Raw genomic sequence first — 72,089 nt, forward strand, 5'->3', positions numbered from 1 at the left:
TTGTCCCCTCGGGAAACAACCCTCTTCTTTCCTAGAAGTATAAAGTTCTGTCCAGAATGTATCCAGCCATGCAGTATGAAAAATTGAGACATTTATTGAAGAAGATACAAGATACAGGAAACACTGTACATAGGACAGTGACACCTCAGCCCCTTCAAAGTAGGCACATTGAGACCTCACACAATTCTCCCAATCACCATCAGCTGTCCCATCATATTTTCCTGAATCTCATTGACAGAGTGAAATTTCTTCTCTGTCAAAGGTGATTTTAGTTTTGGGGAAAGTCAGAAGTCACAGGGAGCCAAAGGTGGGCTCTGAGGGCACTGAATCACCTGGGTGATTTGATGTTTTGCCAAAAAACTCTGTACAAGAAATGACACATGAGATGGGGCATTGTCATAATGAAGCTGCCAATCACCAGTTGCCCATAGCTGTGGCCTTCTGAATCATCTGAAGTTTCCATGGAAGCTTAATGCAAAATTGGATGCAGATTCATTGCTTTACTTGCTCTGTCATTTTAAATGTGACAGCCACAAAGTATACAACCACACTCAATGGCATCTACCACCCCCACTAACTAATGCAGTGAACTCATCATTATTCACGCAAGTGCATTCCAGTCCACTCTCCTTGGCTTCCAGGTTACATCGGTGTCATGCAAACTGTTTTGTCATCTTAACAATGGTTGGATTTTTTCACAGACTTTATATATAGAGAGAGCAATGCTTTGAGCAGTATACAAAATCTGTGAAACCTTTCTTTCACCCTCAATAACTCCTGCCCCCGTTTGCTGACATTAGCAAAGCATAGGCCATTACATATATATGTGTAGTTTTTTTTTGAATATCAATTATACTTCAATAAAGCTGTTTAAAAAAATAAGACCTAGATACTTAATAGGACGATCATGTAAGAAGGTCAGAGAAGCATACTTAGGTATGCTTTCTCTTTATAAGTTAGAGCTATAGGTTTGTCTCCATATAGCACTGAAGGAAGTAGGAATTAAGAGAAGATGCTTGGTTCCAGAACCATTTCTGCCATAGACTAGCTGAATAACCCTGAGCACATAGCCTGACATGCAACTTTGTGTCCTTATTTGTATATGGTCAATGATACTTGTTAATTCTACAAATGATTTTTATATTTTATGTATGATAATTGAGATGAGGTATTTATTTAGTATAGTGCCTGGTTCCTTACAAAAGATAAATAAAATAGTAATCATTAGACCTTCATTATTACCATGTATTCCCCCTTCTACTGTTCTCATTAACTAGTTGTAAGATGCCAGACTTTCATCTAAATCGTGACAAAATGACAGCCCAAGATTCTCCATTTTATTGAGATGAAAACATGTACTAATGCTCTAAGGACACTGATACAGAAAATTAAGTCACCGGCTATGCTGGACCACATCTTCAGAGTTGTGAAGGGGCAGATGCTGCACTATATTGCCTATCTAGATGAATATCAAATAGATGGTGTGCCTCTAATACTGGGCATATGGGTTTAAAATAAAATACACTCTTTAAGTATTTAAATATGTGCATTCCATTTAAGTATCTTGCTTCTATTATAGAGAGAAAAGGGTTTTAATATTTTTATTTCATTGGTTGAGATAAAGTTTTAATGAGTATACCATGGAATAGAGTATATAATTATTGATATAGATGTAGATTATCACTATTATTAATTTTATTAACACTATTCAAATTATGCAAAAACAGGAGGTCATTTATATGTTTCCTCAATAATCAGAAGGCAACTTTGGCATATAGAGTCAGCTTAATACCTATCCATTCACCTTGGAAAACCCTAAGGTATTCATAAAGCTTAATGCATTAATACCTCAATATTCTCATTGGAAAAGGCATCATCTCTTGTATCATTGTTACAATACACTAGATCTTGAAGCAGAAGGGTAAGAGGATGGATTCCTTATTCTCTGGAATTTACCTCTGTCAGGATCCAAGTCATCAAATGCAGGAGTACTACGTATAACAACTTTGAAAATACCAATCCAATGTATGTCCTATTCTTCCTAAATTGTAAGGAAAGTCTGCATAGCACAATGCTTAGACCAAGAGCCCTGGAGCTACTGCATTGCTGCCTGTGCATGAAATCAGGTTCTATCATTCAGTGGCTGCGTAGTTTTCAGTAAGTTACTTATCTCTGTGTGCCTTGGATTCATCATCTGCAAAATAGGTAAAATAATACTATCTACCTCACTGAGTTGTTAAAATAAATGTTAATACATATGTTTTTTAGAATAGTGCCTGGCATAAGAGATTAAGCTCATCTATTTAAATTTTGTAATGATGATAATGATGTTCATGCCCAGCCCTCCTCATTCATGAATCTATGGATTTCAGTGCTATTAGGGACTGAGCAGATCACCTGAGCAGATCCCCTATTTCTCAGTTCTGTCCAATTAGGTACAGTCAATCAAAGGAAAGGTAAGCTTGAAAGCTAGTTGTTGAGTATAACAACAACGAACACTATATTCCAAACTCTCCCTATATATATCCAAAGAAAAATACTGATTTTCACTGCTGTGGGGGAACTTCAGCCAGGGGAGCTCCCCTGGCTGCAGAGGATGAGAATAATTCTACCAAGACATGATCCACTTGGGGAGGAAAGTCTGACCAGTCTCTCAGAGGAGAAAGGTCTCAAGCCTCTCTCTCAAGGGACTTTTTTTGAGTGTCACTTGCATAGGGATGCATATCAAAGAAAGAAGGGATGGTTTACAGACAACATTTCTGGGATCACAGGGGTCCTTTTGAGTCAGGGTCTGGTAGACAGGGTGACGCCAATGGCTATAAAACATTGGGAAACAAACTTATTTTATGCTTGGACCCTTAACATTTAAAATGAGGACACTCTTTGCAAAGCAGTTTTCACAAGACTTTATGCATTCTTTCTAAGGCCTGATAGCCCCCCACCGGGAACCACTGGTTCAGGTACAGGGTTGCACCCCCTTCAGCATTGTTTCAGGCCTGAATCAGGTGGGGGAAGCAAGGCAGCCAAGAGATTAGGAGACTTTTTACAGATAGAATGAAGAATCAGGTTATAATAAAGCCGAGGGCTGAGGGTCTTTAGTCCCTCCTGCACAATCCCCTAAGTCCTTCCCTGCTGGCCCCTTTGTGACTGCCTATTTCAGGTTGTTCCTTTCTTGAGGAATCTTACCCATCACTGACTATCCAGCCATCCTCCAGGGGCCAACCAGGGTGAAGTAAAGGGGGCAGAGGCTGTGCTCCTACCAGGAGAATAAGTTTTGTTTCCGTAGTGGCATATGGTCCCAAGGTCCCCTAGCCAGGGGCCTTTTCGCCTGTCGGTAGGGTTACAGCTTCTGAAACCAGGCAGGACGGTTCCCAACACACTGCAGTCTAAAAAGAGAACACTCTATACAATCTAAGAGAAGTTCTAACCACCTGGAGAAAGCATAGTACACTTGCAGTGATTGCTGGCAGAAAAAGTGAACAGTATCTTAACAGCAGGGTTAAATCTCTTAACAACCACAAGAAGCACTATTAATATTTCCCTTCTATAGACAACAAAATCGAGGTTTAAGTATGCTAATATGTTGAAAAACTGATTCTGTAGCCCAGGTTTTTCTGACTTAAATCTTGTGTTTCTAACACTTATTTTTCTTCTTTTATATATTTTGTTATATATGTCAATGAATCGAGTGTAAACCATTAAGAAAAACCTCACTTTAATTTTCATTTCTTATATGCAAATGCAAATAATCAGGTAAATATTTCATGATTTGCTAATCTAAACTGAATTTTGATTTCCATATAATTTTAGTAAAAGTAGAAATTTCTATATTCAGAAAACTTACACCCCCCTATTATTTCTATGCCCTACATATTTGACACTTTTTTCTAAGTGTCTACCGTGTGTGGTTTATGAGCCTAAATGGACACATATTTACAACACATTTCTCACTTTGTCTTTCCCTTTATTGAGAATGTGAAGAATGATGCTAGTAGTTTTCAATATAATAGAGATGAATATTTTAACACATTGAGATCGGTATTTTCCTGGCTTTAACAGTCCCTTCTGCTATGAGGCATTTCTAGAATCAACTGAATTTGCATTTACATTAAAATGTAATTTAATTACAACATATCCCCTACACAAATACATACAAGCACACATTTATGCATATATGTATGCATATATCAGCATGCATGCATTAAATAAAGGAAGATATACTAATTAATAGTTAAATTCCTGGTTGTTTCATATAGAAAATTCTATTTGTGTTAGTAGAATTAAAAGCAAATAGGGTTGCTGTATATTTTCTGAATCTTCCCAAAGACAATTTTTTTTCTCTAAATCAAATATTTATACACTGATATAATATTAAGACTCTGGCTAAAACACTTTTATTTCAGGTTAAATGGTAGTAATAATAATATTACTTTAAAGCTTTCAAAGGATTTCATACTTAATATTATTTTATTCACTTCATCCTGACTGTATAGTCTAGTGAAACATACAACATTTTGACACTAATAGAAAACATTTTTGTAGTCTTAAAATATTCATTAACTAGTATAGTAAAGTTAGGAATAATTTGCATTCAAGCAAACAGTACAGGCAAAGAAAGAATTGCAAAAGAAATCTCATAAAACACAGCTGATTTTCTAATTCTTCTTGCATCCTTCTTATAGCTGTGCTCAAAGAACCCATTTTATTCTGATGCTTGTGAAAATTTCTTTCTGTCCATTGTCCACCTTTCTCCCTACACGGCACAACAAAATGAATGGGTGATACCTCTCAGTATTTGACACTGGTAGGAAAGATTAGCAGGAGTGTTGACTTTGACAAATCAGATATATTAAGCCTTTGCTGGAGGGATCTACTGCAGAATAGCTGATTTATCATTGTAACCATAATACCATTTTTATCCCCCCTGAAAAAACACCCACCACACTTTTCAGAATAGTGTATTAAAATGGAACCTAATTGGCTGCATATATAAGCTTTATTATTTTGCAATATCCTTGTTCAGTGTTATGACTTTGGCCAAAACACTGACCCATTTGATAAATAGAAAATACAGATTTTATGTTTTATTTCAAAGTGGGAGTTACTATGGGCATAAAAATTGATTCTAAAATACTAACTCTTTGACACATCAATTGCTTGTTGGCCAGAAGATTAGGCTCCGCTGCACCCTTACGGCCAGAGCTATTGGCATGTTTGTTTTATATGCTATAGCGATTTTTAAGGTTGTCAAAAGTTGAAAAATGATATTTTTCCAAATACTTGACTCTTTTAGAGATATTGATGGGGTTTTTTAGCTGAGCTGTGAGTAAGTTTTGAAAGGAAATTGGTTTCTCTTAAGTTTTATTTTTAACGGTTCAGGGATACCTAGGGCTTCTCACAGTTTTGAGATTTTGAGCATTAGGAATATATTGGCAGATAGCATTGTGTACTTCAGTTAACTGTGTTTTAGCCAGCGTGAAAGTGGGAGAAAAGAGAGAGAGAGATGGGCAAAGGCAGGTTTTGAGCAGAAGAGTGTTTGGGTGACAGAATATTTACTACAAACTATATCCGTTTATCATAGAGCTGAGGGTACTTGATTGCTGTCTCTTCTGTCATTTTGTATCATTCAGTCTCCGAAGGAAACCCAATTCTCAGCCTTGACTCAACAAAAATTATACCTTGAACAGGAACATTAGTAACTTAGTTTGTTTTACTATGCTAATCTTGTCTATATATTAAAGTGAAGGACTCTTATGAGTGATTTACAGATTAAGGCTCATGATTTCTGCTTGTGCTTCATATTTATATATTTTGTATTTCCTTGAGCCTATACCAGGATATTCAACATTATGGGATGTTGTCAGGAATTGGTGTTTTTCTCCTTTCATTTTAAATATGAGCCTAAGTTATTTTAAAAAGCATAAGGTTTCTTGACAAATTGTGAAATATGGGTTTTGGAATAATATCTTTCTGTAAGGCTATTCAGGGTAAAATTACTGTATATAGTGGAGAGATTTTTGAAAAGCAAAGTAATAAGCCTTAGTTGAATTCAACATTTAAAGACTAATCATAGATTTGATAAATACATTCAGGGCACAATTTCTGGAAATCTAAATGTTATAGTCACTATTTCATGAATGGTTAGAGTGGTAATATTAAACATAAATATATTCTAAACTCTTCTTAGTGTAATTGAGTATCTGATATTTAATAGTGTTATATAAAAAGGTTTCCTCTTACTTCTGCCATATGGAGACACTCAAAATAAAAGAAGGGCAAATAAGACCCAGTTTAAGATACTTTAGCCAAAGGAGCTGTTCACATTCCAACCCAAATTACATTTTGTTTGGTTCTTTCATTATGAAAAAAAATGAAATGTGTACCAATTTGGAAGGGTATTTAGAGTTTTAACCCAACTCTGGGTTGGCTGTGATTCAGATTTACCAAACACATGTATTAGGTAACGATTTATACACAGGCTTTTTAGAGCCAAATGGTTCAAGTGCTAGTCCATGTGGGATTGGATTATATTCCTAACCTAGAGTTCTTACAAACTTTAGGTGATTTACAGTGTGAGTTGTTAGACACCTAAAAGCACAATGTGGTTTATAGTCTTGTAATTTTTCATGGCTTATTGCTTAGGAAGATATACCTGTAGTGTTTGGAATTCACCTAGAAATAACTTCATATTACAAACTGCTACAACTTGGCCCGGTCTTTTTAGTGGCACTATAATTTTTTTTTCTTAAATTTACAGAATTTATGAATAGGCTTGCTACTTATAATTTACCTTAAATAGTAAACCTTTAGAAAATACATAGTTTTCAAGGTCTACATAAATACTCCAGAGTTGTAGAACCAAACTTAAGATAGTTAAGTTTAAAAAAAAAATCATGGGCTTTATTGTCAATTCTTTCACTAACGGTAATAGTCATATTTATGCTAAGTGCAGGCAGCTTTTTTTCTATCACTTCTTGCCTCAGATTTGCCTCTCCACTCAACACATACACACAGAATGACCTCCACTCAGGTGTTCTCCAAGTCCCACTACAGCTCCCCTCATAGTTAGAGTCAACATTAACCTTTCTTCTCCCAATGCCGCCACACATGCCCCTCCCACTATTATAACCATGCAGATTCTTTGGACTCATTTTTCTTTTATTACCCAACTACCACAAGATAACTTTGTGAAGTAAAGTGGTTTTGTCTCTTCATTTCCACTGAAGTACCAAAACATCACTCTCCATTGCTCGGTGTATTATGACTTTCCTACTCCCTTTGGTGGAAAACTGGTTAAGCTGCAACAGTGTTGATGTGAACTCATATTTATTATAGTTTACATTTTTATGTATTTAAGTACATATTTAGGTATAAATAAATATGTAAAATATAATAAATCTGTATAATACAAAGAGGCTGAATGAAAATCAGTGTCCTTTATTTCTTTTTAATGCTATTAGGTTCAAGCCCTTGAGGATTAGGCTTTGGGATAAAAGACTTTGAGCTGGAATTTTAAAAAAAAATTATTAAATTTATTGCGGTGACAATGGTTAGTAAAATTATATAGGTTTCAGGTGTGCAATTCTGTAATACATTACTGGTGTATTGTATTGTGTGCTCACCACTGCAAGTCGTGTCTTCTTCCATCACCGTTTCTCCCCTTTGCCATTTTCTGCGTCCCCCTCACCCCCTCCACTCTGCTGCTCACCGCACTGTGGACTGCATCTGTGACTTTGTTTTATTCCTTTTGTCTCTTTACCATGCCACCCAGCCTCCCAATCTCTCTCCCCCAACAGCTATCAATTTGTTCTCTGTATCTATGAATCTGTTTCTATTTTTCCCATTTTGTTTGCTAGTTTAGTTCGTTCATTAGATTCCATGCATAAGTGAAATCACATGGTACGGACTTTCTCTGGAATTTTTAATAGATCTATGAAGCCTAAGAAACCTTAATTTAGGTATAAGGAATCTTGCTATTTAATTAAATTCTTTATTAATCCCCCATATTTAGATAATAATGATATAACAGTTAACAGATCATGAAGTTATGAGATATGAAGAGAGAAATAATGATTTGTTGTTTTCCTCATAATTCCTATAAATACATTTGAATGAAATAGACTATCTTAGATTTGAAATATTTTGAAACTATTTTTGTTTTACTGTTCTCTACTAAAAATATACTTGAAATAACCATAATAACTTTCAATACTTGAGAAAGGTCTGAAAATTGTTTCCAGTAAAAAAAAAATGGGATTTTTCTAGGAACTCATTTCAGCAGAATGTGTGACCTCAACCTTTTACTAGCATCATTTTACAGAGTCATAAATGGTTTTTGACAAAATTCAATCAACTTCCTTCAGTTTTCTTCCTTTCCCAGTTTATATTTTCAATCTTTTTAATACTCTTTTTTATCTTAACTAAAACTTTACCTTTTTAAAAAGTTTTGTTTTTCCTTACTAGCTCTTCTTTTTATAATAAGTTTCTGATGAGCTCAGTGCTATGCTGTATTATTTAAATATATATTCACTAATTCTTTTTTTCCAAAAATGAAGAATTATTCATCAAATATTTTATGTTAAATACTCAGGCCTTATTTATCATCGTCCTGGTCATTCTTATTAGTGTTACAACATTAAACCATAATCTTTCTTCCTCCATGCACTCTATATACTCTAAGATGGCAGTAAAATTCCAGTTACAAATAATGTCTTTAAGTATGTCCTACGCAAATAATACAGAATGTGAAATGATTAAATGTTTTTCAGAATCGAGCATGTACTAGTCAAAAAATATGTACCCACATTCAAAGTCACAGTAACTGTTTAATTGCAATATATATTTGTTCAAATAATTTATATGAATTACTTTTAAATAAGTGTTATGTGAATGCAGATAAATAAAATCATTAGTTATATGTTCTTTGTGTGGGTAGAAAATGCAAGTAAATCATCTCCAGTAATGGATTTTTGCAACATTTAAATATGTAATATACTTATATTTATGTTTTACTTTATTTGAACAAATTATATTTTAGCCTAAAAAAAAAGTATTGAAAATTCAGGCTTTTTTAATTTAATTTTTACTCCTTTTTTTTCTGTTTTCAAGTTAGCTATTATTTATTTTTATTGTTGTTCTACCACAGTTGTCCCAATTTTTCCCCGTTGCTCTCCACTGTTCCACCCATCCCCCACTCCCATAGTCAATGCCTCCCAACCTGCTGTGCATGTCTATGGGTCTATATACCTGTTCATTGACTAGACCCTTCTCCTACTTCCCCCCTAATCCTCCTCCCCCCATCTCTTCTGGTCACTGTCAATCTGTTGCTTGTTTCCATGCCTAGGTTCTATTTTGCTCATTTGTTTGTTTTGTTCATTAGGTTCCTCTTATAGGCGAGACCTTATGGTATTTGTCTTTCACCACCTGGCTTATTTCTTTTAGCATAATAGTATCCAGTTCCATATATGCTGTTGCCAAAGGTAGAAATATCTTCTTTCTTTCTGCTGAGTAGTAATCTATTGTGTTACTGTACCACAGTTTTTTCATCCCCTTATTTACTAATGGGCACTTAGGCTATTTCCAGTACTTGGTTATTGTAAATAACACTGCTATGAACATACAGGTTCATAAGTTCTTTTGAATTGGTGTTTCAGGATTCTCAGGATATAATCCCAACAGGGAAATTTTGGGTCAAAAGACAGTTTCATTTTTAGTTTTTTCAGGAAATTCCATACTGTTTTCTATAGTGGTTGCACGAGTCTTCATTCCCACCAACAGTGCACTTGGGCTCTCTTTATGCTGCATCCTTGCCAGCATTTGTTGTTTGTAGATTTGTTTATGAGGTCCATTCTGAGCAGTGTGTAGTGGTATCTCATTGTGGTTTTAATTTGCCTATCTCTGATGGCAAGTGATGCTGAACATCCTTTCATATGTCTCTGGGCCCTCTGTATGTCCTCCTCTGAGAAGTGTCTGTTCAGTTCCTTTGCTAATTTTTTTAATTGAATTGTCTTCCCAGTGTTGAGACATATGAATTCTTTATATATTTTGGAGATTAAACCCTTGTCTGAGGTACCATTGGCAAATATGTTTTCTCATAAGGTTGGTTCCTATTGATTTTGCTGATGTTTTCTTTAGCCATGCAGAAGCTATTTAATTTGATGTAGTCCCATTTGTTTAGTCTTTCCTTTATTTAACTTGCTCCAGAGTATATATCAGTAAAAATATTGCTTCATGGGATATGTGAAATTTTACTGTGTTTTCCTCTAGGACTTTTATGGTATCACAGCTTATGTTTAAGTCTTTTATCCATTTTGAGCTTATTCTGGTGAATGGTGTATGTCTGTGGTCTAATTTCTTTTTCTTTTTTCTTTTTTTTTTTTTTTTTTGCATGTATCATTCCAGTTCTCCCAACACTGTTTATTGAAGAGGCTATTTTTACTCCATTTTGTACTACATCCAACTTGGTCTAATATTAATTGACCATAGAGACTTGGGTTTACTTCTGGGCTCTCTATTCTGTTCCATTGATCTATGTGTCTGTTCTTATTCCAGTACCAGAGGGTTTCAATTATAGTGGCCTTGTAATATAGTTTGATATCAGGTATTGTGATCTCTCCTACTTTGTTCTTCTTTCTCAAGATTGCTGAGGCGATTTGGGGTTGTTGTTTGGTTCCATATAAATTTCTGGAATATTTGTTTTAAATCTGTAAAGTATGTCATTGGTATTTTAATAGGGATTGCGTTGAATCTATAGATTGCTTTGGGTAGTATGGACATTTTAATGATGTTAATTTTTCTAATTCACAAACACAGGATATGCTACCATTTATTTATATTCTTTAATTTCTTCCTTTAGTGTTCAGTAGTTTTCTAAATATAGGTATTTTACCTTCTTGCTTAAGTTTATTCCTAAGTATTTTATTTTTCTCTTTGCTATAGTAAATGGGACTTTTTCCCTAGTTTCTGTTCCTGATATTTCATTGTGGGTGTACAAAAATTCCTTTGACTTCTGAATATTGACTTTGGTTTCCACTATTTTGCCAAATTCACTTATTAGGCCAAGTAGTATTTTAGTGGAACCTATTGGGTTTTCTATGTGCACTATCATGTCATCTGCAAATAAGGACAGTTTTACTTCTTCCTTTCCAACTTGGATGCTTTTTATTTCTTTTTCTTGTCTGATTACTGTGGCTAGGAATTTCAATACTATGTTGAATAAAAGTGGTGAAAGCAGACACCCTTGTCTTGTTCCTGGTCTTAGGAAGAAATCTTTTAGTTTTTGCCCATCGAGTATGATGTTGGCTGTAGGTTTCTCATAAATGGTCTTTATTATGTTGAGGAATGCTCCCCTCTATTTCCACTTTGCTGAATGTTCTTTATCATAAATAGATGGTGAACTTTATCAAATGCTTTTTCAGCATCTATTGATATGATCATGTGGTTTTGTTTTTAATTCTTTTTATGTGATGTATTACATTTATTGATTTGCAAATATTGTACCATCCTTGCAACCCTGGGGTGAATCCCACTTGATCATGGTGTATGACTTCTTTTAATGTATTGCTGGTTCGAGTTTGCCAATATTTTGTTGAGGATTTTAGCATCTGTGTTCATCAGTGATATTGGCCTGTAGTTTATTTTTGTTGTTGTGCCTTTACCTGATTTTGGAATTAGGGTAATACTGTCCTCATGAAACAAGTTTGGAAGTCTTCTCTCTTCTTGAATTTTTTGGAATAGCTTGAGAAGGATAGGAATTAGCTCTTTTCTAAATGCTTAGTAAAATTCACCCATGAAGCCATTCAGTCCAGGGCTTTTGTGTGCCAGGAGTTTTTTGATTACTACTTCAATTTCACTAGCTGTTATTGGTTAATTCAAGCTTTCTGTTTCTTCTTGATTCAGTTTTAAAAGATTATATGTTTCCAGAAATTTTTCCATTTTACCCAGGTTGTCACATTTCTTGGCATATAGTTGTTTGTAGTAATTTCTTACAATACTTTGTATTTCTGTGCTATTAGGTATAATTTCCCCTCTTTTATATCTGATTTTATTTATTTGGGTCCCCTCTCTTTTTTACTCAATGAGTCTGGTTAAAAGCTTGTTTATTTTGTTTACTTTTTCAAAGCATCAGCTCCTGGATTTATTGATACTTTGAATTTTTCTTTTAGTCTCTGTGTTATTTAATTTGACTCTGCTTTTGATTATTTCCTTCCTTGTACTGTCTCTGGGCTGTTTTTTGTTGTTGTTCTTCTAGTTCTTGTAGATGTAGGATTAGGTCATTTCTTTCAAATTTTTCTATCTTCTTTAGGTAAGCCTGTATTGCTATGAAGTTCTTTCTGAAGACTTCCTTTGCTTTGTGCCATTATGTATTCATTTTCATTTGTTTCCAGAAACTTTTGCTTTTTTCTTTGATCTCATTCTTAACCCATTTATAATTTACTAGAATGTTTTAGTCTCCATGAATTTGAATGTTTTCAATGTTTTTCCTTGAGGTTGGTGTCTAGTAGTTCCAGTGCGTGAGGCTACTGCTCCCCGTCAGGCTGATGCCACATGGAAAGGAGTGCTCTGCCTGAGCAAGATGGCTCCTGCAGTGTAAAGAATGACTTGGCACAGGGATCCTGGTAGCTGCTCCTCAGTTCTTTCCCCAAAGCCTCCATCCCCAGATTCTCCTCTAGCATGTCTAGTCCACTCTGCCCTCCTCCTTTAGCAGAGCCCAGGGTAAGTGGCTGCAAATGAAATTATGTGCTTTCACCCTTTTAAAGGCTCTCTGTGACTCCAGACATCTCTTCCTTGCTTAGAAAAACCCTGCCACTTTTCACAGCTATATTATCTGGGTTCCTTTCCCAGCTCTGGTGCTGTAGGCTGGGGAGCCCAGGTTGGGGTTAGAACACATACTTCTCAGGGGGACCCTGGATGCTGAATTTCCCTCTGGTACTTCAGCTGCTGCCTGTGGGAGCCCAGCCAGCCATCTTGTGTCTCCTCCACACTACTTATCAGTCACACTGTGGTGAAGTGGTTCTTTCATCTGTCCTTGGTTATAAGGCTTCTCTCCAACTATTGTTCTATTGGTTATTACAGATGATTTCTGTACAATTTAGTTGTAATTTCAGATTGGGACTGGGAGGAAGTTAGTGTAGTTTCTCCTTACTCCTCTGCCATCTTAGATCCTCTATCCAGGAATCCTACTCTTCAAAAAATTAAATTTATTGGGGTGACATTTGTTAGTAAAATTAGAAAAGTTTCAAACATACAATTCTCTGATATATTATCTGTATATTGCATTGTGTGCCCACCACCCAAATCAAATCTTCTTTTGTCATCATATATTAGACCCCTTTTACCCTCAACTACACCTCACCTCTCCTTTCCTTTTGTAACTGCCATACTGTTGTCTGTATCTATGTGTTTTTGTTTATTTGTTTTTCTTGTTTGTTCATTTGTTGCTTTCAGTTTTATATCCCACATGAATGAAATCATATGGTTCTTGACTTTTTCTGACTTATGTTATTAGCATGATATTCTCAAGATGCACCCATGTTATCTCAAATGACAGTATTTCATCTTTTCTTATGGCTCAGTACATTGTACATATTGGGCTGGCAAAAAATTCTTTTTTTTTTGGTAAGATGACTTTTTTAAGAGTTGTCTTTAACTTCATGTAAAACAATTTCATTAGATTGTGTGGTGACAGTTGTTATATCAACATGCATTTAAAAAAATCAGAATTGGTGAATTTTTTTGTAGTGATTTTAATATTGAAGTTGGAAGAAAATAAGCAATCCTTTCAGCACATCACACTATTATTTCAAGAAATGTAAAAATACAACTGAAACACAAAAAAGATTTGTGCAGTGTATGGAGAAGGTACTGTGACAGATCAAACTCATTAAAAGTGGTTTGCAAAGTTTCACGCTGGAGATTTCTTACTGGACAATTCTCCACATTCAGTAAACCAATTGAAGTTGATAGTGATCAAATGAAGGCATTAATTGAGAACAATCAACATTATACCACGTAGGAGATAGTTGTCATACTCAAAACATCCAAATCAACAAAGTTATTGGTGAAAATGAAAAATGTGTCTTTTATTTTACAAAAAAAAACAACATAAACTTTTTGGCCAACCCAATATGTACCACATCTTCTTTATCCAGTCTTTATTGAAGAATGTTCAGCTGTTTCAATGTCTTAGTCATTGTGAATAATTCTACAGTGAATTAGGGGTGGATTAATCTTTCTGAATAAATGCTTTCAAAATTGTGGACTATAGACCCAGAAGAGTGATTTATGGGTCATATGGTAACTCTATTCTTAATTTTTGAGGAGACTTCATGTCGTTTTCCATAGTACCTGTACCAGTTTGCATTCCCACCAGCAGGGAATGGGGGTTCCTTTGTATCCTCTCCAACACTTCTTGTTTTATTGCTAATAGTCATTCTAGCAGGTGTGGGGTGCTATCTTATTATTGTTTTGATTTGCATTTTCCTAACAGCTAGTGAAGTTGAACATCTTTTCATATATCTGTTGGCCATTTGTCTGTATTCTTGGAAGAGATGTCTGTTTAGAGTTGCTGCCCATTTTTAAATTAAATTTTTTTATTTGGTGTTGAGTGGTATGAGTTCTTTATATATTTTGGATATTAACCCCTTGTTGGAGCAGTTGTTTGCAAATATCTGGTCCCATTCATTTGGTTGCCCTTTTGTTTTGACAGTTTCTTTTTGCTGTGCAGGATCTTTTTAATTGGATGTAGCCCTATTCATTTGTTTTTGCCTTTGGGTAATATTCACAAAATCTTCTCTAAGACCAAAGTCCATAAGTTCAGTACTTCTGCTTTCTTCTGTGTACTTTAATTTTTCAGGTCTTATATTTAGGTATTTGATTCATTTTGAGTTCATTTTTGTTTATGAGGACTAAGAGTAGTCAAGTTTAATTATTCTGCATGTGGCTTTCAAACTTTCCCAACACCAGATATTAAAGAGACTTTCTTTTCTCCATTGTGTGTTGTTAGCTTCTTTGTCAAAAATTATTTGGCTATATATATTTGGGCTAATATTTGTGTCTCAATTCTGCTCCATTGGTCTGTGTCTGCTTGTTTCTGTCAATAACATGTTGTCTAGATTATTGTCACTTTGTAGTATTATTTGAAGTCAGGCAGTGTTCTTTTTATCAGGATTTCTTTGTCTCTTTGGGGTCTCAGGCTATTTCATTATTTGAGAACACTGTGGTTATTAAATAGCTTAATAGAAAACATTAAAATATTTTGTAATATTGAGCTATTTAAGGGTTTATCAATTCATTTATTCATAGACTTATCACATATATCAAAGTAATTATATAAAATACAAAATGTAAACTATTTTATGGATATGTTGCTAATTAATTTTATCTATATTCTAAAATCTAATTAAGTCACACAGATTTTTTATGTTAATTCTTAGACTGCTATCGCAAAATACCACAATTTAGGTAATTTAGAACAGCAGAAATTTATTGACATTTCTGAAGGTTAGAAAGTCTGAAATCAAGCTATTGTCAGGGCATGCTTCCTCTGAAACCAATAAGGGAGACCCCTTCCTTGCATCTTCTGGCTCCTGGTGTTTGCCAGCAGTTCTGGTACTCCTGGGTCTGCAGGTGCATTGCTCCAGTCTCAGTCTCTGTGCTCACACGGCCGTCTTCCCCTTCCGTTTCTCTGTCTTCTTAGTGTGGAGTGTTTGTGTCTGAATTTCTCCTCCTTACAATGATACCAGTCACCTTGGATTAGGACCCACTCTAATGATCTCATCTTAAATTTATTACATCTCCAAAATCTCTACAATTCATCATATAACGTTAAACAAGCTGTTTCTTGTTCTTTCCTTCTCCCAGCTTTTTACAGCCTCCTCCTGGTTGCATTTTCTTGCCCATTAATTAAACACTGTGGTGATAATATCTATATTTTTATTTTTCTTATTCAACAGTTCAAGTCCTCCCTTTCCCCAAACCCAGCACAGTGCTTTCTCTTCATCTGCACATACGTGACTGTATCATTCTGGAGGCAATTTCGAAGCTGGTAAGACAGCTGCCGCTACTCAAGTAAGGCGTCAATTTTCAACTGGATCAGTGCTCTGTGTCAATACCTCGTAATGGCACAGCTAACTCCCCTTCTGGTCTCTGTGATGGTCATTTTAAAAACTTCAGCCTCCTCTCTAAGCCCTCTACCATTTCAACATAAACCTCATCCATAATTAAATCAAATATGATTAATTAAAAAATAGTCGACTCTCACCAAGTTAAACTTTTACACCCCACAGGCAACTTCCCTTGACAAGTAGTACCACATTTCTTTCTACCTCAGCAGAAGGTGTGTTCCTTCCTCTGAACAAGATGTCTACCCTTGATTAGAATTTTGATTTACTTAATGTTTCTCTCATGGTGCATTGTCAATCTCTGTCTCTACTGGATGTTTTGCCATCAACACAGGTATCTGTACACACATTCTTCAATATAAAAACTGCAAATACCCTTTACACAAGCCTACATTTCACTCTAAATAGCATTTCTTCTCATTCTGTTCCTTGGCATAGTATTTTAAGAGTGATCTTTATCCGATCACATTTCTTCAAATCCTATTTGTATAATTGAAGTTTTACTTTCAATGCTGCATTGAAACTGCTATGACAAAGACTACTAATGATTGTCATTTGCTACAGTTGAGTACAAATTTGAACAGGATTTTGGACATATGCTTACTGACATATTCATTCTTTTCTTAATTTCCCTTTTGCCTCTCTGGACATTCTTTCCAAAATTCCTATGAAGACTCCTCTGAAATATTCTCCTCCCCTTCCCCCTCCTCCCCCCTCCCCCTCCTCCTCCTCCTTCTTTTTCTTATTGTTTTCCATTATCATTTAGTCCCATTATGCCTCCCTCTCCCACCACAATCACCCCATTGCTGTCCTTGTCCACAAGTCCTTTTCCTTTTAGTTCAATCCCTCCACCCTCTAACCTCCCCACACCAGCTGCCATACTGCTCTCTATTTATGAGTCAGTCTCTACTTGTCTTCTTAGTTCAGTTTGTTCATTAGATTACACATATGTGTGAAAACATATGGTATTTGTCTTTCTCTAAATGGCTTATTTCACTTAGCATAATGTTCTTCAGTCCATTCATAATATTTCATTATCTGTATCTCTGCAGCAAGGGAAATAAAATAAAAAAGTAAACAAATGAGACTACATGAAACTCAAAAGCTTTTGCACAATGAAGGAAAACATCAGCAAAATAAAAAGACAACCCACAGAATGGGAGAATGTATTTACCAATGCATCTGAAAAGGGGTTAATATCCAAAATTTATAAAGAACTTACAAAAATCAACATACATACACATGCACACACACACACACATAATAATTTTAAAAAATGGACAAAGAACCTGAATAGACACTTATCCAAAGATGACATACACATAGCCAATAGACATATGAAATGATACTCAATGTCACTAATTGTCAGACAAATGAAAATTAAAACCACAATGAGATATCACCTCATACCTGTCAGAATGGCTATCATCAATAAATCAACAAACTATAAGTGCTGGTGAGGATGTGGAAAAAGGAGAAACCTCATGCACTGTTGTTGGGAATGCAAATTGGTGCAGACAAATGGAGCTGTCTTTTGACCCAGTCATCCCACTTCTGGGAATATACCCGAAGGAACCCACAACACTAATTCAAAAGAACATGAACGTAAGGAGCCATATGTTCATTACAGTGTTATTTATAATTCCAAAGCTATGGAAGCAACCTACCTGTCCATCAGTAGATGAGTGAATAAAACAATTATGGGACATGTACACAGTGGAATTGGACTTGGTCATAAAAAAGAGGAAATTTTACCCTTTGTAACAGTATGGGTGGACCTGGTGAATTCATTTTAAATATTAAAATCATTAGAGTTATAATCTTAGTCATCTTCTGTCATTCTACATATTTTCTTAAGTATTCATATCTCAGAGTTTTCTACAGCCACAAGCTATCTTTTTGACATCTTTATATTGGTTCCTATAATGTATCATTAGATTATTTGTATTCTACTCAATAACATATCATTTTTACTTCCAAGTATCTCACATTCATCTTCTCACCTCGACGTTCCCTATCATCACAATTTAAATCAGTCTTTCTCCGTTCCTCCCTCCATCTCTCACTTGTTCTCTCCTCCCTTCCTGCATCTTATTCTCTGATAACTATTGTAATAGTTCCCCTATCTCAAAAATTTCTATCTTCATCCACCCTCTCACAACCTTGCCTGGATAATTTTTCTAAAACATACATTAAGATTTCATTTTCTGGCTCTAGAATTTTTCAATTATTCATAATCTCTCCATTATCTATTCAAAAAAATCCAAACTTAGATTGGATTGGGATCAAGGTCCTTCATTTTATGAACTTTTCATACTACCCCAGCTCATGTTTCATCACTTCTTCAAGCATGTTCTACGTGCCTGGCCCTGTGTTCATGCGCCCTCTGGCCGATTGTCACGTCTCTCCATAACCGCCTCCTCCCTTCCCAGGCATAATTCTGTAGTTATCTTTGTACATGCACTTATTAGGGTAACACCTGGCATACCATGAGTGTTAATAAATGTAGAATAAATGATAATTGAGGAAAAGGACTCTGATACTATGTCTTTCAAGAGCTATTCCAAAATGCCCCAATTAAAACATCCAAAATGACTGTGTTCTCTTCTGCAAGGCACACATATGCTGATGTAATACTGTGATTTTCTTTGGCTAGATATGAAGATATAACAAGTCATTGGGGTCCAGGTATCAGCTTGCTTCTCACCCTCTCCCTCCTCTTCCCACTGTTTCTGATAGATTACCTGTCCTTTACTGCTGCTGGAGTACTGGCGCAAAGGAAAGAGAAAAGATTTTTCTAGTATCACCAATTGAAAGTCAAGATAGTTATGGATTCTTATGTGATGTAGTGCAAATTAAAGCTCAATCACATAATGGGTTAAATTGCTTTGCAGGGAGAAAGTGTCTTTGGCCTATAAAATAAACAATCATTTATAACATGGAATGCAGCAGCTTCAACTAGCTACTGCTTCTACTGATGAGAGTAGAAAAAAGTCAGTCTGGGGAAAGTGGCTTGAATTAATAAGCAGTTCTCCCCATCTAGTTCAAAGTAATAAGTGTACTTGTAGCAGGATATCTAATCTCCTATCGAGCAGTCAACCATTAAGGTACATGGTTAGAAAAAAACAGAAAAGACACAATGATTAGGATTATAGATCTTTAACATGGACTAAATTTATTTTGGCCCCCCAAAAGTAACTAATAATTGTTTTAAAACATCCACAACTAATTCAATCTTATTATAACTCTAAAAATTGGGATTTTTCTGTTAACTCACATATTGTCTAAATCAATAAAATGTAGCCAATGTGTGCCCAGCATTTGATAAAGGAGGCTGCCGGGTTTGAAATTATTCTTATGAGAATAGGATTAACTTGCTACTTTTTTTGCTGAACAAGTGTAATATTGTAAACTCTACATTCGTGAGGGGAATAATAAAAGAGCAAGAATCTATTTTTTTGTACAGGATATTGATTGATGCATATGATTTCCTGGTCTGAGAATTTAACACCAATTAAAAACCAGTCTTACAGTCTTCAGGTATGTTGCCCTCAGTAATCAATTTAGTTCAAGGTCTTAAAGTTGCTTTAGAAGCATAGAAAATATCAAGTTATTAATTTTACCTGTTCCTACCTCCTCAAATTGTCCCTTATGTATTTTTAAAGACAAAAAAAAATCCTCTGAGTTTTAATTGATATTTTCTTGAAAAGTTTTGTCCTTAAAATGCTTCCTTCTTTTAGAGTGTCAAACCTACTATTAATTATATATGATATATTGACAATTCTGGTTAGTAACCAGTTACTAAACAAAGGAATCTCAGTCACTCTCTCTCACTCTCTCTCTGAATGAGTACTGTGGAATTTAGAATTCATTCCTGAACAGTGTGATGAAGTGGAATCCTTTGCTCATTCTAAGTCCACTTGCTTTCTTGTATCTTTTCATAAACTTAGTCTTCTTTTTGTGCTACATTGCTACAACCCAACCAGCAAACACAGTTGTGGTATCAAAGAAAAATATATCAGAACAGAAATGTCTCAAATATTGTTCTAGTCTTCATGAAATATAATTGAAAGACTGAACCTAGATAATCAAAATCCATTATGAAAAATTAAAAAATAAACTAGATACTGTTCAGAAGACAGAGAAAAAATGATCAAAGGAATAGATGGACATTTTATTTTGAAAAGATGGGAATTAAAGTTCTAGGTTTCTTTTTGAATAACAAAGTAAATAAAGAGATCATTCTAGTTATTTCTCTAAAGAGGAAAAGAGAAATAATTTAGTATGATTGATTTGTCGAGTGATAAATATCACAGAATTTATTTTTGATATATCTCTTCCTACCAAAGATTGTTATAATTCTTCCTTCAATAATAGACTATATACTGTATTTGAATTTCAGAGAGACAATATAGTTATGATAGATGAACTAGGAAAGCAAAAATATATACACATTTACAATAAAATAGGTTACAACTTAAATCTCCAATATAAAAGAAGATATGTGTATACTCACTGTGTAATTCCATTTTGTTTATTCCCGTGATATAAATGACTAAGGAAAAAAAGGTATTTTGTTCAGTTAACTTTTGCTTCACAAAAATCTCTTCAAACAATTATATAAATGCCATAAAAACACTCAATTCATCCCATAAAATAAATGGTTTCACTCCTTTTATCTATTGTGAGTAATTGAAAGTCTATGATGGTTCATACTTCTGTTAAAGGCTCACACCATGAAGCATACATTTTACAGAACAGAATTTCATATTGACGTTACCCATGTGTGCACTCACATACATTTTATGGTCACACTATTTTTTAAAACCCAAGAGCTTTGGTCATTTCTTCAAACATGGGTGTGTTCTGATACCATCCAATTACAAAAGGTATTTTTAATCTGTCCTGGGAAGTTGCCTGGCTCTGACATTTAGAGTCAGTTGCATTACAGGGTACAATACATGTCTATGTTTAGATTGCTATTTATCTTCATTATAACTAAGTAATTTAAGTTGTCAACTCTCTTGTGACTATTGGATATCTGTTAACTGCATATTTAATGCTTGACTAGACTGTGCCTGCAAAAAGAAAAAAGCAGCTCTAAATTTCTGTGTGGGAGTTAAACCTTATGTCAGACATAAGGCTACAATACGTCTTCATCTTATTGGGAAAACATTGTCTTTCTACCAAGTGTATAATAAACGGACCTTACAGACTAGTGAGCAGTGTGATTTATTCACAGATTTATATAATATAAAGGGCTTTATGACACTATATCAAATTACACCTCAGGGGATTGTTGAACCAAATGCCCAACTGATTAAACTTAAATTAAAAAAAAAAGAAAAAGAATGTCAACTCTAGCAACATCCACTTTGCAATGATATTAATCCTACCGAACCACAACGGAGTATGCACTTTTAAGCAAATAAAAACTTCACCCAGACTTTTTACTCTTCCTCATAAACACTTAACTCTGCACACTCAATATGCTAATATTTTTTAGAATAAATAATGGTCAGATGTGATAAAATTATTTCCTCTTTATGTCCTTTAGTTACATCCCAGCAGCATGAATTATCCTAAATGGCATCTTTCATTGTGATTTGGCATATCATACCAAAATTATAACACTGAGAGAGATAGTTTTTATAAACCCTATGAAAGTATTTTAATAAATATATGTTTCTACCATATATTCTAAAGCACAATAATAAAAAGTAAAACTTTTTTTATAGGTAATGTATTTTCTTACCGATAATTGAATTAATGCAAATATAAGAATAAGCTAGTTAATAAAATAGAAGTCTTATTTTTAATGATTATTGAATATATCATAAACAAAGGTAATTACTTAAAACAATTTTTTCTAATTTTGTGTAATACAATAAATGACTGATTTTCACATCTAATAAAATATGTGCAATTCATTTACAAATTTAAACACTAATGTCTTTGGCCATTGTTGGACTATAAAGTGTAAAAAGAATGTTATGGTAGATGACTTCTAAAAATAACAATTATAGTTTAGAAACCATTTGTTTTGGTATAAATCCCATTAAAATTTACAAAATACATTTTATTTTTTTAATTTTTAAGTATATTTTATTGATTATGCTATTACAGTTGTCCCATTTTTTTTCCTCCCTTTTGTCCCTCCCCACCTGGTACTCTTATTCCCATAGCAATTCCCCCCTTAGTTCATGTACATAAGTCATACATATAAGTTCTTTGGTTTCTACATTTCCTATACTATTCTAACCTCCCTGTATCTATTTTGTACCTATCAGTTATGCTTCTTATTCCCTGTACCTTTTCCTCCCTTCTCCCCATTCATTTTTTTAGATAAGTTCCTTTAACATTTCATATAATAAGGGCTTGGTAATGATGAACTCATTTAACTTGACCTTGCCTGGGAAGCACTTTATCTGTCCTTCCATTCTAAATGATAACTTTTCTGGAGAGAGTAATCTTGGATGTAGGTCCTTGCTTTTTATGACTTTGAAGCTTCTTGCCAGTCCTTTTTGCCTACAATATTTCTTTTGAGAAATCAGCTGATAGCCTTACAGGAACTCCTTTGTAGGTAACCCTCTCCTTTTCTCTTGCTTCTTTTAAGATTCTCCTCCTTATCTTTAATCTTGGGTTATTTAATTATGATGTATCTTACTGTGTTCCTCTTTGGGTCCAACCTCTCTGGGACTCTGAGTCTATTTCCTTCACCAGATTGGGGAAATTCTTCTTCATTATTTTTTCAAATAAGTTTTCAATTTCTTGTTCTTCCTTTTCTCCTTCTGGCACCCCTATGATTCAGATGTTGGAATGTTTAAAGTTGTCCCAGAGGTTCTTAAGTATCTTTTCATTTTTTTTTGAACTTGTGTTTCTTCATTTTGTTCCTTTTGAATGTTTATTTCTTCCTTTTGTACCAAATCATTGATTTGAGTCCCAGTTTCTTTCCCTTCCCTCTTGGTTCCCTGTAGATTTTTCTTCATTTTACTTTATATAGCCTTCACTTCTTCCTTTATTTTATGACCATACATAATCATTTCTGGGACCATCCTGATTAGCAGTGTTTTGAACTCTGCATCTGATTGGTTGGCTATCTCCTCATCACTTAGTACTTTTTCTGGAGTTTTGATCTGTTCTTTCATTTGGGCCATATTTCTTTGTTTCTTCAATTTGTCCACATACCTGCTATGTTGTAAGGGGAAGAGCCTTAGGTATTTGTCAGGGTGGCGCAATGTGCTTCACAGAGTTGTTGTACTATATGTGGGGGAGGGGTCAGTGAGAGAACAGTGATGCTTGCTAGGCTTTTACCTGGCTTTCAGTAACCTTTCCCTCTTCATGTAAGTGAATGGTGCCCTTCCAGGTGCTGCCCTGGTTCTGATTCCCAAGTGGGTGGGCTTGTGTACATTCTAGGACCCCATGGGCCCCTCAAATGGACCCTCCTGAGAGACTGGCAGTTTCTTCCACTGCCACAACCCCCATATGTTTTTATAGCCAGGGGTTATGAGGCTTTATTTGCCTGGCACTGGACCTCTGGGTTGCGTGGTCTGTCCTAGGCTGGGATTGCTTGCTCTCCAATCATTTCTCCTTGTTTTAATCATTTTTATCCGTGTGCAAATGTGGGACCACCAGGTCTGCCAGCCACTGCCTTGCCACATGTACTCTCTGCCCCCGCTGCCTATCCCCACCCCGTTTACCCATCTAGATAAATGTTTCTTCTTCTACACACTTTGATTTTCTGACATCCCTGGTTGTCTTTTGTTTTTAAATTGGTTATCCTTCTTTTAGTTTTGCGAGGAGGCAAAGCGTATTTACCTACACCTCCATCTTGGCCAGAGGTTCAAAATTTACAAAATATATTTTAAACTAGTTAATTGCAAGTAAATTTTTCTAATGAAAGATATTATGTAGATTGTGTTTATGTTGTTTATAATTTAAAAGGCCAAATAAAAGCATAATAAAGCTGACATACACTTACATGTATACTTACATACTTGACTTGCCTCTTCTCAGATAATGGTAGTAATATATTTAAGTTTTAGTCTGCATTAAAGATCATTTAATTTCTTTTCATAATGTATGTTTAGTTAAATAAGGGGAGAAGATATTTTTACTGAGAAATAGTGAAATTTTAATAAAGTCATATTTTGTTATTATTTAAACCTTCAGCCTAAAATTAAACATTTATTTACATATGAAATATTTACTTTGTATTGTAATTAAAATCAGATGATTTGTGAAGCCTAGGAACCTTGACATTTGATTCAACTGAAAAAGAATGTGTAAATCTCTGCTATATCAGGGTAGCTAGAGCATTATGCTAATGGTTTAATGGACACAATTTTTAATTTTACTCTACCTAAATTATAACCACTAGTTATAAACAAACTATAACCACAGGAAACGTTTCACTGCTTTGGTTCATTCTTTGGCATTCTTGACTTCTTAATTTACCATCTGGAGTTTGGCAAAGTGATGATAGTTGAGAACTTATGTTTTATTAAATGACTGTTGTGAATCTGGTGCCATGTTAGGCACTGATGTGCATCAAAGCGTTTAACCATTTACTGATCCTGAGAGGAGATACTATCATCTCATTTAGAGATTCAGAAATATTCTTTGACTACTTAATCACAGAGCCATAATTTATACAGAACATCAGGGCAACACCTCTACACTTGGCCTTTGCTTTTCTGGCAAAGAGAACTTTTCTGCTCTCTTTGCCAGAAAAGTGGATGCTAAAATCTCACTTTTTTTTTCACTTTCTACTCTTTTGGATAAGTTTTCAGTTGAATTTTTAAAGAAGTTCTCCAATATTAAAGAATTCTGACCAGTATTTGGTGGAAGGAATGTCAAAGTCAGAATACATTTGAGACCCTTTAACTGTTCTCTCTACAATTTTATTATTGTGGACTGACTATTTTTTTAAAGACTCTGAAGTATGGTTTTTGTTTGTTTGTTGTTTGAAACAAGCCACCGATAAGCCTTTTTAAAAATTAAAAATTTTAGATTTTTTTTTTTGAGAAATCTTCATACTGTTTTGCGTAGTGGCTGTACCAATTTACATTCCTACTAGCAGTGAATGAGGGTTCCTTTATCTCCACCTCCTCTCCAATACTTGTTATTTCTTGTTTGATTGATAATAGCCATTATAAGTGGTGTGAAGTAGTACTGCATTATTGTTTGGATTTGCATTTCCCTACAGCTAGTGAAGTTGAGCATCTTTTCATATATATGTTGGCCTTGCATGCCTTCTTGGGAAAAGTGTCTGTTCAGGTCTTCTGCCCAATTTTTCTTTTTTTTGTTTTTGTTTTGTTTTGTTTTTTGGTTAGTACCAAGATTTATTCTCAATTGTAAATAGATTGAAAAATTGAACATCAGGAAAATGAAAATTTACTCTCTTTTCTGGTTCATCATGATATTTCATACCAGGCTTTTTTGACCCTCCAAAGTACGCCTACCTCCCATCCACCACTTCCTTATCTGGGTCAGGTGGGCAATCAGTTTTCTATTTATCCACTTCTACAATCTTTAACTTTGTCTCCACATCTAATTTATTTTTTAAATTTTTTTCCATTAAAAAATTTTATTGTTGTTCAAGTAAAGTTTTCTGCCTTTTTCCCCCAACCCAGCCCAACATCCCAGCCCTCCCCTCCTCCCCCCCCCATTAACACCCCTGCATTACTGTCCATGTGTCCTTTATAATTGTTCCTGCAAACCCTTCACTCTTTTTCTCTGAAATCCCCTCCCCTCTCCTCTCTGGTCACTGTCAGCCTGTTCTCAATTTCAGTGTCTTTGGTTATATTTTGATTGTTTGTTTTGTTGATTAGGTTCCTGTTAAAGGTGAGATCATATGGTATTTGTCTTTCACCGCCTGGCTTATTTTGCTTAGCATAATGCTTTCCAGTTCCAATATTTAATGTGGTGCTTTATATTTTTGTTGTTGAGATGTATGAGTTCCTTATATATTTTGGATATTAGCCCCCATGGGAAGTGTTTGCAAATATATTCTCTGTTCAGTTACCAAACTTCAAAGGTAAACAACAGTTTACCTTTTTGCTTCTTGATGTGTGGAAACATTTTAGTTTTATGTAGTCTAATTTATTTAATTTTACTTTTACTTTCCTTGACTTTGTGGTCAAGTTCATAAGATCTTTCCTGGTACCAAGCCATTATGGAAAACAGTATGGAGGTTCTTCAAAAAATTATGAATAGAGTTACCATATTACTTAACAATTCCTCTTCTAGGCATCTATCCAAAATACATGAAAATATTCACTCCTAGACATGGACAACACCAAAGTGTTCTTTGATAAATGATTGGTTAAAGATGTGATGCATATATACTATGGAATACTACTCAGACATAAGAAATGACAAAATAATGCCACTTGTGATAACATAGATCTTAGTGCATCATGCAAACTGAAATGTCCAGCAGAAAGTGGCAAGAGGCATATGAATTCACTCATAGGTGATCTATGAAAAAGAAAACAGCAAATGAACAAACTTATAAACACAGATGATAGAAAGTTGGTTACCAGAGGGAAAGTGGGAAGGGTAGAGGATGAAGAAAGTAAAGGACCAAATATATGGTGGTGGAGGGAAACTATACTTTTTGTGGTGAGCAGACAATCCAATATACAGATGATATATTATAGAATTGTACAATTGATACTTATATGATATTGTTAACCAATGTCACTCCAATAAATCTAATTTTTAAAAAATTTGGAAAAAATATATTTACTTGGAGTTACACAATGATACAGAGAGATCCCATGTACTCTTTACCCATTTGTAGCATTTTTCAAAATTATCATACAATATTATGATGAGAATATACACATTAATAGTCAAGATACTAAACATTCCCATTACTTCTAGGATTCTTCAAGATGCCTTTCATAATCAAACCCACTTCCTTCTGAGATTTGTGTTTAACCTCTGACAACCATTAATCTGTTATCATTTCTATAATTATGTCATTTTAATTATATAAATTAAATAATATAGTATATATTTTTTGGCCTTGCCTTTTTGTATTCAGCATTCAACTCTTTTGAGACTTAACAAGGTTGTTTTATGTATCAATAATTCATATTCCTTTTATATTACAGCCTAGTATTCCATGTTATGGCTGTACCACAGTTTATTCACTCACTTATGGACATCAGGTCAAAGTAGCATGGTTAAAGCTGATATAAATATTTATGCACATTGTTTTGTTTTGTTTTGGTAAACATAGATGTTCGTTTATTTGAGAAAATGTGTAAGAGTTTAATTGCTTGGTTGTATGGTAGTTGAATGTCTAGTGTTCAAAGAAACTACCACAATAATTTTCAGAGTGGCTATACCATTTTATATTTTCATCGATAATTAATAAATACCAGTTTTACTATATTTTCACCAGTGACAATTCTGTCACTATTTTTTAGCCATTGTTTTGTTTTGCTTTTTAATTAATCAATTATTTTTATTGAATTTATTAGGATGACATTTGTTAATTACATTATATAGGTTTCAGGGGTATCATTCTATAAAACATCATTTGTATATTGAGTAGTGTGTTCACCACCCAAGTCAAGTTCTCTTCCAACCTTATTTATCTTCCCTTCACCCTCTCCTACCTCTACCCATCCTCCTTTTCCTCTGGTAATCACCATATTGTTGTCTATGAGATAGATGTGTAGTAATTTAACTTGCATTTCTCTAATTGCTAATAATGTTAAGTATCTTTTCATATGCTTAGTTGCCATTTATATTAATCTGCAGTGAAAAGTCTCATGTGTTTTGCTCATGTTCTAATTGGATTGTTTGCATTTTTATTGCTAAGTTTGAGAGTTGTTCATGTAATTTACAGATAAGTATTTTCTTTCACTTTTTAACATGTCTTTTCACCCTCACAATAGGTAATTTCACAGAGTGGATTTATTTTTTAATTTTGGTTATGTCCAAGTTATAAATATTTTTTAATATAGATCATCATTTTGCTGTCAAATCTAAGAACATTTTTACTAACCCTAGATCACAAAAATTTTCACCCATATCTTATTTTTTCTAAATTTTTATAGTTTTATATTTTACATTTAAGTCTATTATCCATTTAAAGTAAACTTTGCTTAAGATGTGGGACTTAATGTTAATTTTTTATTGATTATGTATGTCTAATTATTCTAGCACCATTTGAAAAAGCAATCTTTCTCCATTGAGTAGTTTTTTGCAACCTTGTGAAAAATCAGATGAATGTATCTATGTACGTTATTTCTGGGCTTGGTATTCTGTTCCAGCTACTTATGTGTCTCTCCCTCTGCCAATACTACAGCTTTGATTACTGTAGCTAGATCTTAAATCTTGAACTTTGTTGACTGATTTTGCCTACCTAAGTATTATTTTTCAAATTTGTTTTAGGCATTCTGGATCTTTTGGCTTTCCATGTCATTTTTTAAAAGATATTATTTATTTATGTATTTATTTATTTATTTAATGTTTAAAAAATATGTTTACTAACGTTGTTGGGTTGAAAGTTCTATATAAGCAATTATACCAAGATGGTTAATTGTTTTTGTTCAATCTTCCCATATCCTTATTGATTTTTTCACATTATTAAAATTGTTGTTCAAGTACAGTTGTCTCCATTTTCCCCCATCACTTCCTCCCACCCCAGTAGGGAGAAAGAAAGAGAGGGAGAGAAACATTGGCCTGCAATCCAAGCATGTTCCCTGACTGGGAATTGAACCTGAGACCTTTTGGTTTTCAGGCTAGCACTCAATCCACTGAGCCACACCAGCCAGGGCCCTTCCATGTCAATTTTAGAATAACCATATATATGTGGTCTGACTATAAAAAGTCCAGCCATTGTTAATATAATGAGAACACTTTGCACAATGTTGATGCAACCTGGCAGCCTTGGAGAGTGGACTAGAATGTGTATGCGTGAACAATGACAACTTCACTGTACAAGTCAGTGGGGGCAGTAGATGCCTTTGAGTGAGCGTGTGTACTGTGTGGCTCTCACATTCAAACTGACTGAGCTGGTAGAGCAATGAGTCTGCATCAAATTTTGTGTTAAGCTTGAACGTTCCTCCCTGGAAACTATTTGGATGATTCAGTAGGCCGAAGCGATGGGCGACTGGTGATTGATAGCTTCATCATGACAATGTACCTGCTCATGCATCACGTCTTCTGTAGAGTTTTTGATGAAACATCAAATCACCCAGGTGACTCAATCCCCCTACAGTCATATTTGGCTTCTCCCAAAACTAAAATCACCTTTGAAAGGGAAGAGATTTCAGGTCATTGATGAGATTCAGGAAAATACAATGGGGTAGCTAATGGCAATTGGGAGAACTGTGTGAGGTCCCAAGGTGCCTACTTTGAAGGGGACTGAGGTATCATTGTCCTATGTACAGTGTTTTTTGTATCTTGTATCTTCTTCAATCAATATCTGTATTTTTCATATTACATGTCTGGATATCTTCTGTACAGATGTACAGATATGAATATATGAGATATATGACACACACACACATGAGATATCCAGATATCATGATATATGATATATATAACATATATATGATAAAAATTGCATTAAACCTGTATATCAATTTGGGAGAATTGCCATCTTCACTATGTCAAACAAATCAAGCTATAAGCACAATAGATCTTCCAACTTTTTATATTTTTTATTTCTTTCAATAGTTACATGGTTTTCATCATACAAATTCTATGCATGTCTTGTTGCATTTGCACATAAATATTTTAAATAAATTTTAAGTGGTAATGTTCTTTATTACATAATTTATTTTTTTATAGAAGTTTAAGGTTCACAACAAAATTGAGTGAAAGTTAAGAGTCTTTTCAAATATTTGCCACCCCCACATGTGCCTGACCTCTGTACTGCATTTTCATTTTAGTGTCCACAAGTTCTCCAAGTTCATTGCTGCTGTATATATGTACAGTTGATTTCTGTATGTTTATCTTGTATTATGTTGATACTGTGAACTCGCTTTTTAGTCTAAGAGCATTTTGTAGAGTTCTTGGGGTTTTCTACGTTGACAATTGTACCATCTCCAAATAGGGACAGTTTTATTTTATCCTTTATTTTCATGCGAATGGTACTAAGATTGCAGATATAGAAATGAATTTGGCTTGGGCCATGGGCTGCCTTTTGGGTCTTTAATCGGTGGCCTGTAATCCTGTGAAAAACCTGAGATGTGGGTATAAAGCAAAAGCATATAAACTGGAGAAATCACTGAAGAACAAGATAATTTAACACAGAATTTTGGAGGGAAAGACATTGAATTACCTTTTGAGTATAAACAAGGATGAAGGTGTTTGTTTCATTATGTCATTCCTTTATTCCATAGATACATATTAATATATGCAACATACTAAATACTGTGCTAGTTGCTGGCAACTAGAGGAAAGGACCTAGTTACTACTTTCTGTGAAAGTCCTCTGTATTTTGAAATTTCAGCCCTAGCTGGTGCAGCTCAGTGGATTGAGCGTGGGCCTGTGAACCAAAGGGTCACTGGTTTGATTCCCAGTCAGGCCACATGCCTGGGCTGCAGGCCAGGTCCCCAGTAGGGGACACATTGGAGGCAACCAGCCATTGATGTTTCTTTCCCTCTCTTTCTTCCTCCCTTCCCCTCTCTAAAAATAAATAAATAAAATCTTTAAAAAAAGAGAAACTTCAGTAGACTATGTCAAATGCTATAATGACTAAAGCAAAAGTAATGGAGGGAACTTTAATAATGTTAAGGCAAATATATTAAAATTAACTGAAAAATGAAATTTTAAAAATGATAATTAAAAAATGGAGTATAATAATCAATATGAAAATAATAGAGCCATAATTTTTTTTTTCTTTTTTTATTGTTATTCAAGTACAGTTGTCTCCATTTTCTCTCCATATGCGTGCCCTCCCCGCCCCACCCATCCCCACCTCCTACCCTCAAACCTCCCCACTTTGGCTTTGTCCATGTGCCTATACGTGTTCCTTGATGGCACTTCTCTTATTATCCCCTATTATCCCTCTCCCCCCTCCTCTCTAGTTACTGTCAGTTTGCTCTTTATTTCAGTGTCTCTCATTGTATTTTGCTTGCTTGTTTGTTTTGTTGATTAGGTTCTTGAGGATTCTTATTCACTATGTCAAAATGAGGCTTTGAAATGTGTAGGTTTTGGTAATTTTGGCACAAGCAATCTTCAAACTGCATTTTGAAAAATGTTTCTATAGAGGTGGTTAATGAATACCAGCTAAGAAAAAAATCTATGGAAAAAATAAAAAAGGAAGACAAGCCAGAAATGGCACATATTAATAGGAAAGATATTGCTGGATAACCTAAAATGGGGTGTCACGGAGCTATTGCATTATGACAGCTAAGGATGGTCTGAATTGCTACAGGTGCACTTTAATCTTTTTCAGGAATGCTGCCAATTCTAGTTTCATTTACTCTAAAGGAAATTTAATTATATAAAATTAGAATATGTAGCATGACATTCACTGTTTCTCTGTCTATCTCTGCCCATCTGCCACCACCTGCTTTGCTGCATTCTACCTCAGTCCTTCCCTCCTCCTCTGAAACACACACCATTGCTTTTTTTTTTTTTAAGAAAAGATGCTTGATACATGGGTAAAATCATTGGAGCAGAAATGAGAGTGTCCAGATGATGAGTGGGCATCCAGACAATGGCTGATAGAGTTAATTTCCTGGCAATGGTCAAAAGCAACAGTGTTTTAGCCTAGAGGTATGGTAGGAAAGCAGCCTTTTAAGGTCTATGGGACTTGATAATCTTTGTCTTTTATGCCACATAATTTTTAGATTCTAAGCATTTATAGATATAATATAGATATAGATTTACATATATAAAATATTGGCCAAAGGTTCTCAATTGCTCAGTATATAAGAATCACCTGGAATACTGTTTAAAAGAAACAATGGACACATGCTTATTTGTAGAACAATAAGTTAGAATTTTTGAAATGGGACCTTGACATTTGTATTTTGAAATATATACCAAGTGAGTCTAATATGCATCCAATTTTTAGGTCCATCAGTTTTATATAAAGGTTTACATTTTGCTTTTTTTACTCATATTACATTTTACTCTTCATTTCACTCTATCAGTTCTTCATATATGAAAATATTGCTCTTCAATACTAGTTATTATCTAGTATTATAGATAATAACTAGTATTAAAGCAGGAAATTATAGGAAAAATAACAAAAAACTAATAAATAAAACCCAATATTTACTTTATATTTAAGTATGGTCTGAGAAAATTAGTAGAGAGAAAATGATAGTGACAAAATAAAAATGTCCAGCTTATGAAATGTAAGTTGATGATTATACTGTATTTCTGCATAATATTTCATGGTATTTTTAACTATATACTTATGAAATTAATTTTTTAATGAAATTCTGAGACATATTGTTTGCACATTCCACAAGTGATATATCACTATCAAAAAGCACACACAAGAAACAGATGGGTCCTTTGTGAAAGCACTCACTTTAATAATTGGTTGTACATCTCAAGAGAAAAAAAGTCAAAGACTTAGTGTGATATTGTAGTCCCTGTGCACTGAATTGTGAATCCAAAAGTGCGCTGCGCTTTCCAAACACAAGTGCTCAGCATTACACATAAAAACCCATTCTGGTTGACTATGCGTAACAAAGCACAAATTTACTGAAGGAGTTTTCCTTGAGTATAATTTTGAAATGCATAACCTAAGCTTAATAATTCAGCTCAATTCTCTCTTACCTTTTGGGCAATACAACAATTCTAGGTACATGGAGGTAGTTTCCATTTGTCTGTGCTTATTTAATAGCACGAATTAAAAATGTGCTAAATGTGCATTGGTTTAGGTGTTAAAACATGTTTCTTTATGAACACTTAAGTAGGTTGAAATGATAAGTAAACCATGGACGCTAAGAGTGTAATCAAATATGTTGTTAAACCAAAACCTGTGTATAATGTGAAGGATGGTCTCCTTTTCTTTTTTAAGATTTTATTTATTTATTTTTAGAGAGATGGGAAGGGAGGAAGAAAGAGGGAGAGAAACATCAATGTGTGGCTCCCTCTCACACACCACCTACTGGGAGCCTGGCCTGCAACCCAGGCATGTGCCCTGACTGGGAATCAAACCTTCGACCCTTTGGATCACAGGCCAGAGGTCAATCCACTGAGCCACACAGCCAGGGCCCTGATCTCCTTTTCCATCTCGTAAACTTAGCAACATTTTTCTCATACATGGGAAACTGGTCAGAACTCATATTACAAATTTTGTTATCTAAATTAGTTGGATTGTCTGTTTTTTGGAAGTCAATTATTATGTTCCATTTTTTTTCCTAATCTCATATCACTTAACTAAAGTATTTAAGGTATCTATTATTCAGAGGCCCTTTCTGAAGTTCTTATATATTTTTCTTGGCAATAGAAATTTGCTAAAAGTAAGGAAGAGAAAACTGTTGAATGTACACTGAAATATCCTTTATATCGTGATAAAATGTTTTATCTCTTTACATACAATATTTATCAAAAAGTAAAATGACCCAATCAAATTTCTAATAATATTTAAAAGCTATTAAAATACCAAGTGGTCTAATATCAATGGATCATATAGCTTCTTTAAAACAAGCATTATCTGTGGAATGGCTTAATAATAGCTAAACAATATTACTCCCAATGACCAAATTTCCCAAGATGTATGCTTTATCAGTTAGCATACTTTCAAGAGCAAATGACAGTGCCCCTGACTGGTGGTATTTAACCTATATGACTTCGTGTTGTTTGCTAATTGAGAAGTGTGGTGGTATGCACTCCCTGAGCCAATTCAGTGACTTTTCCACCCTTCTCTGCCATCCTGTTGCTTTCTTGATCATGTTATTGACCTCATCATCATGTGGAGGTTGCTCTGCTCCAGTTACCACATCCTGTGAGGAGCGAGCACACAGCAATGAGGAGTACAAAAACAAAGATGAGCTCATTTCATATGACCACCTCTTAATAAGAGAGGAAAAAATTACTCAAGCCTACAACATGATTCATTTTATGTTTCCTTTGGCCTGAACTGTGTAACATGCCCATCCCTACATTCTCTTTCCTGGCACAGTGGGACAAGATCCCATGATTGGTTCAGCTAGTGTTTCCAAATGGCAACATTGGCATTTTGCATGAGGCAATTCTTTATAGTGCAGGACTGCCCCATGATCCCTCAGCACTAAATGCCTATGGCTAATTATCATGACGGCCAACATCACTCTTCATACTTCCTGGAGGAGCAACACTGCCATCTGTTAACAATCAGTAATTAGAACATCCATGATTTATCCTCCCAGGCTAGATATGTTGCCAAGAGAATAGAATAAGTTTAGGTTTTGTTTAGCGTGGGAAATGGAGATTGGTCTTGAGTCAGTGATCACCAGTGTCTGCCACACCCCTGCAAAGTAAGTAAATAATTTAATTATATTATGTTTGCTCATATATTCCCTTTGTAACAGATATTTTAAAAAAGTGCTTTAGTGCCAACTGCTGTTTGCTAATTGTGTTTTATTGGGAAAATTGTTTCAACACTTTAAACTTCAATTTTCTCATCTCTGAAAAGATGGTTTTAGATTGCATGATCTAGTGCATGGACTGTGATACTAAAAACCTGAGGCATGTAATTTTTTTTAACTTCAAGTATTGTGGATTGAATATATGGTAATTTAGAGGTGATGCATATAAGCATTTAAAGTTTTTCTCTGGCTTTTCATAAAAGGGCACTTGGCAAAGTAATCTCTGAAGAGTAAGTAAGAACATTTATAAGGGGGTGGGGACCCCCCAAAAAACCAGAATTTACTTATAAAAATTGCAACTTTATTCTTACATATTTAAACTTCAGTCACCTTCATAGTACTCTCCATTTTATGCAATACACCAATAGAGATGTTTTTCCACTGCTCCGAACAATTTTCGAATTTGTCAATTTTGATGCCTTTTGGTGCTTTTGACTTGTTGTTTACTTGTTTTTGTTTTTGGTTTTGATTTTTCTGTTTGTTTCACCTCTTCCACATTGGCAAAATGTTTCACTTTGAGGACATTTTTCATCTGGGGAAACAAAAAGAAGTCGTTCGGGGTGGGATTGGGTGAATAGGGAGGGTGGGGTGTGGGGGTCATGCTGTTTTTGATCAGGAACTGCTGAACAGTGAGCACAGTATGGATAGGTGTGCTCATAAATCACTGATCGTGACATGAGCAAAGGTAATGAAAGAGTCTTCAGGAAAAAATCACTGAAGCAGAACACACCTCTCACAATAACGCCATCAGGTACACTGGTACGGATGGGTTCCTAGAACACTCACCTAGTGGGAGAAGCCTGTACTACAGGGGGACTGCCCTCCATAAGATAATTTGTTTTTTTTTTTTATGTCACCCTCATATTTATCAATTTATACTAAAAAATTAATAAAGACACATAATTGTTAGAAAGACAAGGTTAAATATATTTTTTAAAGATTTTATTTACTTCTTAGAGAGAATGAAGGGAGAGAAAGGGAGAAAAGCATCAGTGTGTGAGAAGTATACTTATCGGTTGCCTCTCGCACGCCCCAACTGGGGAGCCTGGCCTGCAACCTAGGCATGTGCCCTGACTGGGAATCAAACCTGTGACCTTTTAGTTTTCAGGCCAGCACTCAATCCACTGAGCCACATCAGCTAGGGCTCAATATATTTATTGGAGTGACATTGGTTAATAGGATTATATAGGTTTCAGCTGTACAATTCTATGATATATCATCTGTATATTGCATTGTGTGCCCACCACCCAAAGTCAGATTTTCTCCTGTCACTATATGTTTGACCCTCTCACCCTTTACCACCCTCCACCCTCTTTCCCTCTGGCAACCACCATACTGTTGCCTGTGTGAGTTTCTGTTTCTTTGTTTTTCTTGTTTATTTGTTGTTTTCAATGTTATATCCCACATATGAGTGAAATCATATGGCTCCTGACGTTTTCTGTCTGACATTGAACTTAGTATGTTATTCTCAAGGTCCATCCATGTTGCTGCAAATGGAAGGATTTTATTTTTTCTATGGCTCAGTAGTATTCCATTGTATGTATATATACATATCTCATCTTCTTTATCCAATCATCTATAAAAGGATGCTTTTGTTATTTCTGTGTCTTGGACACTGTGAATAATGCTGCAATAAATACAGAAGTGCATGTATTATCTTTGCAAATAAATGTTTTTAAAATTTTTGTGTAGATACCCAGAAAAGAGGTTGCTGGGTTATATGGTAATTGTATTAATTTTTTGAGGAACCTCCAAACTGTTTCCATAGTGGTTGTACCAGTTTACATTCCCACCAGCAGTGAATGAGTGTTTCTTTTTCTTCCCAACTTCTCCAACACTTGTTATTACTTGTCTAGTTGAAATATATCTTTTTAAAAACTAACTTTTCAAAAATCTTAAAAGATAACCATGCTTTGACTGGGAAAGTGATCTTATAAGCTCTGTTAAATCTACATATTTGTGTGTATATATAAATACTTTAATTTTAAAAAATAAGTACCATATCAATTATGTGTTACAACACTTCACAATAGCAGCAGAATACTTTAAAATTTTGATTTATTTATCAAATCTGGTAATAGTAAGGTTATTAATAACATGATTTTTATACTATGCAAATTGTATTCCTGAAATGATCATTTTTTCCAACAATTATCATAGGAAAATGAAATTTTGACAACAGATAAAACATTCATTCATTCACTCACATGTTTATCAATCAAACATTTACTGAATACTTAATGCTTATGCCAAAGACTGTGAATAATTTGATTTCCCAGCATATTGTGTTTTGCACATCTAACTCCTATACATCCTTCAATGTTAAGGTAAAATAACATTTGCTGTAAAAGCCCCTCCTCATACCATAGTCCTCATTAAATATTCCCCTTGGTGGTTTTCATTGCATTCCGTATTCCTTCAGCGTTTAGGGTATTTACCACTTAGTGAAATTACCTAATTACTTGTTCTTCCTCCATAAGACCATAGCTTTTATCTTGGTGGCTCCAGTGTCTGGTATGGAGCACTGTCCCTGCTGCATTGGTCAAAGGTTTCCGATAGCCACAAAAGTAAATTTATGATCCACATTCCTATATGGCAGGGCATTATGATCCTCATTTTATTGGTAAGAAAACCAGGTATACAGAAGATAGATAGATATACAGAAGATAGATAGCTTACTCATTATATCTTGCTAATAGCTAGCAGAACTTAAGAGTAGAACCCAAATCAGCTGTGCTCCACAGCTACTCTATAAATGCCAACTTTTTGACTGAAACAAGTAAGCTGCCAATTTGCTCAGTGAATATTACCCACTAGACCTTATCGGTCACACACACAACTTCCTTTCATCCAGAAATCAATGGTATTTTTCCTCTCTAAAGCAACTAGCATATTTATACATGCATTTGCCCTTTATTACTACATGCATTCACTACCATTTTACATTCTAATTAGCCCCTTACTGTTAAAGCAGCAAGAAACCCTTGACATAATTGTTATCCTGGTTCCATGCTCAGAAACAATACGATAAGCAGCAATATTTTACTCTAAGCATCAAAGTTTACTAGACGTTTCTCATATGTTGGAATTTCTTTCTTCAAATTGAGATATTAATATTTTTAGAGTTATTTCACACCCTTCAACTTCCTATTATCCTAAAAGGTTCTTAAATAAAGCTTCTGAGAACTCAAGCTTCTGAAGCTCAGTTTGGCCACTGTCTGGAAACCACCTTTCCTGACAGTGGCCCAATTGCAAGAGATTTAATAGAGAAAAATAATTTCTGTCTATTTTTAAACTGAATTTTTAAAGGTGCAGAAACATATATAAGAAAAAAAATGTGTATAGGTCTTTCACTTCCTTGGTTATATTTATTCCTAGGTACTTAATTTTTCTTGTTGCTATATCAAATGGGATTTTTTTCCCTAATTTCTGTTTCTGATATTTCATTGTTGGTGTACAAAAAATGCCTTTGATTTCTGAATATTGACTTTGTATTCCACTGTTTTGCCAAATTCACTTATTATGTCGAGTAGTTTTTTGGTGGAATCTATAGGATTTTCTATGTACACTGTCACATCATCTGCAAACAATGACGGTTTTGCTTCCTCCTTTCCAATTTGGATGTCTTTTATTTCTTTTTCTTGTCTGATGGTTGTGGCTAGGACTTCCAATACTATGTTGAATGGAAGTGGTGAAAGTGAACATCCTTGTGTTGTTCCTGATCTTAATAGGAAAGTTTTAGTTTTTGCCCATTGAGTATGATGTTGGCTGTAGGTCTCTCATATATGGCCTTTATTATGTTGAGGAATGCTCTCTCTATTCCCACTTTGTTGAGTGTTTTTATCATAAGTGGATGCTGTGTCTTATCAAATGTACTGCTGGGATCATATCCTAAGAACCCTGAAACACCAATCCAAAAGAACCTATGCACCCCAATGTTCATAGCAGCACAATTTACAATAGCCAAGTGCTGGAAGCAGCCTAAGTGCCCATCAGTAAATGAGTGGATAGAAAAACTGTGGTACATTTACACAATGGAATACTATGCAGCAAAAAGAAAGAAGGAGCTCCTACCCTTTACAACAACATTGATGGAATTGGAGAGCATTATGCTAAGTGTAATAAGCCAGATGGTGAATGACAAATACCATATGATCTCACCTATAAGTGGCACCTGATCAACAAAACAAACAAGCAAGCAAAATATAACCAGAGACATTGAAATTAAGAACAAACTGACAGTAACCAGAGGGAAGGTGGGAGGGGATAATAGTGGGGGGAAAGGGGGAAGGGTTTTCAAGAACATGTAGAAAAGACACATGGACAAAACCAAAGTGGGGTGGAATCAGGGGTGGGAGGTGGGGATGGCTGGATTTGGGGGGAGTGGTGGGGGAGAAATGGGGACGACTGTACTTGAACAACAATAAACAAAAAGGAAAAGAAACAAGAAAAAATTGTGAACACTGGTCCCAAATTTATTTTGTATGGCATTAGTGGCTACAGATTCAAATTTTTAATTAGAAGCTGGCATTCAAAATGTTTGCTGTTTCCGTGTAGATGTGCTGTTGTATGTTCTCAAATGCATTATTCTTTATAGAATGAATTGATAAGGTAAACATAAAGTATATTACCTTATTTAGAAATGTTAACCCCTGGCTGGGTAGCTCAGTTGATTAGAGCATTGTCCTGCTACACCAAGGTTGTGGGTTCAATCCCCAGTGAGAGCACAAAAAAAAAAAAAAAAAAAAAAAAGAGAGAGAGGGAAATCTTAAATAAATTTTATATATCAAATATAAAGTAGTTTTGTTATTGTTACTTATTTCTGATAAATATTTGTCCAGAGTATACTATTATTACTGACTCGCCAAAAATATTAGACCTTAAACATATGAATTTAATCTAACAAAAATAAATTTTCTTCTTAACTGAAAGAAAATATAATACTTCTATACTTTCTATACTTCAGAAAATATAATAGTTTCTTAGCAATTATACTCCAGAATGTCATATGTGTATTTGTGAGCTACACAACAATAATGCTGCATTAAAAACAAACAAGCACATCCACAAGCACTTTCAATTATGGCTTATAACAAAACTCAAAAATCTATGAGTTCACTGTGGCTCTGCTGGATTCTTCTGGAATTGGTTTAGTGACTCCATTTCAGGCTTCGGTTCAATTGAAAGTAGTTCCAGGGTCTTAGCCGTGTTCAAGTCTGCTTCATGAGGCTGAGTGTAATGCTGTAGATGGAGGCCACGCTTCCTCACAGAAGAATTCAGGGAAACATAAGCCAAATCAAACTGCACAAGCACTTTGAAGACTTCTAAACTATCCTGTTCTTTCATTGATAGTATAGAAGTCGTTGTGTTGGGAAAGTATACTGTATTTCAAGGGAGAGAAGAGAAAAAGTAACATTTGCAAAACAATAATTCAATTTGTCACATACAACATTCATATAGAAATAATATAAAATTGTGACAGCCACATTTAAGAGGGGAAAAAAGCCCACAATATTACAGAGAGCAAGTTATGAACCAGTGCTTTGATGCTTAGACTCGGTAGCTTCAGAAAAGTTTATCTTATAACTTACAAGTTCTTTCCAAACACAAAAATAAATAAGTAAATAAATGTTTGAGGATAAAGTCAAGGAGTTTTTTAATCATCACATTTAAATGATATTTAATTTATTAGTATGAAATTAGTTAATAAAAGTATATAGGTTTCAAGTGTACAATTCTATAATATATCATCTGTATATTGTATTGTGGTTCACCACCCAAAGTCATCTCCTCCCATCACCATTTATGCCCCCTTTACCCTCTTCCACCTTTTCCGGCCCCCTTTTCCTTTGGTAATCACCATACTGTTGTGTGTGTCAATGGTTTTATTCCTTAATTCCTTCACCTTTTATTAATCATTACATTTACAGGCAGTGTGGTTCAATGGAAAGATCTCTTTCTTAATTGGGAGGTAGTTCTTATTTAATGGCTATTATATTTTCCTTTGACAAATCTAGGTGACCCAAGTGTAAGGTAAGCTACGTGATTCAATATCTAAAAAAACTTTAAAAATTCTATGATTGCTTTAAAATATTACATCATCACCACCATATATTATGTTTCATATGAAAAGAAACAGTCCTAATGAACTAACTTCTTATGTTAAATCTTTAAAAAATATATGCAAAATAAATAATTTTTTTCATCTTAGAAATCATAGTGCATTTCATTTTCCAGAAAGGTGACAAAATTAAAAAATTATGTAATATGTATTGGCTTCTTTATTACATTTATATTTTCTATTAACATATATTCAAATCTAATTAAATACAAATTCATAAATAGCATTCTGAAAAGCTTCTGATTTTTTCAAGTTTTCCTGATAGAATGAGAACTCTAATATTTTAATAATATATTGTCATTACAGTGTTCCAGCTATAAAAATGCTTTGCAGGAATCATTTAAGGTAGATGGCTTGAATATTTATGTCAATGAAGGAGAAAGAAATTTCAGCATCCGGGTCTGAATTATAAGCCTCTATTCTGTCTTGCATGTAAGTGTCTGAGCATTAATATCTTGGAACCACATTTTTAGTGAATTTCATAATAGTAGTTCAGGTTCCTGCTTCATAAAACAATAGGACATTTTGTCACAGTGCCTTTACGATGTGCACATTCATCAATTTATGATTATCTGAGGTCAAACTTGCAGCAACAAGTAACATCCACAGTATTTGATAAATAACACAATAAAATATCATTAACTGCTCAATGTAATGGATGATCTACTTTTCCTCTTTTCTGTTGCTCAGCTATAATCTTTAGGGCTGCAGGTGTCACATTACAGCTCTAGTAATAATGGGCTTGTTATTGAATCCATTAACTTAATATTGTTTTCCATTTTTTTGCACATTGTAGATAAAATAACCAATTGACAACATTTATAAATAATGTCATTGAACATTCATTAAATACATTTTTACTATGCCTTCTTAGTTGCTCTTTGTGTATAGCTCATGTTTTTATTTATAAATATATAATATAAATATATAAAATAAATAATCTTAACAAATAATTCCACAATCCTTGAACTGAAAAAGTCAATACAATATATTTACAAATATGATATGTTCAATTCTAGATGGATAAGTATGATTATGCACATATATGAAATATGTATGTGCATACAGTCACATATGGGTTACAATAATAGTAAGAAAAAAGGTAGATGCCCCAAACATTAACTTATGTGTATCTGGAAGTCACAATGTGCAAAATCATTATCTCTGGTGACATTAGGCCAAGTAAGTAATTAGGCAGTAAAACTTTTAATGCTACAGGCCCATACTCACTCGGAAATTCATCAAAACATGAAAGGATTAATTTGGACAATTGTTTGCATTTTGTATTTGAATGGAGTCTGTTAGAGGGAGAGAAACTCATTACATTGCCTGAAATATTGACATTAGATATGTAATATTCATAAAATTGTACCAATATGTAAGTCCAATTATACAAAATGTGGAAGAATAGGACAAATTATATTGCCACAAGTTGCTTAAAAGTTCATTCATTTTGTAGTTAGACTTCTGAGAGGAAAATTGTTTAAAGTATTATGATCCATTAGTCAGCTATGCAAACACTGTAACTAAATTGAGCATTATATGAACATATTTGTTCTATGTACCATATTTTGCCATGTATAATGCACACCTATTTGCCCAAATTTTTTAGGGAAAAATAAGGATGCACATTATACATGGGGACAATGTTTACATACCATGGCTATAATAACGGGCACATAATCCTGTGTATAATGTGCACAAAATGTGTGTGCACTGTACACGGCAAAATACGGTACTTAGTGAGTCAGTTAGGAAAAGGGACAATGCCTATTGACACTTTGGATATACAATGGTATAATTCAATTTTAGTAATACTTGACTGAAGTCCACTGACATATTTTAATCGTTATTAACTTTATCCCCTATAATTATTTTCCAGTGAAAAACAATAGTCCAAAATATCATTGTTTGAGTTTAGGCAATTTCTTACCTTTAGTCAACACATGGGACAAACTTAGAAATAAGCAGAAACAATGTAATTGCAAAGGATTCAAGTAAGTTATGTAGGCTATTATGTTTCACAATGTGCACCTTAGGTAATCTTTCAAAATACAATGTTTCCCTGTGATGGTAAAGTCCCGAGAATGAAGAGACTTTACACATGACCAGGAAGCTCATTCATCAGTGACTACTATTATTATGTGCTAATGGCTGGGAACTAGGGATCAAAGACAGGTCCCAATTCTTCAGGAGTTACTGCATAATAAAAGGGAGTAGGTGAATGCAATACTGCTCCCAGCTAGACTGTGTGTTCTGTGAAGACAAGCGACCTAGGCATCTGTCTTGTTTGCCACTATGCCCGTTGCATTGCCTGGAACTAGCACAGTACCTTGTACGTATCTGACTACCCAAACAAGCACTCGGGGGGTGAGAGTGATGCTGCTAGTGCAGGAGTGAGAGAGTGCACATGGAATGCACATCTAGGCCATAACTGGAAGACAGGAAAAGATGCTATGAGGAGGTGTCATTTGGATAACTTCCAACAATGTGGAGGAATTTGCCAAGTAAATGAAAGGATCTGGGTGAGACAGGTATCAGCAGACAGGAAATGAGATAGAGGCAAGCAGAGCAACAGGTACACAGGCCCAGTCTTATAAAGTTCATGGTACATTCTGTGTCATGTCCTGTGACATGGGGTGAGTAGCAAGAGATGAGGCTGGCAAATGTGAGGGCTCGGAGTGTAAACGCCATCGTTGCCCTGCATGAGCCATCAGCTTTTATCTTATACATGAGGAGCCATTGAAAGACTTTAAGCTATAGGGTTTAAGTTTAATACTCCCTTTTTAATAAAGTCACTCTAGTATCCAGTTGGAGGGGAGAAGTGAGATAGGCAACTGGTTAGGAGACCATTGCACTGATTGGGGCGTGGCATGAACAGGGCCTGCAATAATGGGCAGGCAAGAAGACAGGCTATACGTAGGTTTGAAAGTTATAATTTAAGAGATGGAAGGAATAGGATTTAATCTCAAGAAAAACATTCTAGCATGAAAGAGGCCCAAATGAACTGAAATACAAATATTACTTTATTATTAATTACTCTCATTCTTAATTGTTTTAAATGATCCTGCCAGTTACAATTAAAAATTATGTAACTCTCTGCCAGATCCACACTGTGGAATGCCACTGAAAACCACACTGAATTAAAACATTTTCTGTAGTTGTATTTTAAATGGTAACATACATTTCAACCTTTTTTAAAAAAAACTAGGCATGGGGAAAGACCAGTGTGGGAGGCACTCAGGCAAAGAACAGGGAGATAGGATCAGAAGATGATAGTACAAATTAAGTGAATCAGAAATTGACAGAAATTGATACTACAAATCAACCATCTGAAGTAGAGCAGATTCCTGAAGAGAGCCATTCCATTCACAGGTGTCTATACTGGCATAGAAGCAGGAGAGCAGGTAGTGAGAAACAGCAGAAGAGAGGCCATATGATAAGAAGCAGCAACTGTAAACTTGCAGAGGCTGAGATTCTGTTCCACCCAGAGCACTGGACATTCAACAGGAAGCTAGTTTTATATTACTCTGGTTAACACGGCTGACACCTTGATTATGCTGACATAGAAAAGAAGTAAGAATAGGTGAATATGTGTTAAACTTCAATATAAATCAGATAAAGGTAAACAATTAAGTAAATCTTACTCTCCCAAAGGTGGGACATTTTTACAATTTATTTTTGCTTTTTTGTTCTGTAACATTCTACTTAATAAAGTTGAGCAAGATATTTGATCTCCTTTAAGCCTCATTATAAAGTAATAATAATAGATACTACCCTGTTTTGTTCCTACCAAAATTAAATGAAATCATACATATAATTGGCTTAGCACAGTATGTGGTTCAATGTTTAGGTTTAGTTACTCTTTTAGCTGCTGAAGAGATAGCCCTGATTAAAACAAACAAACAAACAGAATCCACACCCTCATGGAGCTTTCCTTCCACTGAATGAGGTCATCATAATCATTGCCTTATTTTAGCATTAGTCATACTTGTCATCTCTGACATGCTGGTGATATTTCAGTATATTTAGAATGATTGCTTAGGCAATAATGCCTCAAAGCAACAAAGTTCTGTTCTTTCTGCTGAGAATTTTTAAGAGAGTAAGTTTTTTTAAATATTATTTTTAAGTAAGAGAAAGGGAAGCTAGATGTAAGAGCATTTCAAATAATTGGTGAATTTCTTCATTTTTTTTCAAATTAGTTTCCAGTATTAGTGAAAACCTGAAGTGGCTCCATTCCTTGGCATTTTCTGCTTCACGGGAAGAATGTGCACTGTGATTTAGACCAAGAATTACTAAGCAGAACATATGCGTTCCAGGTTACAGCACATTAGTCAGTGTTATCACAAAAAATAAAAGAAAGAAAAGTGAATTATGTAAGAAATAATTGCACTAGGGCTACCCATTTCTAGTTTCTGGCTCATTCAATAATGTCTGAGACACCAGCACAGTACTTGAACTTCACCTTCTTGCACAGTGCCCACTGGGAATCCCCACAGATTTTTCCGTGCAATGAAACAATCATTTGTTTATGAATTTTCTTTAGTTTGTTAAAGCAGTATGTTTAACAAGAACCCCTTGTGCCAGGGGTGCCCAACCCCTGGGCCCCAGACTGGTACTGATCCATGGCCTGTTTGGAACTGGGCCACACAGCAGGAGATGAGCAGCAGGAGAGTGAGCAAAGCTCCACCCACATGAGAGCCTGAGCTCTGCCTCCTGCCTCCCCACTTCAACTCCTGTCCGTGGAAAAATTGTCTTCTATGAAACTGGTCCCTGGTACCAAAAAGGTTGAGGACTGCTGCGTTATGCTAAATCAGTGGGGAAATGGAGTTCTGGATTAGAGAATGGCAGAAAGGGAAAGGATACAATGACAGAAATGAGATCATTGAAAATTGTAGTAAGAAGGAGCAAGATTTAAATCATGATGGTTCAGAATACAATGTTAATTAATTTTTACCTATTTTAAAGTAAAAGAAGCCTATTACTTATATAGAGTTCCATTGAATCTATTGATTTCTATCTCTATATATGGTGTATATATACGAGGTCTGTACAGAAAAAGTCCAACCATTGTTAATACAATAAGAATAGTTTGCATGATGTCGATGTAACCTGGCAGCCAAGGAGAGTAGAGTGGAATGTGCATGTATGAACAATGACGACTTCACTGTACTAGTCAGTAGGGGCAGTAGACACCATTGAGTGAGCATGTGTACTGTGTGTCTGCCACATGCAAAATGACTGAGCCAGTAGAGCAACAGATCTGTATCAGATTTTGTGCATTAAGCTTGAACATTCGACCACAAAAACTATTCTGATGATTCAGAATATTCACAGCTATGGCAACTGGTGATTGGCAGCTTCATCACAACAACATGTCCACTCATGCATCACGTCTTGTGCAGTTTTTTGGAAAAATATCATATCACCCCCTACAGCCCAGAATTGGTACCCTGCAACATCTGGCTTTTCCCAAAACTAACATCACCTTTGAAAGGGAAGAGATTTCAGACCATCTATAAGATTCAGTAAAATATGTCAGGGCAGCTGATGGTGCTCAGGAGAACTGTGTGAGGTCCCAAGGTGCTTACTTTGAAGGACACTGAGACATCATTGTCCTATGTACAATGTTTCTTGTATCTTCTTCAATAAATGTCTCTATTTTTCATATTATGTGGCTGGATACCTTCTGGACAGACCATGAATATTGCAATGATCTATCCATATATATACACACACAAGTTTTATATATGTATGCACATAATTATGTATAGGTATAAAGGAATCATATTGGAAATTCTATGGAATTTGCTCTTTAACATAAAGGCAGATGCTATATCTTACCTACACTCAATATTACTATTCATGTGAATCCGAGCAAATATGCACAAAAAATGTGTGACTTCTCTAATCTAACCAATATCCCTATTGTAGAGTCATAAATTTTCTCCAAGTTTCTGCAATTTTAATGATGCAGCAATAAGTATTCTTATAGGTAAATCTTTGCTCGAATTCTTAATTAGCCCCTTGGGATGATTACTTAAGAAAAAGTATTAATGAGTCAAATGGTTTATACATATATAAGACTTGGATCACATTGTTAATTTACATCCAGAGGATAATATATAAATATTACAAAAGAGTATCTATTTCCAGAAATTTTCTCAACATTGTACAATGCCATTGACAATCTGAGAAGTGGAAAAGATTTGAACATGTATTCTAATTTGCAACTTTTAATCACTCTCAATACAGAACATCCTTTTATATTTGATTAGATTGATCTCTCTCTGTTTCTGAAATATAAATGTTTTGGGGTGGGGGTAGATGATCATAATATATTAATGCCTTATTTATGTTTTCCCTATTGGGTTATAATGAACTTCTTTTTATTATTTTTTAACATTTTATTTTTACACTACTACAGTTGTCCCATTTTTTTTTGCCCTTCGGCCCCCTCCACTCTGCCCACCCTTCACTTCCCTAGTCAATCCCCTTTGGGTAGTATTGGACATTTTAATTATGTTAATTCTTCCAATCCATGAACAGGGTATGTTTCAACATATTTGTATCTTCCTCAGTTTCTTCTGTGTTCTATGGTTTGTCAAGTGCAGGTCTTTTACACCCTTGATTAAATTTATTCCTAGGTACTTTTTGGTTTTTTGTTGTTATAGAAAATGCGATTTTTTTCTCAGTTTCTCTTTCTGATAGTTCATTGCTGGTGTACAAAAATACCATCAATTTCTGAATGTTGACTTTGTATCCTGCTACTTTGCTGAATTCACTTATTAGCTTGAGTAGTTTTTAGGTGGAGCCCATAGTGTTTTCTATGTCATCACTATCATGTCATCTATGAATGATGACAGTTTTACTTTCACCTTTCTAATTTGGATGTCTTTTATTTTTCTTCTCTGATTGTGCTGGCTAGGACTTCCAGTACTACTTCCACATCTATTGATATTATCCTGTGATTTTGTCTTTCATTTTGTTTATGTATGATGCATTACATTTATGGATTTGCAAATATTGTACCATCATTGCATCCCTGGAATACATTCCACTTGCTAATAGTATATGACCTTTTGAAAGTGGCAGAAGATCATATTTACCAATATTTTGTTAAGGATTTCAGTTTCTATGTTCATCAGAGATATTGGCCTGTAGTTTTCTTTCTTTTTTGTATCCTTACCTAGTTTTGGGATTGGATAATACTGGCCTTGTAAAAAGAGTTTGGAAGTCTTCCCTCTTGAATGTTTTGGAATAGTTTGGGAAATAGATGTTAGTTCTTTGAATGTTGGTAAAATTCTCCTGTGAAGCTATCTGTTCCTGGGCTTTTGTGTGCCAGAAGATTTTTGATTAGTGGTTCAGTTTTACTAGTTGTTATCAGTCTATTCAGGCTTTCTGCTTCTTGATTCAGTTTTGGAAGATTGTAAGCTTCTAGAAATTTGTCCATTTCACCCAGGTTGTCCAAGTTTTAGCACGTAGTTGTTCATAATAATTTCTTACAACCCTTTGTATTTCTGTGGCGATTGTTATTTCTCCTCTTTCATCTGATTTTATTTATTTGGACCCTCTCTCTATTTTTTCTTGATGAGACTGGTTAAGGGCTTGTCCATTTTGTTTATATTTTCAAAGAACCAGCTCCTGGATTTATTGATCCTTTGAATTTATTTTTTATTTTCTATGTCATTTAATTCTGCTCTTATCTTGATTATTTCCTTCCTTCTACTTGCTCTTGGTTTTGTCTCTTCTTCCTTTAGATCTTTTAGGTGTTGGGTTAGGTTGTTTATTTGAGATGTTTCTATCTTTTTTAGGTAGGCCTGTATTGCTATGAACTTCCTTCTCAGGCCGGCCTTCACTGTGTCCAATAGGTTTTGGTTTGTTGTGTGTTTATTTTCTTTTGTTTCTAGATACTTTTTGATTCCTTCTTTGATTTCATTGTTAATCCATTCACTATTTAATAACATGTTATTCAGCCTTCAAGCCTTCATGAATTTGAGTGTTTTTTAGTTTTTTTTTCCTTGAGGTTGATTTCCAGTTTTAAGCCATTCTGATATGAAAAGATGCTTGATATGATTTCAATTTCCTTGAATTTGTTAAGGCTTATTTTGTGTCCTACCATGTGATCTGTCTTTGAAAATGATCCATGCATTTGAGAAGAATGTATAATTTACTTCTTTGGGGTAAAATGTTCTATAAATATCAATTAAGTCCATTTGATCTAGTGATTCCTTTAATGTTGCTTTATCCTTTTTGATTTTTTATCTGGATGAGTTGTCCATTGTTGACAGTAGGGTGTTAAAATCCTCTACAATGACTGCATTGCTATTGTTCTCTTTTTTTAAAGTCCCCCAAGATTTTCTTTTGGGTGGTGCTATATTGGATATGTATATATTTACGAGTGTTATAACCTCTTATAGAACTGCTTCCTTAAGCATTATGTAGTGACCTTCTTTGGCTCTTGTTATAACCTTAGTTTTGAAGTCTATTTTGTCTGATATAAGTAGTGTACCCCAGCTTTTCTTTATGTCCATTTGCATGGGATATTTTTTTTCTATCCCTTCACTTTCAGCTTGTGTAAATCTTTTTTTCTGAGGCAGCTATCTTGAAAACAGCACATTTGTCGGTTGTGTTTTCTTACCCATTCAGCTAACCATTTACATTTAAGGTTATTATTGATAGGTACCTATACATTGCCTTTTTCCCCTTTTTAGTTGCATTCCTCTCTATATTTCATCTTAAAGCAGTCCCATTAGCATTTCTTGCAATGCTGGTTTGGTGGAAATGTATTCCATTAGCCTTTTTTTTTTTTTCCCCCAATTTGGGAAACTCTTATTTTGCCTTCCATTTTAAATGTAAGCTTTGCTGGATAGAGTAGTCTTGAATGCAGGTCCTTTCTTTTCATTACGTGGAATATTTAATGCTAGTCCCTTCTGGCCTGTAGTGTTTCTCTTTAGAAATCAGCTGATAGCCCTATTGGAGCTCCTTTGTAGGTAAGTAGCTGTTTCTCACTGCGTTAAAGATTCTCTTTTTGCTTTAAATTTGGCCATTTTAATTGTGATAGATCTTGGTGTGGGCCTCTTTGGGTTCACTTTGATTGGGGCTCTCTCTGCTTCATGAACCTGCGTGCCTTTCTCCCTCACCAAATTAGGGAAGTTTTCTGTCATTATTTCTTCAAACAAATTTTCTACCCCTTGCTCCTTTTCTTATAATGTTATCCTTATAATGCAAATATCATTACATTTCATGCTGTTCCAAAGCTCCCTTTATCCTCATTCTTATCGAGTCTCTTTTCATTTTGTGCCTCCAACTAGGTGTTTTTTTATACATTGTCTTCCAACTTGCTGATTCAATCCTCTGCTTTGTCTAGCCTAGTTTAGATTCCTTATATATATTCTTCATTTCAGATATTACATTCTTCATTTCCAACTGGTTCTTGTACAAGATTTCTGTCACTTTTTATGCTGATGTTCCTTGTAGTTCTTTTTTATTTTTAATTTATTTTTAAACATATATATCTATTTTATTATTCAAGTACAGTTGTGTCTATGTTCCCCACCACCAATCCCTCCAGCCCTACCCATGCCCACCTCCAACCCTCGATCCTACTCCCCTTTGGCTTTGTCCATGTGTCCTTTATACATGTTCCTTGACGACCCTTTTACTTCTTTCCCTGTTATCCCCTCCCCACTCTGGTCTGGTTACTGTCAATTTGTTCTTTATTTCAATGTCTCTGGTTATATTTTGCTTGCTTATTTGTTTTGTTGATTAGGTGCCACTTATAGGTGAGATCATATGATATTTATCTTTCACCACCTGGCTTATTTCACTTAGCATAATGCTCTCCAGTTCCATCCTTGCTGTTGTAAAGGGTAGGAGCTCCTTCTTTCTTTTTGCTGCATAGTGTTCCATTGCGTAAATGTACAACAGTTTTGTTTTTGTTTTTTGTTTTTGTTTTTTATCCACTCATTTCCTGATGGGCACTTAGGCTGCTTCCAGCACTTGGCTATTGTAAATTGTGCTGCTATGAACATTGGGGTGCATTGGTTCTTTTAAATTGGTGTTTCAGGATTCTCAAGATATAATCCCAGCAGTTGAATTGCTGAGTCAAAAGACAGTTCCATTTTTAGTTTTCTGAGGAAATTCCATACTGTTTTCCACAGTGGCCTCACCAGTCTACATTGCCACCAATGGTGCCCTAGGGTTCCCTTTTCTCCCCAACCTTGTCAGCACTTGTATTTTGTTGATTTGTGTATGATGGCCACTCTGACTGGTGTGAAGTGGTATCTCAGTGTGGTTTTAATTTGCATCTCTCTGATGGCTAGTGATGCTGAGCATCTTTTCATATGTCTCTGGGCCCTCTGTATGTCCTCCTTGGAGAAGTGTCTGTTCAAGTCCTTCGCCCATTTTTCAATTGTTTTTTTTGTCTTCCTCGAGTAGAGTTATGTGAGTTCTTTTTGTATTTTGGAGATCAAACTGTTGTCCAAGGTATCGTTTGCAAATATATTTTTCCATATGGTTGGTTCCCTTTTCATTTTGCTGATGTTTTCATTAGCTGTGTAGAAGCTTTTTATTTTGATGAGATCCCATTTGTTTATTCTTGCCTTTATGTCCCTTGCACTAGGAGACATATCAGTGGGTATTTCAGAGAGTGGGGGAGCAGTATCCCACAGGATAAAGTCATTGATTTTCCCCTGGGAGGGGTATCTCTTCTTAGGAAAGATGCTGCTGTGGAGCCCAGGTATATCCCAGCCCTGAAACTTCTGTAGCTACTCCCCTAAGTCTCTCCCCAGGGCCTCCTACTCCAGCCTGTCCACATGTGATTCCAGTCTGTGCCACCCTCCCTTTACTGGGGCCCAAGGTGAGTAGCCACAAACACAAAACCTGTGCTTTGCCCCTTTAAGTAAAAAGAAAAAAAAAAAGATGGTGGGTTTGTCTCCAGTAGTTTTCTTCTCTCCCCAACAGATAGAGCCCCTGCAGCCTCTCACTGCTAGATGCTACTCTGGTGGCCCAATCTCAGCACTGGCTCTCTGTGCTTTGGAGCTGGATCTGTAGTCCCAAGGGGAAGCTCCCACAGTTAGCCACCACCTTGGCCTGCCGCCAAGTGTGTGAGTCCGTCCCTTTAAGATGTCTCTGTCCTTCCTACCCATCCAGATGTGAAATTTGGCTGTCTTTAGTTAAAAGTCTCTCAGGTAGTCTTGCGTTTAACTCAGGTAATTATTCTCCTTTTTAATCTTATTTCCAGTCTGATTCTGGGAAGCTGTGTGCCATGTATACTCCTACTCCAGCGACATCTTGCCGGCTTCTGTAATGAATTTCTTAAACACTCAAGCTACCTTATAGTTCTAAATTTATGTTTATTTTCCACATTTTATAAACTACTTTTGTTTGTATTCATCACATATAGTAAGGCTTCTCTCATTTAGTCATTCTACAAATATTTACTGAGATCCTTTTATATGTTGAGAATTTTCCTAGGCACAGGGGAATAAAACAATGTACAGAAGTATATTTTTATTCTAAGTTAAAATTTAAATTAATATACTGTACAATTTGGATTTATTTTTTTAATTATCACTTGCAAATTTATGAACAGAGAAATAGTATAATATAAATATATAATATCACTTTCCAAAATAATTATATAGTCATCCCAAAATTATATGCTTTAACTTTAATCTATTTTCAGTGATTAATTGAAAACTTTATAATAAATAGGTATATTCATTCACTTTTCATATTTTGCATTGATCTGCATTTATCTTTTACTTTAAAATGTCATATATTTTGTAGTGCTTTTTTTGGAGTAGCATTGCTAGAAGTATGTTTAGTGTTCTATTTGTAGAGCATAGTCCAGAAATTTTAATGTACAAGGTTTTCATTGCTTTAATGACACTCTTATTATTATTTTTTGCTTCAAGGTTTATGTGAGATTATTAAGTTTCAATTGTATCATTTAAAAAGTAAAATTTGAAAATAAAAATATAAATAATGACAAAGTTATGCAAATATTCTAGTTTTGTAAAGTGCCTAAAGTGATGTACCCTAGTTTGGCAGAAATCTGTCATACATTAACTTACGATTTTGTGAATTTACCTTCCTCCTCTAAAACTTGAGAAAACATGAAGCAAGTTAACTAAAAATTGTAAAAAGTGGACTACTAACACCAATTATAATCAACATAATATCAGTGGTCATTATATCTATTCAAATCTTGTTTTCCTGTTGTTCCTATAAATTTTAAGGTGGTCTAAAAGGGATTTCCCTGAAGCTCAGTAATGAAAATACAAAACATCTTTAGTATGAGGTATCCCTGATATCTTTCCGTTTAGTCTCTACTATTAACTCCACTAGTAAATACAACACCTTGAGTTCACTATTCTTTTGTAGTCCCTATTTCTGTGTCTCTATATGCAAGGCAGTTTGAAAAGGGTCCTTAAAAATATTGGTTAATTCTCTGAAATAAGCCAGCAGTCACTCTTTCCTGCATTCTATTTATGGGAAACTAAAATTGAATGATGAATATAATGCTTAAATTATATTTGATATAAGGGAGATATTCTTGCCGTAGAGTGTTCTAAATATAGGAAAGTGTTGCCAAGAGAAGCATATTATAATTCCTAGCATTGAAAAATACTATTGTTTTCCCCTTAGTTACCTTCTGAGGATCATTTGTTTACAAGTTCCGGTGTATCCTTTTGAAGGTCTGTGTTTATAATGTTACTATACTTAATATTGAAAATGTATTTCAGTATGTGTATTGATGTATGTTTGTTTATACATTTATTTATGCTTATAAAAGTGAAAAATATGACCTCAGTAATACAAGGGAGAAGACCTAGGGATAAGGACCATTTTCTTACTTCAGGATACTTACACCACATATAAAATGATGTAGTGTTGTTTTAAAATGGACTTGCATTAACTGTAAATGTTCATGGCAAACTTTAGGACAATTACTAAAAAAAAGTAAAAGAATATATAAGCAAAAAAATATGATAAGAAAAGAGTGAAAATGGAACCATATAAAATGCTCAGTTAAAATCACAATAGGCAGAAAACAGCGGAAGACCAACAAAGGAACAAAGACAAGGGCAGACTATAGAAAAGAGTAATTAATATGGTAGATATTCATTCAACAATATCAATAATCACTTTAGTCAGTGGTCTAAATGCACCAATTAAAAGACAAAGATTGTCAGAGTGGATAAAATAGTAAGACCCAACTACATGTTACCAATAAGAAATCTATTTTAAATATAAAGATATAAAGATTAAATGTAAATGAATAGAGAAAAAATATACCATCCTAACACTAATCAAAGGAAAGCAGACGTAGCTATTTTAATTTCAGACACACTAGACCTCAAAGAAAAGAAAGTTATCAAGGTATAAAGAAGGGGTTATAGTGATAATGGGGTCAGTTCTCCAAGAATACATAAATTCTTAATCTATATGGTACTAAAAACAAGGCATCCAACTATGTGAGGAAAACCCTACTGGACTCAAAAAGAGAAATAGATAAATTGGTTATCAAAGTTGGAGACTTCAGCACCCCTTAATCAAAAATGGACAGATCCTGCCAGCAGAAAATCAGTAAGGACATTACTAAATTCAACTACACTAACAATAAAGCAGATATAATTGCCTTCAATAGACTACATTATCCAATGACAGCAGAATGCACGTTCTTGTAAGCCCACATGGAACAGTCATATTCTGGGCCATAATACATACCTTAAGTTAAATAAATATAAGTCATACAATGTCTCCTATCAGATCAAAACAGAATTAAGCTAGATATCAGTAAGAAAAGTTAAAAAATCCTGAAGTACAAGGAGATTAAACAACACAATTCTACTAACTCATGGGTCAAAGAAGAAATCATAAAATAATGTTTAAACTAAGTGAAAATAAAAATACAACTTATCACAATTTGTGAAATTCAATAAAAGCAGTGCTCAGAAGAAAATTTATAACATTGAATGCACATATTAGAAAATAAGAAATGTCTAAAATCAATATCTAAGTTTCTACTTAAGAAACTAGAGAAAGAACTATTGAAATGCAAAGTAAGCAGAAAGAAAGAAATAACAAGAATTAGAGCAGAAATCAATGAAATTGAAAACAAAAAATCAATAAAGAAAATTACTAGAACAAAAAGCAGCTTTTTAAAAAAAATAAATAAATGTCTAACCAGACTAAGGAAAACAAAGGAGAAGACAAATTACTAATATCGGAAATGAATGATGGAACATATTACAGATCCAATAGAAAGCAAAAGGATAATAAAGAGTGATGAGCAACTCTATGCCCACAAATCTTACAATCTAGATAAAAGTGAACAATTCTTCAAAAGACACAGTCCGCCAAAACTCACACAAGAAGGAAAAGATGGTCTGGGTTGGCCTATATTTATTAAAGAAATTGAATCAGTAACTAGGCATCTTACAAAATAGAGCACCAGGCATAGTGGGCTATATGGTAAATTCTATCAAAAATGTAAGATAGAAATTACATGTTAAGCAATCTCTTTGAAGGGATAGAATCAAAGGGTATATTTCTTATTCTCTGAGACCTAACTTATTCTATGAGGCCAACATTACCCTAATAGTAAAACAAGGCAAAGACATTAGAAAAAATTACACACCAATATCTCTCATGAATGTAGATGTGAAAATTCTCAACAAAATATTATCAAATTGAATCCAACCCTGTGTAAAAGGAATTATGCAACACAACCAAGTGGGATTTATCTCAGGTATGCCAAGTTAGTTCAACACTCAAAACTTAATCAATATAATTTGTCATATTGTTAGAGAAAAAAAGGAAAATTACATGAAAATATCAATAGATATGGAAAAAGCACTTAAAAATTGAACACTAAATTATGATAAAAATACTCAATAAACTAGGAATAGGAGGAAACTTCCTCAAATTGATAAAGAATATCCACAAAAAAAAAGAAAGAAAAGAAAAAAAAAGTCTACAGCTAGCATCACAATTAATGGTAAGAAACTTGAAGCATTCCCACTAAGATGAGATACAAGACGAGGATGTCTACCCCACCACTCCATTTCAATATCATACCGTAAGTTCTCAAATAATAAGATGAGGAAATAAAAGATATACATATTGGGAAGGAAGAAATAAAACTGATTTTTTCACAACATGATTATCTATGTAGTAAATCTGAAAAAAATCATTAATAAAAGTCTTGGAATGAATAAATGATTACAGCAAGGTTTCAGGTACAAAGGTACAAAGGTACAAAGTTTACATTAAAAAGTGAATTGCTTTCCTATACACTAGCATTTAACAAATAAGCTTGGAAATTAAAAATGAAATATTAGTTACATAAGTACAAAAAGAAGAGATAAATATTTAGTTATCGATCTAACTACATATATACAGGATCTATTTGAGGAAAACTATAAAGCTAAGGTAAAACAAAGTAAAAATACTAAATAATTAGAGAAATAGTTCATGTTTATATACAGGAAGACTCAATATTTTTAGGATGTTGATTCTTTTTAAATTGATTTATAAATTCAATGCAATTTCAAATTAAATCCCAGCATATTATTTTGTGAATATTGACAAACTTATTTTAAAATTTATATGGAGGGGTAGAAGACACATAGTAGACAACAATACTATTGAAGGGGAAGAACAATTTGAAGAGTTGATATTGCCTAAATTCAGGACTCATTGTAAATCAACAACAACAAAAAACACTGTTGTACTGGCCAAAAAAAAAAAAAGTTAAATCAATGGAATGTAATAGCTCAAAAATACATCCGCATGCATATAGTCAACTGACCTCTGAAAGGAGTAAAGGCAATACATTGAAGCAAAGATTGCCTCTTCACAATTGGTGCTGAACCAACTGAACATCCACACAGGGAAAAAAAAAAAAGAATCTAGATCTAGACTTTGCACCTTCATGAAGTTAACTCAGAATAATTCAAGATATAACACCAAAGACACAATCCATGAAATATTCTTCCCTTCAAAAGACAAAATCAAGACAATAAGAAGAAGAGCCATAATTGCAAAAGACACATTTGATAAAATGCTGTTACCAAAAAAATGCAAAGAACTTATAAAACTTAACTGTAAGAAAAAAAATTCAGTTAAATGGCCAGACTTTGACACCTCACCAAAGAAGTTATGCAGATGGCATTTCAATCATAAGAAAAGATGCTCCACAGCATATGTCACCATGGCAGTGCAAATTTAAACAACATACATTATTAGAACACACACTTACCAGAATGATCAAAATCCAGAACACTGACAACACCACATGCTAGCAATCACGTGGAAAACAGGAAGTCGAAGTCATTGCTGCTGAAATGCACAATGGTGCAGCCACTTGAGAAGACAGTTTGGTGGTTTCTAGAAAAATTAAATGTACTCTTCACATGCCATCCAACAATTGCATTCCTTGGTATTTATTCAAATTAGTTGAAAATTTGTGTCTACACAAAAACCTGCACATGAATGTTGATAGCGAATTTATGCATAATTGCCAAAAACTTTGAAGCAATCAAGATGTCCATTTATCTGCTTACCCAAGTTTAAACATTTGATTTTTATGTACAAATCTGGGGGGAAAATAAAGGCCTCAGAAATCCACGATGAGGTACAGATAGCAACTACGGTATGGAGTGAATCTCCCCCGTTACACTTCCCTGGTCTGTAGTAACACCATGCGTCACAATGGGCTCAGTCCCAGACTGATGTTTGAGTCATTAAAGCTGGAAGAGTTCTGCAGAAGTTTAAAGGGATTAACACATTTAGTTTAGAAATGTTACAGGGAAGATAAAAATGGGTTTGAAATCACACACATTCCAGATCTATTTCCTCTTCAATTTTAGTACTATTAATTACTAATATGGACAATGATTTTAATATTATTTTGCATCAGACTCATCATTATTTGTACAGGTATAATAAGGCTTTGTGTCTAGTTTTACTGTGAAAATTAAATAACATATGAATATAATGTTAACATTAGAAGTTATTTAAATAATTCTGCCTTCTCTTGCTTTTTACAATAACATTATGATAACTGGATATTAATATTGTATATGTGTGTGTTGTGTATGCCTTTAATTTCTTTTATAACTCAATTCCTTCCAAATTAGAATTTCAGGTTGTTTACTAATATAACCATTCCTTTATTTAAGCTGAGTATTTGTTGAGCACCTAAAAATGGGAATTGATATGTTGGGTGTGATAAATCTAGTGACAATGGGAAATCTCAGAACACAGTACAGGATGGAGAGAAAAGATATAATCAGAGATACTGGGCTCATGCCGGTGACGGTAGAGGGTGATTTCGAGGGGTGGGCAGGGGTGAGCATGAGGGGATTAAATGGGAATGGAAAAGTACAATAAAAATTATAAATAAGTAAAAAATAAGAAATTGTAGTTGATTAAAGCTATTTTAATTTGATGTAAAATTGTCTGAAATATATGGCAAGTAACAGTTTATTTGCTATATTTAATTTTATGCAACACCCCATTGTCTGATTCCTTTGTTTTGGATTGCCACTATATAAGAGAACACCAGATCTAAATGCATTGTACTTCTCGGAGACATGGGCTGTCTCTCTGTAGTAAAGCATGAAGGCTTTTAGAGCAGAAATACTTCTGATTCTTTCAGTAGGTATACTGCATAATTCATTTCTTTACTAATGATTTACAAAGAATCTGCCATTGTTTTTCACTTATACCCTGTATGAAATATGTAACAGTAGAATGTGATTTTAAAGTATTAGTTTTCTTTAAGATTAATTGCCTCCCCCCCCTCCTTTTAATAAGAAGTAGAAGACACATTATAGGATTAAGGTACTCCAGGGTGTCTTTTATTGATCCACTAATACATGATTTGGGTGGTTAAAGTACTTAGCCTTTAGGTTTGTAGTTCATAATGTACCCTGGGCATGAATAAATGGAATAATAAAATATACCCTGGAGTGTCTTGATGTCATATTAAAAATAATAAAATACATGAACTGATATATTCTGAATTCAAGTAAAGAAAAGGTTAGCTGTGCAAACATTCAGTACTTTGAATTCTACTAATAGACCCTTTGTAAAAGCCTAATGATATGGTTACTATACATAAACCTTTATTCTACTTGGGATATTTTGTTATTATTTTTTTCTAAAAATCGTTCAATGATTTTGAAAAAAAATATTGATTAACTTTGAATGGTCCAAAGGCAAATGTTGAATAGTAAAGTACAGAAGTATTCTACAGGAATATTCTTCACATCTCTGCTCTTCAAACGAACATTTCTTCCATGATTTATTATATTATTTAACTTCTAGGTCTTGTTTGCAACTGTGGGTTAATTTTTTTTATTTAATTCACTTTAAAATGTATGGCATACTTTCAACATGACAAAAATAGGGCCAGAAACTGCACCAAGTATGCAGATTTCAAAGATGAATAAAATACATGTCTCACCTTTAATTATCCAGTCAAAAGAAAAAGCAACATGTAAGTAATTTCATATAAAAGAGAAAATAATTATAATTCATATTCCTCTCTATTTCTGCCTTTGAGATAGAGAGGGAAGTTTTACAAACAAAGACACTTTTTTTTTTAATTGAAGGATTTGTAGGGGAAAAGGCAACAAGAAGGCTGATGGAGGGAGTCACCTCACCTAGTGAGGGCTGTTCTGTGACCGGCTGAGAGTTTTGCACTTCTCCCTGAAGCCAATAGAAGACTACCAAATGCCTTAGTCATTTTATTTATTTATTTGTTTGTTTGTGTATTTATTTATTTTAAGCAAGAGAATCATGAGAGCAAGTTCATCTCTTGGAAAGATCCCTCTAGCAGCAGTATGGAAGACTGATTGTCCTCAGGTGAGGTAATTACTAAGGTTTAAGTGCAAGATGGTGAGAGACTAGAGACAGTAGAAAGCAAACGAAGAGCAGAATTTAAGAGAAATGTCTGAGTTAAAGGTTTTCCTCTTCACACTGCTCATTAGCAGACAGCAAGTCCTAGTGACGGAAAAGATCGAGGATGTGGGGGTGAAGGACAAAAAGGAAAGAAGGGGACTTTTGAAACAGGTAGTTCTCTTTAGCTGGAGCCATCACTAATACTAGCCCAAGGGGAGTAAGCACCTTTTGCAATTTTATTAAACTTTCAAGGCTGCATGGAAATTTTATTTCCAACCAAGTAAATATTTTCTAAATCATGTGTGCCTGGGTTTAGAGAAGGCAGAAATCTTATCGTATTTGTCATAGTATTTCTAGTGCTTAACACAATATGAGTCATAGGACATAGTACTTTTGAAATAAATGTACTTGGGAATTATGCATGCATATCGACTCAGAAAACTTTGCAGAATTAATAGGCAAAAAAAAAGTCAAGTAGAAAAATGAAAACTTAGAAGCACTAAAGCTCCTTCACTGAGTGATGAGTATCATTCATAGGCAGGTTCCCTCAGTGCTCTGTGCTCTCTGTGCTGCTTCCCTGTTGTCTTAAGCTTTCCGGTCACTCCTGTCTCAGAGAGACCTCCTGCCTTTTATTTCCGCAATGTGTCTTCATTCTAACACATAGTACACGAACTATATCACTTTGACTCTGGCATGTACTTCACTCCTAGCTCAGTAAATGTTACACAGTTGGCACTCAGTAATCACTTTTAAATGAACCTAAAACTAAGTTTGTCATTTTTCTGATTCAACTGCTTTCTAATAAAACAGTGATTTACATATCATGTATGCCACTTCCCTCTCCTAAAAGACAAATAGAAAATACAAAAGAATAGATCGCTAAAAAGATTTGAGTGAGGACTCAAAAAATAAAAAAAGGAAGAAGAACCTATTAAGCAGAATGTAGAATAATATCTATTAACAATGTAGTTCAACTGAGATCAGAAAAAAATAGGACTAAATCTGTGTTTACAAAGTGATTAAGCACCAGAAAAGAATCTAACAGATAAAGAGTATGTTGAAGATTTTTTTTAAACAGGTAGCTCTTTAAATTGAACAGCAGACATTTTGTATTCATTTCTGCAGTCAGCAAGAAAACAAAGCAATGTATTATGTAAGTTAGAACTATAAAAATGCATAAAATATTTTATCTTCTATTTTCTCAATGTTGTTAGAAAAAGGTAATATGTGACTTGATTTTATTTTATGTAAGGTGAATTCCAAAGGAATATGGAAATTGTCAATTTATAATTATAGCAAAGAGAAGAATGTAATGGTTTGGTCTTAGAACCATATGTAACTCTTGTTTTGGCAAAATGAGGCTCTCCTTCAAGGTGGACCTCTCACTTTTGCCACAAACATTTTAAAATTTTGGATAAACTATCATAAACTAAATAGTGAATCATAGTTGGTTGCCAAAAAAGTAATGAAAGGCAAATGGGCAGGTGTCACAAATGGAAAAGAAACTGTGACTAGAGCAGTCAGCTTTTGAGCTGATACAGTTGCAGCTGGTAGCCAGATGTGAAACCAGAGTCAGATACACTTTCCTGAATGAGGTTTCTGAGGCCTGGAAGGGAATGGAGAAATGGACCTGTGATGGAGAGGGTGTTGTAGGTGTACTGCAGAAAAGGAGCAAGAAAGTTTAACTCTATTCAGGGCTTACTAGGAAAAAACAAGTGTGCTATCACAAGTTCACAGCATATTCTGGACACAGAATTAAAATTTATATTACACAGATTATGTGGAAACTGGAAGCCAAGAGAACAATAGCAATAATAACAAATAACAACGATTGATGGGTCTTCATTTTGTAAAACCCTGAAATGCAGGAGAGAAGCAAATGCAAAATGAATGGAAGAGAGCCTCTCCTACAACCCATGGAAGGGTGCAATCACAACAGGAAGTTCCAAATCAAAAGAGAAACTGAGATTAAATCATGAATGAAGGAGGACTGTACCCTCTGAAGTCATAGAGATGTCCGAGACTATAAAATAAGAATGAATAAAATAATGAAAGAAATAAAAATAAACTAAAAAAATAACAAAGTGATAGAGCATTTTGGTTTGAAGAGAGGGGAGAACACGTTAAAAAAATCAAATACAACTCTTAGCAATGACATATATTGCCAATAAATAAAACCTTAATATGTTAAACACCAGATTGATGTATCTAAATATAATGATTGTTTAGATGTAATTAACATTTTAGAAAATTTAAACGATTCAACATAGAGGAAAAAACAAAAATAAAAGATGAGGAAATATAGAAAATATAATTATAAGTGTCAACATGTGAGTAAGATAATTTTCATTAAGAAATAATGTGTGAGAAGAAACATTTAAAGTTATAATTTGCAGAATTTCCCAGAATAGGTAAAAGTCATAAATTCTTAGGTTGAAAAATCAAATATTACCCTGACCAGAAAATAAAGAGCCACATCTAAACACTATATAATGAAACTAAAAAATATGAAAAATCAAAGAATATTGGAGAAAAATAGCATATTATTTAGAAAGATATTAGAATTTTAACAACAGCTGTGTTTTCATGTGAAACAGAATTCTTAAGATCCAGTATCTTGAAATGTCTGAAGGAAAATGACTATTAGTCTGAAATCCGTTTCAGGAAGAGGGTGGAGAGGGGAGAAGTCTCTTTCCTTCGAGTTCAATGCCCAGTGGAAGGAATTTAAGTAAGAGCATACAATTCTCTTCCCAGTTAAACTCTAAACTCAGCGAAGACAGAATATACGTGTGTTTTGTGTGCCCTTGTAACTTCTGCAAGCCCTGGAACTAGCACAGGCTTTATAGATAGTAGATTCTCAGAAACAGGCATTGCAGAGAAGAGGAAAGGGAAAAAGAAAATGGTGGTGGTAAAAAATATATATATACATATATATTATATATACATATACATACATATATGTATATATACATATATATTATATATATACATAACATATATGTATATATACATAAGTGTGTTTGTGTATGTAAATTTGAACCCAGAAAGACAAAGGTGAATGCAAAAGCAATGGTAAGCAAATTAACTAATGAACACTTTGTCTGAAAAATGAGAAAAAATGCAATAACTAAAATGTCATATCAATTAATAGCAGGAGGATTATGAAAAATGTGTTACTTGAATACCAGCCTACATGAGCGATTTGGCTCTTTTGGCTCTTTTTGGGTTGGGGGATGCACTAGAGCAGGGAAGTGATACTGAAGTAGCATGAGACTTGGTTGAAAATAGTTTTCAAATTACAATTTAAGAATAAGCACTGTAATAACAGAGAATATATAATTCCAAAATCAATAATGGAATAAAAGAGCACTTAGATAATTTATTTTAGTAGAAGGGATTAAAAAATGAAAAAAGAAAACAATAATATATAGCAGACAAAAATAAAATGAAATAATAGAAATAAATATTTTACCTCATCAGTAATCAAAACAAATGTAGTTTAAGTGTAACTAGAATAAGTTCAGTGATTAATAGATTATGCATTAGTTAGGATAAAGAAAAATTAGTCCTCCCTTGAACCTGTGTGTGAGTTTTCTCTCTCTGGTGAAAATGTGGGATTTCTGGAAATTTAGATACATTTGCACACATCATTTTCTCATTTCCTGTTGCTCTGAGGGTTGATTGCATAAAGCTATGCCCTTAGGTTCTTCACAACACTTTTTATTAACCAAATTCTAATATTCCAGTCTGGAGAATATAAGGTAGTATCTTATTGTTTTCATTTTTTGAATTAGTGACAAGGTTGGGAGTCGTCTTACACTCGTTAGTTAGGCAAGCATTCCCTTCTGTGAATTTTACTAATATTCAGCCAAAATTAATTGATTCATATAATTTTGTTGTAGACTTTAGATCTGATATTACTGTCAACTTTAGACATTGTAATTGTTTTTTCAATGTGCAGCCTATTAACTGTCTTTTGTAGAGCACACTCCTTAATCTTGGTATAGCAAACACCAATAGTTTTTACATTGTGGTTTGTGTTTATTAGTTCTCACTTAAAAAGTGACTTCACGACCAAGCTTATAACAATATATAGAACCATCATTTTTTATTAGTTTTGTGATGTTACCTTTAACACCTTTAAATATGATGTCAATTGTAGGTTTTTGTAGTTGCTGTTTAATATTTTAAAGAAGTTCACTTTTATTCCTAAATTCTTGAGAGGTTGTTTTTTTATAAATAAATGTTGAATAGTCTCAAATGCTTTATCTGCATTCTACACATGAGATAATATGGTTTTTATCCAATTTAATCTACTAGTTAGAAGGTTTAATTAATAGATTTTGAAGATGTTGAATTACCTTTGCATTTCTGGGTTAAATACTGGATTCAATGTGCTAATTTTTTCATCTATATTAATGAGGTATATTGTTTTGTAATTTTCATTCTGGTTTTGGTAGCCAAAGAATATTGCCTTCAAAAACAAACTGGGAAGTATTTCTTGTTCTTCAATTTTCTGGAAGAGAGTCTGTAAGACATATAATTTCTTTCTTAAATATTTGCTAAAGTATGTCAACAAAATTATCTGGCCTTGTAATTTTATTCAAAGACGTTTAACTAGAAACCTAGTGGATTTTACAGATAGATGACTATTGAAAATAACATTTTTGTCAAGAATTTGATAATTTTCTTTTTCAAGGAATCAATCCATCTATTCTAAGTTGTTGAATTTATAGGCATGGAATTGTTAATAGAGTTTCTTATTATCTTGTTTTAATTTTACATTTAATGGATATCCCTTTTTTGTTACTGAGGTCAGCAAGTTTTGCTCTCTATCTCTCTTTTGGTTCATCAACATTATAAAAACATCAGTCTTACAAAGAAACGACTATGGTCCATTGATTTTTATATATTCTTTTTTGCCTTTAATTTCAGTGGTTTTCAACCTTATCTTTATTATTTTTTCCTGCTTTATCGTATATCATTTTCCCTTTATTGTGTTTCACTTTCCCTTTATTTTCTAGTTTTTTAGGGTGGAAGTGTAGTTTATTGATTTGAAGTACATCTATTTTATAATGGGAGAAAATATGCAGGCAGTAGTTCTGTTTTGTCGGCACTTTTGCTTTCAGCAGTTTCTGTTACTTGCTGTCAACCACAGTCCAAAAAAATATTAAATGAAAAAAATTCAGAAATAAATAATTCCTAAGTTTTAATTCGCATGCTCATCTGAACAGCATGATAAAATCTTGAGCTGTCGTGCTTTGTCCTTCCCTGGACAAATAATTCTTTGACCCGGTGTATTCACACTGTGTATGCTACCCACCGTTATCAATTGTCGAAGTAATTGCAGTGCTGTATTCAAGTAACCCTTATTTTACTTAATAATGGCAAAACATGAGCACGCGACTTGCAAATTAGATATGACAAAAAGATGCCTTAGAGAGATTCCTTTAAGGAAAAAGGAAAAAGGTGAGTGCAGTGTAAGATAATTTAAGAGATCACATTCAGGTAACTTTTATGACAGTATATTGTTACAACTGTTCTATTTTATCAGTAGTTATGGTTTTTACTATCTTATTGTGCTTAACTTATAAATTAAACTTTACCATAGGTATGTATGAATAAGAAAAATCACCACATATATATAAGCTTTGGTACTATCTGCAGTTTCAAGCATCAGCTGGGTTGGGTTCTTGAAATGTACCTTCCAGGGACAAAGGGTCAGGAGAACTACTTGTCAATCATACATTTGATAAGGGGTTAATATCCAAAATGTATAAGGAACTGATACAACTCAATTGCAATACACAAACGATTCAAATAAAAACAAAGGATCTGAATTGACACTTTTCTAAATAAGATACACTGATAGCCAACAGATATATGAAAAGATGATCAACAGTGCTAATCTGTAGAGAAATGCAAATCAAAACTACAATGAGATATTACATCACACCTGTTAGGATGACTATTCTCAAAGAGTCCAAAGATAACAACTGTTGGCAAGATAAGGAGAAAAGGTTACATTGTGCACCATTGTTGGGAATGTAAGTTGGCAAAACCATGATAAAAAACAGGATGGAAGTTCCTCAAGAAATTAGAAATAGAGCTACCACGTGATCCAGAAATTCTAGTCTAGGTGTATATCCAAAAGGTACAAAATCATTATTTTAAAAAGATACCTGCACTCCCATATGTATTGCAGCATTATATTCAGTTTCCAATAGATGGAAGCAGCCTAAGTATCTGCCAAGGAATGAATGGATAAATAAAATGTGATATGACTTGTGCACACACACACAGTGGAATGAAAATTGGTATATGCCTTAGCCAGTGTGGCTCAGTTGGTTGGAGCATTATCCTATAACTGAAAGGTTGCAGGTTTGATTGACGGTCAGGGGACTGACCGTCAATCAAACTAGACTGCTGGTTCAATTCCCAGTCCAGATATGTGCATTCCCTAGTCTGGGCACATACAGGAGAGGACCAATCAACACTTCTCTCTGCATCGATGTTTCTCTCTCTCTTCCTCTTTCTCTAAAAGCAATGAAAAAAATTATGTCCCTGGGTGAGACTTAAAAAATAAGATATATAATGAATTATTCTTCAGCCTTAAAAGAGGAAGTCCTGTCATTTGTGACATTATTGAACCTGGAGGACATCTTGCTGAGTGAAGATAGCTAGGCACAGAAACACAAATACTGCATGACCTCACTTATGTGAGAGTCCAAAAAAGTCAAATTCATGGCAGTAGAAAATAGAGTGATGGTTATCAGAGGGGTGGAGGAAATAGGGAGATGTTAGAAAAATCATATGTATTTTCTATTGTGTTCCATAATGTCTGGAGAGCTAATGTTCTACATGGGGACCATAGTTAATAAATGCAGTATTGTATACCTAAAATTTGTTAAGAGAATAGATCTTAAAATTCTTGTCTCACAAACACACAGAAAACAAAAACATAATAAGGGGAATAGTGGGGGGAAATAGGGGAAGAGTTATCAAGGAACATGTATAAAGGACACATGGACAAAACCAAAGAGGTTGGGTTCAAGGGTGGGAAGTGAGAATGGGTGGGGCAGGGGAAAGTGGTGGGGTGAAAATGGAGATAACTGTACTTGAAAAACAATTTTAAAAATTTTTAAAATGTAATTGTGTGACTTTGTGACAGTGTTAAATAGTTTAATTGTGGTATTTCAGAGTGTAAATGTCTATTAAAACATCACATAATAAGAATTAAATACATATATATTATTTTATTTATCAATTTTACCTCAATAAAGCTGGACACAAAGGAAGTTTATGTATGATAGCCTTATTTTAGAGTTAATATTGTTTTTATTTATTTTATTATGGACACTATTATAGATGTCCCCTTTCCCACCTCCACACTGCTGTTGCTCACCTTCCCTTGGCCATCACCACCCTGTTCTGTGTCCATGGGTGATGCATATGTTCTTTGACTAATCCCTTCCCCTTCCCCTTTAATCTCCCTTACCCCTCCCCTCTGACACCTGTCAGTTCATTCCATGTATCTAAGCCTGTATTTCATTTGTCAGTTTATTTTATCAATTAGATTACCCATATAAGTGAGATCAAATGGTATTTGTCTCTGACTTATTTCACTTAACATCACAACCTCTAGGTCCACGCATGCTGTCACAAAAGGTAACAGTTCCTTCTTTTTTTAATGACAAGTGGTATTCCACTGTGTAAATGTACCACGGCTTTTTTATCCACTCGTCTACTGATGGACACGGGCTGTTTCCAAATCTTGAATGTTGTAAATAATGCTACAGTGAATATAAGGGGTATATAGATTCTTTCTGATTAGTGTTTTGGGAATCTTTGTACATATCCCCAGAAGTGGAATCTCTGGGTCATAAGACAGTTCCATTTTTAATTTTTTGAGTGAACTCCGTACTGTTTCCACAGTGGCTGCACCAGTCTGCATTCCCACCAACAGTGCACTGGGTTCCCTTTCCCCACATCCTCATCACTGCTTGTTTGCTGGTTGTAGTCATCCTGACAGGTGTGAGGTGATATCCCATTGTGGTTTTAATTTGCATTTCTCTGATGATTAGTGACATTGAGCATTTTTTTTCATGTGTCTATTGACCATCTGTATGTCCTCTTTGTAGAAATGTGTACACAGGTCCTTTTTTTTTTCTTTTAAAGATTTTGAGGGGAAGAGAGGGAGAAAGAGAGGGAGAGAAACATCAATGTGTGGTTATCTCTCACGAACCCCCCACTGAGAACTTGGCCCACAACCCAGGCATGTGCCCTGACTGGTAATTGAACCAGTGACCCTTTGATTTGCAGGCCTGTGCTCAATCCAGTGAGCTACACCAGCCAGAACATTTTTTTTTTATTTAGTAAATAGCAAATACGTTTTTATTAAAAATTATAAAAATACAGCATATTTTGTGGTAACTTATAAGTAAACTGATACTTTGAACATGAAATGCAATATAACTAAAAATTCATTTCCAAATGCAAAGCAGTTACCCTTTGTTAGGAGTGGTTCAGATGAATGCACAATTTTGTTTTTAAGGAAAAGATGATTGTTACAATTAACTATGTAACCACTTACATACACCTAAATTCTGTCTGTTAAAAAGTTCTTTTAAAGAATCCAATTTATATATCTTATGCTTTTCTTCAGTGATTTTCTCCATGCAACATAAGTGTACCTTGACGGACAGGACTCAGGAAACTATTTGAATACCCAGACTATACCGATATCTATGGGCATAGGCTTCTCAAAAGGAGCCCAGCTCCAACTTGTGAAGAAGGCCCAGTTCAGAATGTAATGAGGCAGTGATTTATGGTAGTACTAATCATTATCAAAAATTAACAACTTTAGGTATCTTTGTTTGGGGTTTCTGTGGTTTAGGCACATCCAAAATTTCTTCACAGCCCACACTCATTCCCTTTGCCCAGCGACAAACTGTAACCATTCGATCTGAATGCTGACTTTGAGGGCAGTCTTTCTTAAAGCGTTCCGCAGGGCCACAAAGTCTGCAGCAACCACCGACAGCAGGGACTCCTCTGGGATTATCAGGGCGATCTGGACAGGTGCCCCATTTCCCCACAAAGAAAACATTTTTTTAAATTGGATTATCTTTCTGGTGTTGAGTTGTACAAATTTTTATTTACTTTGGAAATTAACCCCTTATCGGATGTTTCACTGGCCGATATGTTCTCCCACAGTGGCTTCCCTTTTCATTTTGTAGATGGTTTCTCTTGCTCTGCAGAAGCTTCTTGTCTTAGTATTTTTGAAATGAATGCATTACATTATCTTGAATTTATTATGTTGGAATACATGGCTATGTCTAAAATATTTTGTGTTAACATTTCAAAAGAAAAAATGAACATGTGGGATTATGCTGCATAAGTATTGGAATATTTCTTTAATGAGTTTATCACTATTCTTCTCAGAAATTTTTATACTATATATATTAGCTAAAAGAAATGTACACATCTGTAACTAGTTGTCCCAAATAGTCACAAACTAAAATAGAAGCAAGCTGTTATTTGATATCCAAAGATGTCACATAATTAATCCAAAGCGCAGCAGCATCTTCTTGGGAGTCTCATGTCCTTTGGATGCCATCCCACCACCACCCTACTGGGTAGACACACTGAGAAAGGGAGACCTGCATATTGCTGGGTATTTGACACTTAAAATAAATGGCTTTTTTTCTCAAATTAGTATTTTGTGTTTTAAGGATTTTTGAAACACGGCTACTAAATGTATGCACAATTATTTGGAACCTGCCTGATACTTTTAAAGTACAAAAAATAAATAGAGAAAAATAATTTTAATTTTATTTAACTGATTTCTTAACCATATTTGGCAAAAGTTTAAAAAGTACTAGTTTTAGTTCTTTTTTGCCCCATAGGGAAGCTTTTCTGTTTTGAAATAAAATAACTCTGATGCAATAAAGAAGTAGTCTGTTTTGTTCTTCAGGGCTTTACCTAATCAACTGAAAATAAATTCTCTGTTTAGAGAAGAGTCCCTGAAATAAGTTTACAAGTAAAAACACAAGTATAATTTCACTTTAAATTATATTCATTCCTGATATGTTGGACAGAATATCTCCCTCTCAAATTTTTAAGAGTGTCTGTATCCTTCTTAAGTGCTTGTTTCCTTGACATTTCTACTCCATCAATTTGATTTTCATGAAGACATTGCCTTTGAAATTCAAATATCAGACCACTTCTGGGAGAAGAGGGGATACAGGATACATTTAAGAATCTGTAAACCTCATTTCATTCTGGTGGATAATTCTGTTTTCATCTTAGAGTAAGGAAGAGAAAGTTTAACAAAGAGTCAGAATGAAGAAATGGTAGAGCTGCCAAACATCTCCTAATTCAGGTCACCCCTATGTGGATTCATTGTTCAGTATGAAAAGAATAGCCAAAGGAGCAAGTATTCACTCATTCTGAGCACACAGACACATAAAAAACACATTCAAAAGCGAAGAAAAATGCCTTCTGCTGCTCTGGCTTAACTTCAATAGTTTGTAACATCAATAATTGACTGAATGAGGCTTCATAAGAGTCTGAGAAGAGGGTAGTCAGGGACTGGAGACTGATAAGGTGTTGAAGTCTCATTAGGTTGCTTGCTGATGGGCATGTATTGAAAGTAGGTGGAGTATAAGAGATCATCTTGCATCTTCATGCGCATATCTGCAATGCACTCGAGGTTTGGCTTTGTGTTGCCATAAGATATTTTACAGTTCTTGATATTTTGAAACATGAGTCCAGTTTTAATCTTGGGCTTCCCTTGTTTAACATTTTTGGAGAAGGAATTTTAGAGGAAAATATGTACTAAAAATTATTTTGCCAAGACTTACTTCCTAAATGTTTAGTAAAGATAAAGTTTTATGATATAAAATGCTCTAAAACAATTAATGGGTATTCTTCATAAGAGAAAAAAGTGTGTTCATATTTTTCCCATTTACCTTACTCTATTGTTAAAAGTAGCAAAATAATTACCTAAATAACTATGATTCAGTTTCAGTTATGTACAGTGTTTCCGATAAGATATAAGCTGAAGCTATAGCTCAGTATCTAGAATAGCTCTTTTCAGGAGCCCACTAAGCTGGTATATGTGTCTTTTTGCCCATTCTATTTATTCTTCCTGAAACCTAAAAAGGCTGCGACTAACATAACAATATTCCAGAAACCTTTAAGGGGAAGGCCGTGACTAAGCATGGAAAACTAGGAAATCTCCTGGGTCTTTGATGACTATGAAGCTGCCAAAAAACCAAAAAACAAAAAACACCTGAACTTCTATATCAAATTAACTGAGTCATTTTATCCACCTATATCTATTTACATATTGATCATGTATCTATATACTTACTTTTACTTCTTATTATTTTGTGTTATTTACCTTTGGACTTCACCTAACTTTTAGAAACACCCATAATAATAAGGACAACATAAAACATAGTGCACTCTCTTTGCAGCAACCTTTTTAGTAATTTCAATCAATGATTTTCATTGGCCGTTACTATGAATCAATCACTCCAAGTGCTTGGTTTCCTTGCTAGTCACACGTCATTTATTCAAATATTTATCAAATATTTATTGAGTCTGGCATTGCATTAGGTGCTGGGGATAGTAGTAGAGGAATAAACTTTTACCCTCTTACATTTAGTGCTGAGTCCTGCAAATTAAACTGACAAAAGATGGATTAATAGGAGAAAAAGGCATATGTTTCATTATTTTAATTTTACATGCATGGGGGCTCCACTGAAAAGAAGGAGATCCCCTAATAAGTATTTAGACTTGGAAACATACACTATTTTAACAAGGGCAATACATTATGGACTAGGCAAAGGGGATGTGGGCTTCTGCAGGGAGGGTAAATTGTAGGAGGGTAAATGCATGGGGAAACTAGAAAAGATAAGGGCTGTTTTAGTGTTTTGTTGTGTTGGGTTTTTTTTTGACACACCTTGGTACTGACTCTCCATCTTCTCCATACCATAAAAATCTCCCAAGAGAAGAAATTTCTGGCAGCCCTCATTTCTGCGGTGTTTCTGCCTGTGGTCCTGTAATGGACACTCTGTGAAAGCTTCTTTCTGGATCCACTGCCTTTCACTTACCTTCAGATCAAAGTAACCCATTTTCAAAGATGATGTACATTAGGGTGGCATATTCTGATCTTCTTCAGGATGTATCATACAACACAAAAACCAACAGAACCTCTGCTCTTGTGGAACATAAACTGGTAATAATTTTGTCAATAATCATAGAAATGCATGCAAAATGGCAACTGTGACTTTTTCTAGGAGGAGGCTCGTTCGTTTCTCCTAGATGCTGTTAAAGGAGGTGGGGAGAGTGATG

Source organism: Desmodus rotundus, chromosome 3 (genome assembly GCF_022682495.2).
Source record: "Desmodus rotundus isolate HL8 chromosome 3, HLdesRot8A.1, whole genome shotgun sequence".
Taxonomy (NCBI): domain Eukaryota; kingdom Metazoa; phylum Chordata; class Mammalia; order Chiroptera; family Phyllostomidae; genus Desmodus; species Desmodus rotundus.